This window comes from Dendrobium catenatum, unplaced genomic scaffold, assembly GCF_001605985.2.
Source record: "Dendrobium catenatum unplaced genomic scaffold, ASM160598v2 fragScaff_scaffold_372, whole genome shotgun sequence".
NCBI classification, from domain to species: domain Eukaryota; kingdom Viridiplantae; phylum Streptophyta; class Magnoliopsida; order Asparagales; family Orchidaceae; genus Dendrobium; species Dendrobium catenatum.
The window spans coordinates 91,311-163,399 of NW_021318834.1; the positions used below are offsets into that span (position 1 = coordinate 91,311).

Here is a 72,089-nt window from a genome sequence, read left to right on the forward strand (position 1 = left end):
TGTTGAGGGAATTTAAAACTGGTAGCAACCTTTTTTGTGCTAAATTGGACATTCGTAAAGCATTTGATTCAATTTCTAGAGAATTTCTATTGCATAGATTAAAACTTAAAGATTTCTTGATACCTTTATTAAGTGGATTAAAGGATGTATCTCGGAGGTCTATTTTTCTGTTTTTATAAATGGTTCCTTGGAATAGTATTTCTAAACCTAAAATTAATGGTGGTCTTGGCATTCTCTCTTTTGATGCCTTTTATTATGGGGTTTTCTGCTCCTTTATTTGGAGACTTTATAACACTGATTCCCTCACGGGATCTTGTTCTAAGGCTAGATTTGAATCTCCATGGAAACCCCCTTCTAACTCTGCTTCCAAATTCTAGAAACTTATTTGTCTTCAGGCCCAGCTGATTAAACCTCTTCTCTCTTTCTCTGTTGGCCCTTTTTGCAAGTTTTCTGTTTTATGGGATCCTTGGATTAATGGGAATATGTTAGCTGAACTTTATGCCGATTCTAGACTCAATAATACTATGGTGGGGGATTTTATCATTAATGGACAATGGAGATTGCCGGATTATTTACCATCTCATATCGAGTTGGCCATCTCTAATACTCACATTCATGAGCAACCTGCTTTGGCATGGGATGGCTCATATAATCCTAACTTCAAGTAATTTACTACACAATTTATTCCCATTTTGAGGAGGTTCAGTGGCATGGATTTATTTGGCATAAAAAAGCATCTCTTAAATTTACATGTTATGCATGGATGACAATGCTGGAGAAATTTAAAATGTGCTGATGTGCTTATCCGGATAGGAATTCTTGTGCAGGCTGGCTGTTCTCTTTGTAACAGCAATTCAGAGTCTCACCATCATATGTTTTTTTACTGTGACTATTCTTTTTCAATTCTTATATTGGTTATTCCTTTATTTGAAAGATTTCTATTTAGGCCTAATCTTTTTTAGGCTTATGATTTTTTAGATTCAGAAATTTCTACTTTTAAGTTAGAGAAATTTTTTTGTTTCTCTATCATGGCGTGCACTGTTTATCATATCTGGAAAGAGAGAAACAACAGGCGTTTCTCTAACATTTATTCTTTGCCATTGGTGGTAGCTGACTGTATAAAAGATAAAATAAGTGGGAAGGCTAAGCAATGGAAGAATGTGGATTTGCTTAAAATGAAATTTGTTGGCTATTTCTGATCCGGGTTCAGGTGATTGGAGTTTTGGCCGCATTTTTGTCGATCGGAATTTTGATGGGATGATGATGAACTGGGAGCCCCAGGCTGGATGGTGGTTTCACTGGTGGTTCCCCTTGGATGGCCCTTGTGCTGTTTGCTCCTTTTGCTGGCCTGAGGCAACCAGGGAAGTTTATTTTAGGCTCTGTTGGAGGAATTCTTTATTCCAACCAGTTGGATGAATGCTGATTACTGATGTATTTGGGCGCTCTCATACCTGAGTCACATAGTTCCCCCCCCCCCCTTCCCCCCCCCCCCTCCTTTTTTTTTTCTCTGTGATCTCCATTTGTTTTGGAATTCTTTTCTATGTTTTTCATCATAAGTTTTTTTATTTTTCTTCTTGTATCTGTAACTGCAATTTTGTTTTTATTTATATATGAGCGCAATCTTCAAATTTCTCAAAAAAAAAAAAAAAAAAAAAAAAAAAAAAAAAGATTAAGAGTAAATGATATTTTATGAAATATAATTTTCATGCTCTCGCGTAAGAATTTGTACAACATTTTTTTTTATAGAAAAATTCTAGGGATTAGAATTAAGAATTTGTACAACATTAAGCAGCTAATGCGCATATATGATATAGGCTTCTAATGTTTAGTTTATTTCTTTAAATATTATAATTATGTTAATTTATTCAAATATGTAATTTTTAATGGTAATTTAATAAGTTAATATGGGTGATATATCATCAAAAAAATTATCTTGATCGAGCATTAATCATAAAGTAAATTCGCAATAAAAACTTCTAAATTTAAATTCAGGACTATCTGAACTCTAATTTTAACAAATTTATAGTCAAATTGAACGTCTGGAAAAGACGAAACCAACAACACCAAAGTTGACACAATCCGAGGCCAAATGTGTTCAAATCAAGGACTTGAAGCATATTTGAAAAGTTCAAACCATAAATTGGGCAATCAATTGATTTTCAAAAGCAGCATGCTTATAGTCGAATCGAGCAGCTAGATGAGACAAATCCAATGATCACAAGATAGCCGAATTTTGACATCATTAAGACATCTAAATACTTGATCAATGGTCCATAATTGAAAGAGCCGATATCGATCACCCATTTAAAACATTCCCAACTTGCCTTTGATCCTTTTCATATTTACTGGATATGCCACTCCTGAAAAATTAGAAATAGACATCTTATTCTTCATTAATTAAGGAGGAAGCAATAAAGAGAAAGATGAGAGGAAACAAACAGAAATCAGAGTAAAAAAAAAAAAGAAGAGAAATTAGAGTTCTCTTGCCACCAAACTCCTCCTCGACCATCGTCCGCCACCGACTGCCTTATTGATTATTTAAAATAAAAAATAATTAAATAAAACATTATTTGGATAAATTACTTCATATTGATGGAATATAAATACAATGTTCTCCATGATTATCTTTTATATTGATTTTATTCAAAACATATGCATTACCGACCGCTGAGTCAAGCATAAAGAGACAAATGACAAATTTAACCTGTCAATCTTAATATCATTTTAAACTCTCATAGTCTGTCATCCTATGAGAATCTTAGAATAGTAAGTAAACATGTACTGTTCAAACCCTCTTATGACAATTCATCTCTATAAATTTGATACATGAGAAGCACTATGTCTATACTTGCATCATACAAATCCAACATACCTTATGGTGCATGCTTTCCTATTCATAAGCTCCACATTACATCTGATATTAACTACACATATGACCACTATATGCATTAAATGAAGACTTGATATATTAAAAATATCTAGAAATTATTGATGAAGAGAGTTCATTAGTACTTTATGTTTTATTTACACCAACAATCCAAAACTAGAGAATTTAGTCAGATATGAAGAACAAGTATTAATTGTACAAAAGAAAGAAAGTACATAATTAAAGATATCACCGGATGGATTCAATGATCTCCTCTACGCTCATCTTTGAACTTACAGAATTGATTTCACAAACACAAGGCGATCACTCTAATGGAGTATATCTAATATTTACCCAAATTCCCTTAGTTGTTACTCATAAGAAAAAACCAGTGAAGCATTATAAAGACTAAAATTAAATAAGTAATCGAACTCCTCTATTAACATTACAAACGTAATATTTATAGAAAAATTTAGAAAATGAATTCTGTAGCCACAACGCTCGAGATACTTATGCCGTGACGCCCATAAAATGAAGTAACGCCACAGTGCTAAAGGGTTTTCTCCATTGTGGTGCTTGCTGACATAGACCTATTGTTTAATGAATCAATGTGTCGCTTCGCTGGCAGATCATGACCTGAATAGTTAAAACTGTAGTGCCGCGGCGCTGTTGATGGTTGAGTGATGTGGCATCCATGTGGCACTTCCCTTGACCTGACAACACTGGAATTGTGTTGCAGCGCTATGCAGATAGAGATTGTGCTTTGTGGTGCTAACTCCTCCGACGCTACAGTGATGTCAAATAGAAATAGGTGTTGCCATGTCCATATTTGGGCACTCCGGCGGTCTCAATGATAGTGCCGCGACGGTATAGTACCCGATGCCATGACATTGTACTATACTTGAAAATTTTGCCCATTTCTTATTTTTTCATACACAAACACAATTAAAACAGCACGTTTTTACTGACATATTTGCACTTATCACCCATCAATGGATGGAGGCTTCTCAAATTCTCTGCACCGGGAATGAGGGAAGAAATGCGACGACACCGATCCACAAGGAATGGGCAACCGAATATACAGGGATTTTGGTTGAGATTAGAGTAGAGTTTGGCAGCTGAAGACAGGGATTTGACAGATTTTTTTTTTTTTTTAATTATTATCATTTTTTTTCTTGTAGTTTTGAATGGCGGTCAACATCTATTATGCTGATTAGATTGATTCATTGCTTCTTCTCGGGTATGATTAGTTTGGTTCTGCCTCTGTTTAGCTGTTTCACCGTTTTTTTGTTGGTTCACTAACTTCTTGTTGGTACTTTGTCTAAGTTTTGTTGGTTCAGTCACTGGTTCCTGTTCCCAATGTTGTTTGATTCCCTTGGCCTTTGTTACTTCTGCTACATCTGTTCAGTCTTCTAATCGGTAATTACTCCTACTCATGTTCGGTCTTCTAGCAAGTGGTTAGATGCAAATTCTTCTCCCACTCTTGATTGACAATTTTTTCTGGGAAGTCATCTTTCTTGCATTAGCGTAAGATTTGACTCTCTTATTCGATGAATTCTTTCATCTACGCATTTTGCAATTAATTTACATGTGTCATTGGGTTGGGTAAAACTTGCATAATCTGGACATTCTAATTGCCATGTGACTTTTGATCAGTGTGGTCATCTTCAGCTCTGAATTTCTACATGAATTTTCTGTTTGGTTAATCCATACTAAAAACTCCTATACCTTAACATGTCCTGCATCACTAAAGTTTCAATTGGCATAGCTATGTTGTCTCTATGTTTTTGCAATGTTTCATAGAATTCATAACAATCACACATGTGCGGTTTGGCGTTTTTAAAAGCTCATTTCTCATAAAAATCAAAAGAGCTTTTGAAAAACAAAACACAAGAAAAAACTGTAGGTGAGAGATTATTCATGTACTTGAGTTAAAAGCCATATGACAACATCTATGCTGTTATTTAGCACTTATAAAAGCAAGACTCACAAATACTAAGACCATATAAAAGAACAATAAAACATTTTACACCGATAATTTAATTTGGGAATAATTTTTTTTAAGAAGAAAAAAAAATAATTCCATTTGATTCAGGCTGTAAAGCTTTCATAAATTCTAAGCTCAGGAAATGAGGAAAAAACAAAAGAAAATACTCATAACGTAAACAAATTTAAAACCTATCTTTGATGTCAGTTCCATTCACAATCAGGGAAGGGATAATGCGCACAACAGCATCAATTGGTATGGCAAAGTTCACACCAGAAGATACACCAGATCCTGTACATGATGAACAAATACAATTAAACTTTGACTTCATTTGAGACAGCTTTCTTACTTCTTCTTAAAGCAACTTTCTAGTACAAAAATTTTAATTGTTGCAGCAGTAAAAAGCTGTCCCAAACAAAATCATTTTCAACACAAATAACATGACAACTTTACATATATATAAATATCATCAAAATATATATTCCATTTCTCATCATGACCAAATATTTCTGTTTCATGTAAAAATGGATTAATCATATAAAGATGTTTTCTATAATTAGATGGCTTCTCATCTTAAATGCATTATTTATCTATATCTAAACAAGTATCAAAGTATGGAAACAAGGAGTACCCTTTCGTGTGAATGTTGCTGTGTTAACTCCAATAACATGACCATAGGAGTCAATCAAAGGGCCGCCAGAGTTCCCTGCAGTTCATGTAAGAATAACACGGTGAATAGGGATCACTTAAATCTTAGAGGAAGAAGTTTCTCTGAAAAAAATGGCAGATAATGATTAACCTTCTCACAATTACCATGGAATGTCATCAAAGTGCTCCTCAAGTTCATAACTCAATGAAAAGGAAGAGCAATGTGGGGAGAATCTTAAGCAAATTAACTAAGAAGTAAGGAAATGTAAAAGTAAAATAGGAAACTGCAGAAACAAAGAAAAATAACTATGAAGAAACAATTAAAAAAAAAAATATACTATGAAGAAACTAGCATCAAAGTATTTACACCAATCCTAGCCAACAAAAAACTCATCTCCCATGAAAGAATCCTTTCCTTACCTATATAAGTGAATAAGAAAATTCAAACATGGTATGGAAAAAAGTATTGCCATGGAGGAGACAATTGAAATAAGAATGACTAATTAACCAATTAGAACTCTTAATTTTGGATTAAAATAAATTATTAGGTAACCATCTAAGAAGTTGAAATGACAACAATGTTATTCATTTTTCAATATCTTGGTAGATTAAAACTGTCATTTCTGTCCCACGATTAAATGAGAAATCTTGAGAGCGATGTAAGGTTAATAACCAATCTTATATTATATGTTAAAGAAATAAAAGAAACCTAAATCGATTTACTCTAGTACAAAGCCAACCCTAAATAAGGCTTTTTTTTTAAAGAGAGATTAATTATTTAGATATTAGAGTAGGGAGATGATTCATGAGAAAATCTATATCGAAGCAAAATTGTTGATGTCCTCGACCGCCTATGAGTCAATCATTGAAATCACTCCTTGTCACGCTAATTTTAAAGAATGTTTTATGCTTTATATTTAATTTTGTTGTTCTTTCTTTCAAAAAAAAAAAAATTAAATATAATTTTTTAAAATTGCAGTAAGAAATATTTTATCGGCGTATTACTAAAATTGAAGTTAAAGAGTTTTTAAAGAAAATGAAGTGTGGGAAAACTGTTAATCCTAATGATATTCCAATAGAGGTGTGGAAATGCTTGGGTGATGAAGAAATTTCTTGGTTTACTAAATTTTTTAATATTATTTTGAAGATTAAAAAGATGCCATATGTTTGGAGAATGAGTGTGTTGATTCATATTTATAAGAATAAAGGTGATGCACAAGATTATACGAATTATAGAGGAATTAAATTGTTGTGTCATACTTTTAAACTTTTGGAGAGTTATGGAGCATAGGTTATGACGTGATATCAATGTTTCTCAAAATCAATTTGGATTCATGTTGAGTAGGTCTACTATAGAAGCCATGCATTTATTGAGAGGTTTGATGGAGAAGTATAGAGAGAAAAAGGTGGATCAATATATGATATTTATTGATTTAGAGAAAGCATATGATAAAATTCCAAGTGAAGTGTTATGGAGTGTTCTAAAAATGAAAGGGATAAATAATGCTTATATTCAAATCATTAGGGACATATATGTTGGAGCTGTTACTTGTGTTCAAACACAAGGTGGTTAAAACCAAGTATTTTCCAATTTCAGTTGGATTACATCAAGGATTAGCCTTAAGCCCATATCTTTTTGCTTTAGTATTGGATTTTCTTACTAAAGATTTGCAAGAGGATATTCCCTAGTGTATGGTTTTTGCTGATGATATTCTTCTTGTTGATACGACTAAAGAGGGAGTTGAAGGTAAACTTGAATTATGGTGGTCAACCTTAGAGTTTAGATTTTCGTTTGAGTAGATCTAAAACCGAATACATGGAGTGTCATTTTAGTAGTAATAGATCTAGTGGGGGGTTTGTAACTTTGTGCGATTAAGTCATTAATAAGAGTATTCATTTGAGATATCTTGGATCTATTTTTCAAAGTGATGGTGAAATAGATGGGGATATTAATAGTAGAATTAAAGTTGGATGGTTGAAGTGGAGGAATGCATCAGGCTTGTTGTGTGATAGAAAAGTACCACTCAAACTTAAGGGAAAATTCTATAAGATGGTGGTGAGCCCTACAATGCTTTATGGCTCAAAAAGTTGGCCATTAAAAGAAAAGCATAATACTAAGTTAAGTGTTGCAGAGATGAGGATGTTCAGGTCGATGAGTGGCTTTATTCTTAGAGACATGATACAAAATGAGCATATACGTGAAAAGATTGGAGTAGCTCCAGTGGCAGATAAGATTAAAGAGTCGCCTTAGATGGTTTGGTCATATAAAACGACGACCTTCCAATGACCCGGTTAAGAGACTAGATGTATTAGATTTGACCTATGTTAAGAAAGGTAGAGGTAGACCTAAAAAGACTTGATTATAAAATATTAGAATAACCTTTCTTTATTAGATCTAAATGAGAATTCGACTCTTAACATGACATAACGGAGAAAAAGGATTCATGTAGTCGACCTCAGATAGTGGGATAAAGGCTTGATGTTGTTGTTGTTGTTATTGCAGCAAGAAATATTGTAGCCTTATGCTTTGTTTGGGATGACTTTTATAAATTTTTGTACTAGAAAACTGCTTTAAGAAGCAGTAAAAAAGCCTTTCCAAACAAAGCCTTAGTCCGTCAATGCTGAAGGAGTTAAACACATTTTTTTGTAACTATTACGTGATGAAATAATTAAACTTATCCTTTTTGTTTTGGCTGAAGTATAAATGTTTTTGGTAGTGATGTTGAAATCCCCCCTATTAGTTTTAATCCAGCATGATGCAAATCCGGTTGATCCTTACTCTCCTCCACAAATCATTCTTGAGAATCAACAAGACAAATCTCACACCATCAAAAGAATGCAAAAGTCTGGTAAAGCCTCAAAAATATTGGCTAAGAGTCTTAATAGTACAAGAGTAAGATGATTGGAGTCAATCTTTTATCAATTATTGTAAAGAAGTGAAACTTCTAGCAAAAACAAAAACAAAAAAAGTGAAACTTCTAGCAAACAAATCATTCCTTACATATAATGGAAAAAAAATTGTGGTATGCGTTCATCAACAACTGTTGACCTGTATACGGCAGCCAAAATCAAATAAAAAAAAAAATTTCGTACCTGTTCAGCGCCGACTCGCACGACTGCGGAAATCTCGCTCGAATCATCGCATCGTGCTCCGTTTGTCTTCGCACGACGACGTCTCGTCATGTGATTATGATACCTAGGAATAGAGGAAGATGATAAGGTCGTGATCGAAGTTTATAAGGGACTTTATGATGCACATCAACCAAATCCCAAAATAGCCATCAAAATCAAGAGAATGAATTATTATTGGCTGTTAATGGTGAAAGATAGTATTAAACAAGCTAAGAAGTGTCACAAGATCCAAGTGCATAGTAATACATTACATTAATTGCCAAATCTGTTGCACCCCACACTTGCAACCTAATCTTTCCAGTACTATGGCACATATATAATTGGCTGAATCCATAGTTGTCATGGCGCAAAATAGCGCGCGCCATGGCGCACGGCGTGGCGCGGCGCACCTACGGCGCCATGTTCATGGCGAGGCGCATGTGTTTAAAATAGCGCGCGCTATTTGCGACACATGTGAGCCATAGCGCACGACGCAAAATAGTGCGCCAAATTGTTTTTAAATTTAATTATACTTATACAAGAATTTACAACTTAGCAGGTATGCTTCTTATTGATTGCTACTTGAAGTATTTCACTAGCAACCATAGTTTAGAGGCGTCCACCTCTTAAAATTAAAAAAAAAAAACTCTCGGTACCGCTATGGTACCGCTATGTACATGCTCGGTACCGCTCGGTACAGGTCGAATCCCGCCAGGGCGCAGCGCCCCCTTGGACCCCCAGTAGCCCTACATATTGTTGTATTCATCATCTTTAGTAATAGTTGTTAGTGATAGTCTGCTTCTTCATGAGTGCATGCTTTGTTTAAGTTTTCTTCATGAGTGCATGCTTTGATTGGGAGACATTGGACTCTATAGGAGAGGAGGAAGGGATGAGAACTTTAAATGTGAATTCTTCTCTCTTGGATAGCTTGTCTTTCATTTTTAATGATATTTCATATTCATGATTATTATTTTATAATTCTTATATAATTTGCGTCATGTTAAAAATAGCGCGCGTCGTGCCGTGCGCTATGCGCCATGGCTCCAAAGGAACCTTTGCGCCATGGTGCGCCATTCGCTGTTAACAGGTATGGCTGAATCGATCCACCATTATCAGCTAGACACCACTTCATCTTAGCAGTAACCCATCACTTCCCTAAGTGAGGAGAAGCAACTCTTTTCAAAAAAGTTACTGGTGAGCAATTAATTAACTTTTTCACTCACTATGTTGTCTACAGATTCAGTGTCATGCTGTGTTATTTCAGAAAATTGTCCAACTTTTAAAAGCATCAAAATAAATAGATTTGTCGATCGATATAAATCAATTTGTGATATTTATCAATTTACAATCCAAAGGAAAATAAATTGTGGAAGCCTTTGAATAAAATGTTCATAAAGCTACTGAAGAAAATCCTCACAAAAAACATGAGGTAATGACACATAAAAATGATAAAAAATTTTGGGCATACCAGACTAACTATAACACACCAATAAAAATCACTCCTTTTTAGTGTTCAAAGCTGAAGTAGTATTACTTTTTAATGTTGAGTTGTCATCATTTCGAGAACCATTTAGTGTAATCTCACTTAGAAGTAGAATGTTCATTTGATGTTAGAAGAGCTTGACGCAGTAGATGAAATTAGACTCCAAACTCAATAAAATCTTGAGATGTATCGAGCGAAGATGTCAAGATCATTTGATTACTTGGTGCATCCTCCAACATTCAAAGATGAAGAGTTGATTTTTGTGTTGAGAAGGCCAATCATTTCTAATCAAAGAATTGGTGGTAAATTTAAGCCAAATTTAGAGGGTCTCTTCTTCATAAAAAATGCATATAAATGAGAAGTTTATTAACTCATTAACATTAGTGGACAAAGGCACAAGCCATCGATCAATGGTAGGTATTTGAGGAAGTATCACCCCTAAAGAAGCAAGTTCGAGAAGTTGTATTTAAAACTTTCTTGATAAATATATTCTCTATTTCTATTAATGGCTATACTCAAAAATTCTAGAAATTCTCTTGCAAAGCAAAAATAAATTTCTAGATCATCATAAAAGATGAACTAAGATTTCCTCAAAAATCTTTTGCAAAAACAAGAATGCGCTATGAAATTGTCATAGAAAATCCGCTACAAAATAGGGAGCATTTTTTAAAATTTAAATTAAAGTTCAAATGTTGACTTCTCTGCTATAGCCAAGAGAAAGAAACAAAAAAATAAACATATAAAAATGACCAAATCATTATCTGTGGCCAAGTTCTGCCCAAAACCTACCCTTATCCTGCTCAAATCCTGCTGTATTAGCAGCCCATATCCCTGCAAAAAAAAAAAGTTTCTGTCAAATCCATCAAAACTACAGCTGCCCTGTCAAAGTTCTGCTCCATACCTACAGCAGCCACCTGTTTTTGTCAGGCAAGTGTAAATAAAAATAAATAAAAAAGGGCTTATCATGTGCTCCTAACTGATCCCTCTCATCTCTATATATACACACACAAGCCCCCACTCCCATTTGCTTGGTTCCTGCAGCTCTCCACGTGAAACTTCCCACTACTAGCAGCTCCTACACCTCTCATCCCATTCTCCCTCTTCAGCAAAACAACTCCAGCCTACACTCCTCTCCAAACCAAACTCCACACCAAAATCAAGCAAGACCAATCTTCTCTTCACGTGAAGACCTCCTACATCAGCTTCCGTATTCCTCCTCCATAACAGCTATAGCCTCACACTCCATTTCCTCCTAATCACCTACCTCACAAACCCAACTTAAAACAGACTACTACCAACTCAAAAAAATCCCCAATCCTTCTCAGCAAATCTCCAAACAGCCCACTCTTCCTCCTACCCTCACAAGCTGCTACCTTTACATACATGTCCCAATAGTCTAACCTACCTACAGCTCTCCACCTGCACTAAACCAAGCCACCAAACTCCACTTAAACAGCAATTATTCACTTCTCCAAACACAAACCAGCAGCCCAAAACTATCTCATCCTCCACAACCCAAACCCAATATTAAATCAGTCCATTTCCCATTGCATTTCACCCAAAAATTGCACAGTAAGTTTTATGTATGTGAGTATACATTCTTCACCTATCCATTTGTATTACTAGCATCACCTGTCATTATTAGTTGAAATGATTAATATTGTTAGTTTATTATCCACCAATGTCAATAATCGCTCATGACATGGCTATTGGTTTTAAATATATGTGTGCATATGTAAAAAAAAAAGAGATAAAAGAGAGAGAGGGAGAGAGTTTGTACATTTTTATAAAATCTCCGCGCCGACGGCCGCCAAGGTATAACTCCTAAACCCTAAAACTCCAAGAACCCAATTTCAATGCATGCGTCGAGACAAAACGACCACCTATACACGCTTTTCTTAGCGTGATGGGAGGACGTGCGTCTTGACGCTTGCGACGAAGCTGGTAATCACCGAAAATCCCTTTTTCAAAGTTTGTAGCGCACCGGAAAACCGACTATACACGCTTTTCTTAGCGTGGTGGGGGATCAAAAAATACACGGCCGTGGTGTCCTCGAAAGAGGGCACCTACCATACACTCTTTTCTTAGCGTGGTGGGAAAGGCCCAGCTTTTCGTAGTTTTCCCCTAAACGGGGGAGACGCCGGGAGGCTGCCGAAATTTTGAGTGAATGTGAGACTTGACTTGGACCTCATTTAAACTCAAAAGAATAATGGTGGACTCGGACTTGTGGACTTTAATGTAATAAACTCAAATCTAAAATAAAATCCAAGCTTAAATAAATCACAAGGACTTGAATGAAAACTTGGATTCAAGCTTAAATAAAGATACAAGTTGACCATTTGGAACTATACTCAGAACTTGAATCAAGTCGACAAAACTTGGACTTGAACTCAAAGGATGAAGAACTTGATTTGAACATTAAGGCGACAAGGCTTGAACTTGAAGGACAACAGGGGACATGAATGGAAGAGGTTCATCGAGAGCCTGAACTACTTAAACTCAAGCAAGGATTTGAATTCAAAGGATAGCAGGGGGCTGAATAAATTTGAGAATACACTTGAGCATGAATAAAATTTTAACTTAAGTGACAATCTTGAGCTTAATTTGAACCTAAATACAAAGAACAAGGACTTGGACTTTAACAAATCATATGAAATCAAGGTTAAACCAAGATGCAATAAGCCAAGCCTGATTCCAAACAACAAGGCAGCTGTACAAGCTAGAACTCAGGAAGAATGTTGAATGAATTTTCAAGGCATACAAATGATGAATGATAGAATGGCTTGATATATTCATGAAAAATCAACTTGCAAACGAGAACAAGTGATATCCACATCGTCGTGCAAGCAAATTCAACTCCCCTTGTAAACAAAGAGATTTGGCGGGTCATTATGGTTCATTACGAATGTAGGAGTGCACATAACATACTACAAGCAACATCGAAGGAGCTACAAGGAATGCAATGTCGTATCTCTCATTAACAACAATTCAATTCCAAGAAGATACAATCATGAATGAGATCAAATGCTAATGAGCAGATAAAAAGGCTTCTATGCAATGAAAAATAAAATGCAAGAGTAACATGCATGTCAATAACAACACACTCAATGAAATATGCATGAACAGTAACAAGGATCATGCAATGATATGTCCACAAACAAAGTAAGGGAGAGGAGTAGAGCCTTTGCTATCAGTATGGACTAATATGTAAGCGAGCACATAACGGTCTACATTCGAGAAAGATAGATATGTTATAAGAGACCCACACCACAATCAGCATGTCAGTACAACAAGAAAGATTCGACATGAGGTGGAATAGACATGGGGCAACGACGATGAATATTCTACAAATACTTGGGAGATAAACTGCTAGAAGGCAAAATGTGGAAGATCATAGCAAAGGGAGATACTTACGGGTCCTTGTAAAAGAACCGTCATATACACCAGATGCCATCTACAAACAAAAACAGATGACACATAGCAAAATGCAAATACGTATGGGCCTTCATAGGAGTCATACACAACAAGCTATCCACAAGAAAAATATAGAAGAGCTTCAGAAAAGTGCAAGCTCCTACGACCTAAAGCAGGAGACTCGTTAGTGCACTACGATCCACCTGCAGAAAGCAACAATAGTGCACGACGGTCTGCCTGTACGAAGCAGTGAACAACTCTATTCAGAAGCTGCTACTTTACGCCACCGGATTTGTAACAATCATACAAACAGACAGAAGGCGTTTACAAATATTTTAAAGTATCCCCACACGTGCACCATAGTTTGTATACACATAGGTACACTAAAAGGGGTAAGAGAAATTATGAAACCCACATGGGCCCAGGCGAGCGTGTTGTAGGAACACATGTGACGTCTAGGGATGCTACACGGGTCAATAAAATTTGAATCCGATCCTCCTAAACAGGTAGGTAGGAGTTGACAAGGTTCAGTAAATGATTATAAAATGCCCCCAAACACCCGCATGGGCCCCGGCAAGCATGTTATTGGTACCCAAGTGACGTCTAGGGATGCCGCGCGGGTTATTAAATATGGACCCGATCCTCCTAAGCAAATAAATAGGAGTCGACAAGGTCCGATAAATAATTATAAAATGCCCCCAAACACCCGCATTGGCCCCGACGAGCATGTTATTAATACACACGTGACGTCTAGGGATGCTGCGCGGGTTGACAAGTGAATTCAAGTTCGAAACCGATCCTTCTATACGGGACAATAGAAGTCGACAGGGTTCGAACCACAATCAGATATACGGTTGTGGCGATCGTTATATTTGTCTTAATACATTCATATTAGGCCTTCAAGGCCCATAACAATGAGAATTCACTATCAAGTATATAAAACCTACGAAACCTGATCCCCTATCGTCAAGTTGATAGGGTTGACAGAGTTCAATCAATAAAGATAAATAACCCCTAACACCCCGATGATGGCCGTGTTGAATGAAATCTCAATCGGAGTTCACAAATATTTTTCAAATGCCACTCAAAATCAAAAAAATCCCAAAATCCAAATATTTAAAATTGAAATAAATCTATCAATTGCTTAAAGCAAAATTCATCCACCCTCCGTAACAGTCTGTCGAGGTGGACAAATCCAAATATAACTTCAGCTCACAAAGAGCTAATGCCTAGTCCAAAATATCACTAGGATTCATTCTCATACAATCTTCCTGCCAATAAGGACGTGGTACATGTCCTCTAACCGACGATTTTGCCGCTAAATGGCACCGCAGGATAAATGGTTATGACGACCCGGGGCCCTCTGAATCGAGTGGTTTTACTGTCAAATGGCACCACACAATACCGGTTATGGCCAGAGCCAATACGCTCCTTAGTGGAATCAAATTCTTGAGATATGAATCAATAGGTACAAAGCCCTCTGTTAGCTAAGGTGGATTTGAATTTGTCTGCTTAGACAAATATTCCCCCTAGGTCTACAAGGTCCCCTTGGATGAAGCAACCCATGGCTGCTGACAAGGATCCTTCTGTTAGGTTGGGTCGACTACCTCCTCTGACTAAGTAGACCAGGGACCACGATGGCCCGGGACGACGGAACCATGGGATCTTGATCGAGCCCATCATCCATTCCCCCACAATCCGCTTTAAGTGAAAGATGGTGAAAATTTCTATTTTAAATATCAAATCCCAACTTCAAATCATCCAAGTTTTCCAATATCAAACCTTTCAAATTCCCAAATTCAACTTTTCGAATTCTCAAATTCCAAATCAATGCTGCTACTATATGCTAGATAATACGTATTTCTACGTATCTGATTGATGACTAGTCTTATTCCTTAATTGAAAGTTCTCTCTCGTTATCGGGAGGGGTAATTAACTATAGGGGCTTGCACCTATAGGAAACCAGAACTTAGATCATAAAGTCATCGCAAAAATGAGGGCGAAATCTCTAGGTAGTGTCTTATCTACAAACCCATCTGCCTTCCAAAATTTACCCCGGAACTTAGTTCGTTAAAACTCCCTCGCCAAATAAAAAGAAAAGCGGGGAGGCCGGGGCCGAATTTTTGGAGCCCACATCAAAATCGAAACACCGTCAAATTTTTCCTCTAAGATAAAAGATATTTTAAATATTTATTTAGGTCAACATTGTACATCGTGCCAAGATTCTTAAATATCTATTTGAAACTACTAATAACACAATGAATATTATTATGCAAAATAGAGCAAAAGCTAATACATTTTAACGAGTACATGTTATCACTACAAAAGTTGAAATGTTCATCCCTCAACTTGTCTCAATTTTGAAGTTTAAACGAACTTTCAAGTCTGGAAATCTCAACAAATCAAGTGAGTGAAGAACGTGCTTCTATAATACAAATCCAATGCTCAAATAGGTGTCTAAGTTTGGACTCAACAAGTTTGGATGTGGCTAAGTCGCCGACAGCTTCTTTTTATTCAAAAATCCATGAGAAGTGTCTGTGATAGAAAAACCCCTATTTTTGTTTAGCCCAATGATAAATGTTATCAAGTTCAAAGCTTATCCAGTTTGACGAGTAAGAGCAACTCATATTTAGAAGATTTCTCTCAACAAGCTAACGAAGAAAGATAGAGTTGAGGAGATAAGTCTCAATCAACAAAGCATTTAAGCAATCAAGCAAAAGGATTCCCAAATGATCAAATTCCAAGACCATGAAAGTTGGGAAGAAAGAACTTTTAGGTCTATAAGTTCAAATGAATTAGATCGGAGAAGAACGATTTACTATAACTCAAGTTTAGGATTTGAGGGGATATATAAGATCGGACTCAACAAGCCAAAATGCAATTGAGCCTCTAACAATTTTTTTCCAACTCAATAAGTCATAAGAAGAGGCAATAATATGAAAGCCCCCACATTTGAGCAAGTGTATAAGATCAAACTCAACAAGCATAAGTTTGGTTGAGTTGCTAACAACTTTGTTTATTCAACAAGCTGCTAGATAGGCTACAGTAAGGAAGCCCAATTTCTATAGCTTGAGGACAAGATTTGTCAAATCCCATTGTTATCCGATTCGAGGAATTCAAGAAACCCAGATCATAGAGTTCTTCCTGATTAGTCAAAGGGCCAAGGTATTGCTAAAAGAGTCATCCATTTCTAAAGAGGACACCAAGACGAGTTCAGTATCTTTATCAAATAAGAAGCATAATTCTCTTCAGTAAGTCTATCAAGCATAGATCAAAGACTAAAGGAGTTTCCCTTCTTTAAGAAGTTCAGGACTGAAGAAGTTATTCAGAAGTTCATGAAAAGCCTGAGGATAAACCTAGAGAATCTTGTCAACAACAAGTCAATGCATGAAGCACTCACCATACAGATGACTTCATACCATCGACTAAATATAAACGCCGAAGACTAGGTCTCATGTATGCATCTTTCACCAAGCCCATTAAAGCACAAAGCACAGGGCCAAATATATGCTCTACTCTAGACAGGTCAAAGAAGACAATTAGGTAGATTCATTCTTCAAGCTTGCCAAAGAAAAATACATAAGGTACAAGGTAAATTCAAATTCTAAGAAGTCGAAGACAATTCAAACAAATATCTTTGTAAAGCCTACCAAAACAGAATGCATGGGGTAGAAGATAAATTCAAATCTTGACATGTTAAACAAGAAAATTTAAGTAAACTTCTTCAGCATGTCCATCAAAATACAAAGCTAAGAAAATGGTACCCCCAAACTCTATCAAAAAAGTAGTCATCAATAATTTCATTCAACACAAAGCATTGAACCGATGACAATCCTCTATTAGCTCAATAAACTACACTAAAATGAACCAAAGAACATTCAACTTCAACACCTGATCCTTGAGATCAGTCTCACTTTTACTCAAAGACTTACCAAAGTTAAATGAACTTTCAAGACATGTCAAAGCTCAATTTACTTATTGCATCTGTCTATATGTATTACTGGAGATTTGCAAAGAAGAACAGTCGATGTGACATCTAAGTAAGCTATTGAAAATCTGCAAAATGAAACCCTTAACATGACATCTAAGCAAGCTCTTAGAAATTTTCAAGGTGAAATCTTAAGCGTGACATTCAAAATAGATATTTAGAGACCCACAGGTCAACAAATGTCCAAATGCAACAAACATGATCCGCACTAGGCATGTGCCATATTTGATGGGGGCATTTATTGACTCTATATGCATTTCATAATCAATCGAGTGCATCGCAAAAGACGACCATCAAACACAAGGTCCTATGTGACAATCTTCGAAATGCCTCAACTGCAATCAAAACCATTTCAAGCGTTGTCCATTTAAGAAAATGGAGTGCATTGACATATCCGAGACGTCAAATTAGGTAAGAAGAAAACACCCATGGACGGCTCGAGCAAGTGGCAACGAAAGGGACAGTTGATGGGTGCAACATTGTACAAAACGGCCCAAACAGCATCTAATCACAAAACGGATTAAATCGTTGTGCTTAAAACATCAAAATTTCAAGGGGGGCCCTTGTGATCAATTCAAGTGAAGGCGGTTTAAAATGACGGTCTACAAATGCATTTTTGTGTGACGACACCCTAAAATCACCCTTTCATGAAACAGACTTTGTCATTGAGTCTGGAACATCAAAATATCCAATAGTGGACACTAGGGTTAGCTCGACTTGCTAGAAAAATCATGAGCTGGCACTTGAGCTCGAGCTCGGCTCGTGGAAAAAATAAACGAGCTCGTGAGATATCCACAAAAGCAACGAAGAAGGCCAGAAGGCGTGCCGTCAAAGAAGAAGAATTGTGTTATCACATGGAAAGAATAAGTTGATTTATTTATCCTTTGGAACTACTGCAATTTTATTAATACAAAGCTTTTTGTCAATTTTCTGTAAGCTTATTTTAAATATTAGCTATAATAGCAGGTTTTTTAAGAGAAAAAAGCTATGTTTTTAAAGAAAAAAATATTTATTAGCTATAGTATTATGAAAAAAATCCTTATCAGTTATTATATTACGAGACAGCTCGCAAGGCGAGCCTCATCAAGCTCGAACTTGAGCTCATTTACAAAATGAGATTGAGATTGAGCTCGCAGGTCGATAAGCTCAACTCATGAGCTCGTTATCGAGTCGAGCTCAAACTGGCTCATGAGATGTCTCGGCTCACCCACATTGTATGAGTTATTACATAAGCAAAACGGTTGTGCACAGATCGAGCTAACAACCCTTAAATCGATCATACATGCTTTTCATAGCATGGTGGGATTAAAGACATTGGTCGCAATATCATCTGATACTGACCATCATGCTATTCTTAGCTTGGTGGATAGGCCTAGCATACTCGATGAGGTCATATGCGAGGAAGACACCAAGATGTTGCCAAATTTTTCAATGAAGAGGGGACTCATAATAAATTTTTAAAAAGAAAAAAATAATAATAAATTTAAATTATTTCAAATAGATACCTAAAGACCCATACATATATTTTGTTGTGCGAAGAGATTAAAGACTTTGGTCATGGTGTCACTTAACACAAACCATAGAAGCTTTTCTTAGCATAGTGAATCGGCTTAGCACCTCTTGAAGATACCCCTATATGAGAAAGATGTTGTGAGACTGCCAAAATTCAAATTGAGGGAACTCGCAAGAAATAAGATTTAACGTAACCAAATTAGAATTTACAAGATTTAAAATATTTATTGGGGATTTGTTATGAACACAACAACTAGCTTATGGACAAGAACATGAAACTTGTAGTGAAAAGGATAGCTCGCCTATGAGAGGAAAATAGAACTTTATTCTATAATGTTTTAAAAAGTAAAAACTTTGCAAAAATGAAAGCTATATAAAAGATATTTTTTGCCTTTAATGCCATTAGATCCGTGATACTAATATACAAGCAGACATGATGCAAATGACAAACCTTTTAAAATTTAAAATTGAAATCATTAAGCACATTCAAAAGATAATCACCCACACAAACAATCAAAATTTGAATATTTTAAAAGTCCCACGCGTATCAAAATATATATTTTCAAACTCAAAGCATACCGCTCAAGAAGCATGCCGCCTCCTCAAGAAGCATGCGACAACCTCGACAAGAATGACATTGTCTTAAGAAGCATGCAATAACCTAATGAAGCACATTGCATTGAGAAATGCATGATTATCTCGAGAAGTGTGTTATCGCTTAGACAAACGCACCAAGGAATTGAAAAGCACATGATCGTATAAAAAAGAAAAAAATAAATAAAGTGAATTAAAGACGTGTGAACATACTACGCAAATATATCAAAATATGTGCAAGTGCATCAAAAAGCATGCCAATGAATTGGAAGTTTACATATGTACACATGCGAGTGCACCAAAAAGCGTACAAATGTATCATGCAAACGCATTGAAGAACATGTAGTAACCTAAAAAGATGCCTAAACACCCGTCCGTGCTTCGACCATTGCATAAAATTCTTAAACCTAAGGTCCAAGAAGATTGTGCATGGTAAATATAAATTTAAAGTTTAAGTTCAATCCTCCTTGAAAAGACTGTAGTCAATAATATTTAGATTAATAAGCAAACACACAATCATAAAATCCACTGAAATATTTGATTTTAAATTTACTTTAGGCCTTCAAAGCTTATTTAGATGAAAACAATCGTAAAAACTCAAACTTTAGTTTCAATGTTTGTAAAACAACTCATGAGACAATGGTTGAACTCGGTCCTCTATTAGCAATCAAACAGAGTTGATAAGATTAAAATAACAAAATATGAATTATTTAAACTCCTAATGATAACCGTGTTGAAAAAGAATCTCAACAGGAGAGGACCTACCTTTTAAATGCCCCAAAACTTTACAACAACAACAACAACAACAAGCATTTATCCCACTACGTGGGGTTGGCTAGATGAATCCTTTTTCTCCATTGTGTCCTATTAAAAGTCAAATTCTCGTTTAAATCTAATTTATGTGCCCAACATCGATTATTAGTTTTAGACTTTAAGATAAAGAGGCATAAAATAAAAAATAAAGTAAAACAATTTTCTAGGATTAGATGGGGGCATTTAAAGAATATTAAAAAATATATTTTTGAGAATAAGATTTTAGCCCCAAAACTCTAAAAAAAATAAAATATTTTTAAATGACTTTAATATCACCCCGATAATAGTCATGATGAAAGTGAATCTTAACAAGAAAGATCATTTTCAAAATCTATCAAAATTCTAAAATTTTATTTTCTTTTTATCAAAATTCAAATATTTAAAAGGAAATTAATCACCCAATAACTTAAAACAAAACTCATCCACTCTCCACAACTGTTTGTGGAGAGAGATAAATTCAAAAATAACTTCAACTCATATAAGAAGGGAATGTCCAGTCGAGAATATTACTAATATTCATTTTTAAATAATCTTTCATCAATAAAGACATGACATGAGTCCTTTAACTTGTGGTTTGACCAAACGGCTCTACTTGGTAAACGATTATGATTAAGACCCTCTGATCGGGTGATTTTATTTACTGACTCCATTATATTACAAACACGGCCAAAGCCCGTATGTTCTCCAATGGTTATCACCCTCGAGTAATGAATCATAGGGTAGACATGATAGGGCACAAAGCCCTTTGTTTGCTAAGGTTGACCTGAAGTTGTCCCTTAGAAAAATATGCATCTCTATTCTACAAGGTATCATTGTGCAAAGCAACCCATGACAGCCGACAAAGATTCTTCAGTAAGGTTGAATCAACTATCTCCTTTGACTAAGTAGACTAAAAATCATGATGATCCGAAATGATGGAATCATGAGATCTTGATTGGTTTTGTCATCATTCCAACCATCTGTTTTAAGTAAAAGGTAATAAATTTTAAAATCAGAAAAATTTAAAACTATTGCTTCTAAATGACAGGTACTAAGTACCTATTTAATAACTAGTCATAATCGAAAGTGCTCTCTTATCATCAAAAGTAATTAACCATAAGGGCGCGCATCTATGGAAAAGCTAAACTTAGATCTTAAAGTCATCGCAAATAAGGGTGAAATCTTTGGTTAGTGTCTTATTTCTAATCAATCTTACCTTCAAAAGTTTAAGTTGAAATTTAATCAGTTAAAAATCTCCTCAAATCATGTAGAGAGGTCAGGGAGCCAGCCCATACCCTCTATATCCCTTGGGGTTGTATATACAATGTCAATCACCTCACATGAAGGTGCTTCCATACTCACACTTCAAGTAAGGGGAGGAACACCATAGGTTTTATCCTAGTAGGCTAGTGGCCTCATGAAGCTCTTTATTTAGGTGATGTAACACTTAAAGAAGATTGTAAAAACTGTTGCAAGTCCTCATCTTAAGTAGCCACTGCAAATAAAACTCATCACCCAATGAAAAACTATGTAATTAACAATACTCGTCAATTTCTCCAACCACAAAAAATGAAACTAAAAGCAAAAATTTCCTTATCATTTTCCCTCGATTATTCATATATGGTCATTTTAATCCTAGAGTATAATGCTGCTTTAATTTAGTCCTCTCGACTCCATAAAATTGATCAAAAATTGTCCCTTTAGGACTAAATTGGGATAAATTCTATAAAGTTGAGGGGACTAAATTGGGATCAATTTTATATCATAATTATAACATGACTACATGAGGGGCTATTTTGGAGTAACTTTGTATAGTTAAGGAACTAAATTGGGGCAACAAGATACTCTGAGACTATATTGGCAATACACAAATACTATGAGGACTATTTTGGTATTTATTTTTATTTTCCCTCTTAACCTACCATTGTTAATAACCTGCTCCCAATTGCTCTAGACCTCTTTGTCATAATGCAGACAAAAACATATCTTAGACAGCGCATGGACTCACATGGCTTTCAAAATCATTTGGACCATTGTCTGACCCACAACCTTATTTCCTAATTTGGGATCTCCATCCATAGGATGGAAACTCTTCTATTTGTTATTCCTTACTTAGTATATAATACCTTCATTCAATTCTCTCTCCCATTCATAAATGTCCTTCACTTCTATTGTAAACAACAACTAAAAAGGAGGTTAATCAAAGTTCAATGGATTCAAGTAAGAAAATGGCAACGTTTTCCCAAATATAAAAAATAATGTAAATGGAACCACCTAATCTAATATAAATGTGAAAGGAATAATCAAAAGATGCTATGTCAAGTCGATACTCTTTTTTTTCTTCAAATTGCAAAAAAAAATAATTTCTCCATTTTAAAGGCAACTATGATGAACGACTAAATTTTTTCAGTATCGGGCAACGATAGCTTATACAGTCAATAACCACCAGAAACCAAACGAAAATTTAATGAGAAATTGGACTTCCATAAAAAAGATAGACTCTGGAGTGGTAGTTAGAAGCAATAATGCTTAGATAATTATTAGAATTTCCAAATAACCAGGGAAAATTCTTTCTTGTTTTATTATACAAAACTGATTTAAGTAGCAGCAGTTGGATTTCTTAGGGAAAAACTATCATGCGATAGCAGCGTGAGTGTATTTAAAGAGAAAATTAACAGCTAAGACAAGTCAACAGATGACTTAAAACTGAAAAGATTCGAACTTCATTGCAATATATAGTAATGAATAAGAAAGCAATATTGTAGGTGCAGCAGCAGCATAGGCACAGAGCTAATGATCATTTATTTTTGAAAACAAACAACTAGCGTAGAAGCCTGACAAATTTTCTTCCTGCTGTCCGAAGAATTATAAGAATTCAGTCAAACAAGAAAACAAAGGCTTTCAGCCTTTTGTGCTGGAGAATAGGATTAATTATAAGTGACTAAAAAACTGCGCATTCTAGAACTGATGCACAAATACATATCACTGGTGTTCTAATAAACAACTATAGAGTTTATTGCATCAAGGATTTCAATTTCATGAGAAGCGAATTATCATACATATTATCAAAGGAAACCATATAAAAACTTTTCGTGTACATGAAGCCTAAATTAATTTCCTGACTAATTCAGGTTTTCAAGTGATCAATCTATCACCAAAACAAAATCTAGATGATCTTAAGATGCGTTGCACAGGAGTTTAAGTATTTATAATCTGACCAAACAAACAAAGTAGATTTAATATACATTTGAACATGGCATAGCAACTATCAGCACAATCTGAGTAGCTGGTAGGATATATTGCACGTTCAGTCTAAAAGAAGAATTGATCACTTCAATGAGTGGAATAATCAACAAAATGATAGTTTAAATCAGCACGTCTAAATGAAATTGACAGTAAGCAGCTAAGAAAAAAGTATTCTTTGTATCAATAATAGGAATAAATATGGCAATCATTCTAGGAAGAAATATAAATTCAAGAACTTCCATTTAAAAATAAATTGTGCTCTTAAGAGGATGAGTTTTTGCTTATCAACCAATATTTATCAGTTATAACATACATGTAATTTGTATGATTTTTGAAGTTATTGTGTAAAGGTAGTAAGTTTGAAGATCACCAGCATTAATAGCTGCATCCGTTTGTATGGCTCCACGAATTGCCCTTCCATTTGGGGAAGGGATCTCCCTTCGTAGTCCACTTACTACCTGTGACAATCAAATATATACTTTGAAGCGGACACAAAGCAAGTGCAGCTCTGTACACTTCTGAAACATTGTGCTCACCATTAAATTCATCGTAGCAAGACATAGATTCTATGAATGAAAATAGTAGGGATGACTATATTAGAGGGGACAGTAAGAGCAGCTTCCAGTAAAGACAGTGAAGTTAAAAATAGTCTTCAATGATTTAAAAATAGAAAATGCATTGATACAACGAGCTGATCAAATTGGTGTTGAAAGATTTGGAAGGAAAAGGAGTAAACGAAAAATAACTTGGATAAAACTATGCAACAAGATCTTCACAAAATAAGTTTAACACTTCCTGAAATGGTCCGCATGAACGAATAAGAAGCGTGATTAATAAAGCTGGCCAGAAATAGTTAGTAATTGACTATTGATGATACCATGATGATGATGAAACACCATTCTAAATTTACTAGCAAATTTCAGATAGAAAAATGCAGGTGGGACATGAATGAAACCACTCGCTGCAATCCTAAATTCACTACAAAATTAATTACCCCAGTCGTCAAAGTGTGCTCATATCCATAAGGATTCCCAATGGCAAAACAGTTCTGGCCCACTCGCAGATCTTGTGAAGTACCAATTAGTGCTGGTCTTAGCTTGTCTCTTTCAATATCAACCTGCGCACTTAGAGAAATTGGTAAGCATTTGTAATTAATACTAAAATTTATAACCTAAGAAGACTGAAAAATTAATACTACGATATTACAGAAACTCTCATATAACGTTCAAAACCTTCAGAACAGCAAGATCATAAGCAGGATCAAATCCCACTAGCCTTCCTTCCCTGACAAATGTTCTCCCATTTGAACCTTCAAGAAAAACCTAAGATGAAAACTCATCATCAGAACCAAAATCATAAACCATTAAAACCCTAAATAACAATCATTCTTACCAACCCTGCAATGATGAAGGCCGGATGTGTCTGTGGCCAATTTAGCTACAACATGGTAATTTGTAACCTAAAGAACCCAATAACATGATACAAAATTAGATTTTTCAATCATTTCACCAAAAAAAAAAATTTTTTTTTTTTGAGAAAATGCCCATTATTACTATATGCCCAGCCTTGTCCCAAACAAAACCAGAGCCTGTGCTCTCGACTTTTGCATCCCCTAAATCCTCCTCATCTTCTCCTTTAACTGAGTCATTGATAAATTTGCTTTCCTTGTTCTTCCCTGCTCTCGATTGTACCTCCAAATATTTGATGTAAACCACAGCAGGAGAGGCCTCCTAAAGAAAAAGACATTTATTCTAAGGGAAGTGCTTGGTTTGAAGGAAATATAAGAAAGGAAACGCAAATGAAAGGATAATGAAAACGACAAAGGAATTGAATTGAAAGTTATTGTTTCATTTCTTCAGTTGAGCAGAAAATTAGTGCAAAACAAATATTGCTTATTTCTTGTTTGGCTGATGAAAAAATTAAAATTTGTTTGTAGTAAGGAGAGGGCGGAGTCAATAAAAAAACCGGATAAAATTTTCTTCCTATTTTTACAAGAGTGAATTTAAATTGTCAATGAAAGGAGGAATTCTTTGAGCTTGTCTGCACAAATAAGCTCCATAATAGGATTGTAGTGGAAAAGAATATCTTTAGTATTGTGACCTTAATCTTTGTGGTAAACATAGTATTTGGACACATTACGAGTACACAACAACAAGTACAGTGGTGGTGGTTGATGAAAAATAATAGGATTATAGTGGAAAAGAATATCTTTAGTATTGTTACCTTAGTCTTTGTGGTAAACATAGTATTTGGACACATTACGAGTACACAACAACAAGTGTTGTGGTGGTGGTTGATGAAAATACTTCTTTTTATGGATTGCATCAACAATTCTTGCATGGAACACATGCAAAAGAGTAAATATTTAAAACATGCATTATGGAGGCAACCTCTCCCTTCTAGATGAGATGTAGGTCAACATGCTTCTTACTCAAGTCTGTGGTGACCCCTAGATATTTTAGAACTCATATTTATTTAAATTCTAAATTCTGATACAAAATGTCAAACAATTTATCAGAATTTAAAGATATGTAATAGTTGCCACACCAAAAAGTTTTTAGATTAATACTTTGAAAATTTACAAATCCGAATTTACAAGAATTACATCAATTAAATCCTATTTCTAATAGATTGGAAAGGAATGCAAATTACAAAGGAAAATCAAGATTTATGCTTAAAATATTCTATTATGAGTTCAATCCTACTTGATTTAAATCTTAGTTCTAAAAATGTTTGAAAGGCATGTGAATTGCATAAGAAAATCAAGATTACACTTAATATCCATAAATCTAATGAGTTAAATTGAGAGAGAAATGGAATCCCGTGAATGCTAGAGAACATGCGTTGTACATTTTTGTTCACGATTTTTCACTACACAGCCTTGACAGAGAAAGATCATAATGAAGGAAAAGTAGTGACAATGAATCAGTAATCCAACTGCATCGATGACTAAAAACTTAGCAAGCGAGGAATCAGAGATAGATCCTACATCAATGATAGAGCACCAATATGAAATCGAAGTATGTTCTCAAAAGGGACTTCTCTTTTTCTATTTCGTTGTTGATTTTGGGATTGGTTGTGATCATTCAACATCTTGATGGAATTGTCATAGTTTGCTATGCGGATTGCTACATTGATCATGAGGATGTCATGGAGAATCACATTAAAGTTCAGATATGTGTAACTTGGCCGTTGAAGTTTATGTAGCGTGGTTATATTTTTTTATGTTCACATGGCTATTAGCATGTTCAAATAACTCAATCAATGTCTATAGTTGCTCCAAGTTGAGCACATGTCTGAAGAGGTCTTCTAGGAGAACTGAAGTGAGCAACACCTAAGCTATGACATGCTCCAAGTCTTGGACATGGTCTCGTTAAAAGCAATTGGTGAATCAACAAATGGACTCGCAAGGTTCTGATAGGAAATACTTGATTCCAAGTATTTCCTAATCACTTTAGCCAAAGATCTCACAGCAAACTGCTGTCCACAACAGGAAATCAGCCAAAACAGTGGGAAAACACGAGAAAAACGATAGAAACACGAAGTAAGAACTTGTATTTTACTAGAAGAAGAATAAAATAGCAAGATACAATTGATCCTCAATTCGAGAGGAGGATCGTTCTCTCCCAAATCTCTGGCAACGCCAAGAGCCCAAAGAAAACCTAAATCTATGAGATCTCAAATTTCAGCCAAATTCAAGATCCTCAAACCCTAGGAAAATCTACTATTTAATGCATACAAATCAAAAGGAAATCCCTAAACAGTCCCTACATTCAAATTCCCCTCTTAATTTCCCCAAAAAAGGTTCCTATTCGGCTCCCGCAAAGCACGCGGTGCGCGCGGCCTCCGCCCAGGCGAACAGATCGCCTGTTTCGCGACTTGGCCGGTCCCGCCTGGACCGGCTGGACCGGTCCACTGGACCGGTCTAACAGGTTCCTGCTATCTAGCAAGGAAGAACTTAAAAATTCTTCAGCGGCCATTGTGCAGTGAATTGTCACTTAAAGTCTAAGAAATCATTGATGCTACCTAGAGGGCGTGGGAACCACTACAGTGGTGCATCTTTGAAAGTGTTGAAAAGCAAACTACACATAATCGTATCGATGAATGTGAGAAGGAAAAGAGTTTGCTCCAAGTGGGCAACATGGTCAATAGATTTATTTTCCCTATGAGATCTAATGGCTACAGTTTAAACATAAATACGTAAGAATCTAGTGATCACATTTTAAACTTTAGTGAAAGTTGAACATCCACTATTTTTATTGAGAAATGTTGGCAAGCTGCATTTTGTGTTTCATCGATTGATGGGAGAGAAGAGTCTCTGTGGTACTCTCTTCTATGAGGTCTCTACAAGTTATGGATTGTCATTGAAAGAAGTTGGTGCAATAGCTTTTAGACTAGATTGGCAATGCTGACATGGAGAAGAGTTTGAGCCATGCTCTCAAAGGGACTACTCGAGAATAATCATGTAAGAACCATTCAAAGATTTCCTATATCATCTTGGTCAAACAATCCTATATGTAGTTGAGTTACTCAAACGTGACATAATTATTGGGAGGGGGTTAGTGCTCATGATAGTGCATGATTTTGTTCCTTTTCATAGATATTGATCTACGTACAATGCACCTTTTAGGATGTTCAATTCATACTTGTCTGTAGTGTGACATAAAGACCCTGTTATATATTAGGATTGAGCCCAAAAAAGAGAATGAGAGATGTGAGTTTAGAGATTCTATACGATTATTTAGGTATTATAGAGGCCCTAATTGACCCCTTAGAGCATAAAAAATGGGAGAATCAAATTGACACCTAAGAAAACAACGAGAGAAGTTGATATTTGATTGGATAGAATTTTGGTCAAAAAATACAAGTGATGTCAAGCACATGTTCGATCTTTAACCCCCTATTTATTAGTGTATTCTAAGATTGGTGTTACATGATGAGATGCATGAGAATTTTATAAGAAAAGTTCATGAAAGAGACTATATATATATATATATAGTGATTGAGTATGGTTGACTGTCCTCTAATAGGAGAGAACATAAGTAAAGAAGATTTAAGGTAGTAAAAGACAAAGTATATGATGAATCATTTTGTGACTCAAGTCAATGTATTAATCATCTCATCTATACTATTTATTGTACACTTATATTTATAGTATTACATTGCCAATATATGTGGCTGAGAATTGTTTCTTGAATGCTGACGTGTACTGTCTTGATGTCATGCACATGGTCTGTTATTTGTCGGCTAGGATCGTTCGTTCCTTGTTATTCCCTTTCAAGCTGATGGTTTTCATAAACCCTCAGCTTGGCTCTGAGGAGATGATATCTTGGAGTGGAAAGTTGTTTCGTGAAGATGTCGGCGATCTGATCCTGTGTGCTAATCGGTTGAACTCGAATGATATTCGAGTAAATCGGTGTCTTATGAAATGATGATCTATCTCGATGTGTTTCGTTCTTGCATGAAACACCGGGTTATTAGCTAGGGCTATAGTGGAGGTATTATCACAGTGAAGATCCGTCGAATGCAAAATAGGAATTTTGAAGTCTTGTAGTATTTGTCGTAGCCAAATAATATCAGTAATAGCTGTCGCCAGAGCTTTGTATTATGCTTTCGTGGATGATCTAGCTACGGTATGTTGTTTCTTTACACTCTATGAGATCGATGTGAATCCGAGAAATGAACAGTATCCTGAGGTAGACCTTCTTGTCTCTGTGTCTCCTGCCTAGTCTGCGTCTGAGTATGCTGATAGTGTGAGTGGTCGAAGTGAAATAGGTATGTCGTAGTCTTCCGTGCCTTTAATATATCTGAGCAACCGCTTGAGCAGATATGCATGATATGGTTGTGGGTTATACATGTGTTGACAAAGTAGATTTACATGAAATGCAATGTCTAGTCTTGTTATGGTTAGGTATTGAAGTGATCCAGTTATTTGTCTGTATGTGTGTGGGTCTGTGAGAATGGGATCAGGAGTTATATTTTGTGATGGTTTAGTGCATGATGGGTTGGAAGTAAAAATTTTGCGTATTGGGTTTGAGACAGAAAAAGGGAGTTTTTGTGTGTAGTTATTTTGATGCCAAGAAAGTTGTTTGTTGTGCCTAAGTGTTTCATAGAAAAGGTGTTTTGCAACTTCAATATGATGTTGGATATGAGTGATGAGTTGTTACCCGTGAGTAAGATGTTGTCTACGTATGTTAATATGTATGCCTATGAGTCTTCTTGTGAGAGTATCAGTAGTGAGGGATCAGCCTTGCTTGGTTGAAATCCTATTTATTATAGAAATGTTGAGAATGTTGTGAACCATTGGTCTTGATATCTGTTTTAGTCCATATATTACCTTGTGAAGCCATCATACATGCTCTGGATATTCTTTATATTCATAGCCTTGGGGCTGTCCCATATATATTATGTCCGTCAGTTTTCTGTGTAGAAAAGCATTAGTCACGTCTAACTGTTAAACTTCATAATTTTTGTTGAATGCAATAGTAAGTAGCATTCGGATGGTTGAAAATTTCGCTACTGGACTAAATATTTCCAGATAGTTGATTCCATATTGTTGCCTGTGTCCCTGAGCTACCAGTCATGCCTTGTATCTAGCAATTGATCCATCAGAATGAAATTTGGTTTTGTATGTCCATTTGCAACCAAGAATGGGAGTGTTTTTCGGTGGTGAAACTAGAGACATGTTGCTTGCTGCTGTAATGCAAGAAATTCTGTTGCCATTGCTTGTCTCTAGTGTTGGTATTTGGATGCTTCTTGGTATGTAGATCTAGGTTGTTTTGATTTTGGGAATTTTGATGTAACATGTTTAGTATGATTTTTAGTTTGAGTGAGCCGGTTTTGAACCTTGTTACCATTGGGTGTGTTGCTATTGATGGTGGTATGGGTGGCTGGGGTGTGGGTTATATCGACTGGGGAGTGGGCTGTATCGGTTGGGGTGTGGACTGTATCGGCTGTGGTGCTATTAATGGTGGTATGAATGGCTGAGATGTGTTTGATGTGTGGTTCTCATTATGAACATCTGAATGGGTATTTCGTGTTTGTTGTACACTGTGTGGTAGGTGTAAGAAGGTAAGGGTTATTTGAGATGTTGGAAGTTGTTGAGGTTGATTTGTTAATTTTTGCAAAGGGAAAAATGTGTTCATGGAATGTTACATGTCTTGATATGGTAATGTGGTTGGTATGTGGGTTCAAGCATTTGTATCATTTGCGTGATGTTGAGTATCCCAAAAAAATACATGGGGTGGCTCGTGGGGTTACTTTGTGTCTGTTGTGTGGAGGTATCCAGGGGAAGCATTCACAACCAAAAGTTCTCAAAATTGAGTAGTCTGGATTTTTGTGATAGAGCAGCTGGTATAGAGTATTGTTGTAAGTCGTGTGAGAGGGCATCCTGTTGATCAGATATGATGTCGTAAGAATTGAATCTGGCCAATATGAATATGGCACTGATGCCGTGTTTATCATAGTTCTTATTGTTTCAATATGATGTCTATGCTTCCTTTCAGCTGTACCGTTCTATTCGGGCATGTATGGGCATGATATTTGATGTATGATGCCCTGCTTTTGTAGTAATTTTGTAGCATTCTATTTATATATTCCGTTCCCCCATCTGATCTGAATCGTTTCAATTTATGAGGGATTTGTTTTTCTATCATTGTGTGAAACATGATGAAAATTTCTGGCACTTCAGATTTTGACTTTATGCGAAAAACCCATGTGAACCGAGAATAATCATCTATTAAAATGAGGTAGTAACGAAATCCTTGATATGATGTAATTGGGTCTGGACCCCATACATATGAGTGTATGAGTTCTAATGGAACTTTAGAATGTGAAGCAGCAATAGGAAATTGTAACTTGTGACATTTAGCCACTTTACATGCTATACATATGATAGTGGATGTAGGTATTTTCAAGTTGTGGTTGGTGTTGGAGATGATTGCCATGGTTCTAATGTTGGGATGTCTAAGTCTGTTATGCCATGTGGTTGCAACTTGGTGAATGGAAGTGAGTATTGGTTTGGGAGTACATGAAGATGTTGGTATTGTATAAAGTCCATTATGACTTGGACCCTGAAGCAAGATTTAGTTTGTCTTGATGTCCTTGACAATAAAACCAGATTCATCAAATGATATGTTGATGTTGCTATCTTTGGTTAGATTATATATCGAAAGAAGTTTGTGAGAGAGATTTGGAATGTGAAAAATCTGGGATAATAGTAACTTACGATTGGGGGTTGGTAAAAGATCAGCTCCTGTGTGAGCACTGGGAATGGCACTGTCGTCTCCAATTTGTATGGTGTCTGTTCCATTATACGGTATGGGATCTCCTAATGTGAGATTGTTGATATCATTTGTGAGGAAAGATGTTGCACCGGAATCCAGATACTAATCTAGATTTTGATTGTCATTAGTGGCAGTAAGAGCTGTGTTGTCTTTTGGTGGTGGGGGAATGTAATTGCTATTGAATCTGTGCCAACAGTTGTTTGCTGAATGACCTTTCTTATTGCAGATTTGACATTGCTGTGCCTGTTGGTTTCTTGTTCGAACATTCTGGTAATTGTATCTACCTCTTCCTCTTCTTCCCCTGCCTCTATTTGTATATAGTGTTGTATTTTGATCTGAGGGATTGTATTGTCGTGCTGCTTCGGCATTGTGGTTAAGATCCTCACTGATTAGAAAGGCATATAAATCATCAAGGCTTATTGATTGTACCATTATATGAATGGTTCTCTTGAATGACTGATATGCTGAAGGTAAGCCATTCAATGTATATAAAATGATATCTTCTTTGTCAATATTAGCTCCTACTGCTGCGATTTTGTCCACTAGTGTCTTGATTCATTTAGATATTCTGCCATGGTTTGTTGCTTCAAGGAAACGTTGTGTAATTCATTTTTAAGCTGAATTACTCTAGATCTATTTGATGCTTGTAATCTCCTTTCAATGGTAGTCCATATTGCAACTGATGATTCGAGATGAAGAACATAGGGTAAAATGGCTGGAGATATGGTAGAACAAATTGTGGCTGCAAGGTTTTGATCAATCAAAACCCATTCTGTGTATCTCGGATTGATGATTGTTGATCCTTCATTGGATTGCTGGAGGCGATTTGGTGGTGAGTTGTTAGAATCGACAAAACTATAGAATCCATTTGCTCATAACAATTTTGTGATTTGGGATTTCCATATGTGATAGTTATCGTTTGATAACTGGGTGAGAACTATATTTCTGATATTTGAAATGATGAATTTCAAAGTTGCAGGTATAATGCAGGTATCTATGGTTGATTCGGATGTTGAATTTGCAGTTTGAGAAGAAGAAGATTGAGCCATAAAGATGACTTACTTCTTTTGACCTTGTATGAAAGATCTTGACTCTGATACCATAAAGAAGATTTAAGGTAGTAAAAGACAAAGTATACGATGAATCATCTCGTGACTCAAGTCAATGTATTAATCATCTCATCTATACTATTTACTGTACACTTATATTTATAGTATTACATTGCCAATATATGTGGCTGATAATGAATCATAGTATGTGGGTGAGAATTGTTTCTTGAATGCTGACATGTATTGTCTTGATGTCATGCACGTGGTCTATTATTTGTTGGCTAGGATCGTTCATTCCTTGTTAATAAGGCAAGATAACTTGGTGAGTTCTGCACACAAGAACACCTTAGTTGACTTTGACAAGTACTCTTAGATGACTAGCTATATTAAAAGAAGACAATATAAAAAAAGTAAAATACACATACAATACTGAAATGATATATTAGAATTATATTAATGAGTATTTAAGAATAATTAAGTAATAGATATGAAGAGCTAATAGATAATTTACGGTTCTTTAATACTAATCTATTTTCTATAATTAATCTCCATTGGAAGCTAAATGAAATAAACAATCCCCCTTTGATCTGATATTCTTCCTCCTCCATCTACTTTTTCTCTCAACCATGCTTTTTTGGAGTTTCCGGCAAGCTACAATCGCAGTTTATCCCTGTATCCTCCGAAGTCGTATCACATACCCTAGTAAGAGTTGAAAATATGAGACATGGAGGGCTGGAGGGAGAGGAGAAGAGGGTCACCTGAAAGATCCGTACGACTCTTTCGTCTTCTTCTTGGGGCTCGTCCGTCTCTACGGCTTTTGCGAACTGACACTGAGGGAGGAATTGGAGAAGAGAAGAGGTGAGAGAAGACGCAAGTAGAAGAGCTGCTCTCCTTGTAGGTAAAGGAAAATTGAATCTTTTGTTGGTGGGAGGAGAAGAACAAGAGGCAGAGCAAAGAACCGCTGATATCCTTGGTCTTGTAGTTGCAGTTGCATTTGCTCGAGGGAAAGCTGGGAATTGGAAAGAAGCAAGCATTTTTGCTCCGTTCGGACGCGTTTTAGTCGCAGATTGAAGTGGGTTGTCCGCTCAATTTGGCCACACAAGTTTGAGTCGGTGCTTTGCAGAGAGAAATCTTCAAAATCGTATATATATATATATATATATATATATCGGATAAAATAAAAAAATTTAAATTATTGTTCAATAATACTCAAAATTAAAAAAGGGCCTCTTATTTTATTTCTTAGATAATATTTTTTTAAAAAAATTATGATAAAAATACGCTTAATTTTACTGTATAGTATTTAAAGAGGTGGCTTTCATAAGCATTACATAAAGTTCTAATATATGTCATAAAATCAATAAATACTTTAAAATTTATTGAAACGCTGAATGGACTCTTATTTAGCACATCTTTAAAGACAGATTGATATTATCAATGAAATATTGAAGTTATTTTCAATTATTAATTTGAGTAGGTTCAAATAATGTACTTAAAATATAATTTTTAAAATTTTAATGAAACAATTGAAACTTATTGAATACGTAATTGACTCTTCTTTGACACATCTTTGAAAATGTTTGATTTGATCAATGAAGCTTTTAATTTGAACATGTTGAATAAGATACGTATAAAACTAATGTGTTAGAGTAATATGTCGAGTACTAATAACAAGAGTGCTATAATCTAAAATATAATCGAATAAGGTCTAATAAGATAGTATAATCACAATAGTTATAGCATTCACAATTCTATGAACTAATTTAAAAACTCATCCATATTTAATAAACTAAACTATAAATTCAACCACTTCATACATAACATCCACATCATCCATATTACATAATTCACTAATTTATTAAGAAAATAATTTGCATGTGTTGCATCCTAGAACATTCATGGCAGTAGAGAGATATAGAGTTTAGGGTCCAAGCTTTGTACAAAGATCCAGTGCACATATGGATAAGAGAGAGAGGTGCAAGAGTCATAAGTGACACACTAATATTTTTACGTAAAAAACCCTAAAAAGGGGGAAAACTATATGGTCTAGCCTAGCTAAAATGATTCTACTAGTGTTTATTTTTTTTACAAATGAGGCCCTTCCTTGGGGGGAAGGCCTTGGCTTTATGTAGCAAATATACAACATATAGAGCACATGACATGGTGGGAATTAGAAGAATATTTTGATATGAGAGTTGTTCCCAAGAGAGTGTTGGCATATTTGTTTAGTCAGTAGGACCATAGTCAGGAGACAGTAGTTTGAGGGATCATAGTCAGCAGGCGACAATGATCAGAGGGACTATAGTCAGTGGGCAACATTGGTTAGAGGGACTATAATGGGTAGGTGACGGAGGTCGGAGGGACCCTAGTTGGAAAGAGATGGAGGTCAGAGAGATCATAGTCGGCAAGCAATGGTGGTCAAAGGGACTGTAGTAGGCAGATGATGGAGGTCGGAAGGATTATAGTTTAAGAGTGAGGTGGTTGGAGGAATTGTAGTCGGCGTGCGATGAAGGTCGAAGGGACTGTAGTCGACGGACGATGGTCTGTTGGATGGACCGTAGTCTATGGATGGAAGAGGTCGAAGGGACCATTGTCGATGGGAGAAGGTGGTTAGAGGAATCATAGTTGTCGAGCGACTGAGATCAGAGGGATCATAGTTAGTGAGTGATGGTGGTCAGAGGGATTGTAGTCAATAAGCAATGGAGGTTGGAGGGACCGTAGTTAGCGAGCGATGATGGTCGAAGGAACCATAGTGACAGGCGACTTTGGTAAGAGTGATCACAGTCGACGGACGACTATGGTCGGAGAGACAATAGTCGACGGGTTGCCCTGGTTGGAGGGACCATAGTCAATGGGCAAAAGAAGTTGAATGGACCATAGTTTGCAGTTGATAGTGGTTGGAGGAGCTGTAGTAGATTATTGAAAAAGTTGGAGGGACCGTAGTCGGTGGACATTGGTGGTTAAACGGACCGTAGTTGGCAGGCGCCAGTGGTCAAACGGATCGTAGTCGGCTGGTGATGGAGGTTAGAGGGACCATAGTGGGCAGACGATGGTGATTGGAGGGACAATAGTCAATAAGAGATGGAGGTTGGACAGGTCATAGTCGATGGGTGACAAATGTTAGAAGGGTCAAAATTAAGCAATGATGATCAGTGGAACTGTAGTTAATACATGATGAAGGTGTAAGTGGTGTATCAATGGTAGCTGGCAGAAGTTAAAAGATGGTCGATGGTAGCCAGGTGGAGGTCTGACGATAGTTTGTGGTTGGGTGGAGGTTCAATAGTGATCGATGGATGAACGGTGGTCCGAGAATGGGTGGCCGCAAGATAATAGTCCAACGAGGGTTAGCTATTGGGTGGTGGTCTGGTAGTGGTGTTTAGGTAGAATTTTAGGTTGGGTTCATCTCATTGAGTCACTCAATTTGATAATAAGTTTGTTGAAATTTAAGTTTAGATTGTCTCAAATTTAATTTTGAAAGTTTTCAACTTGGATATGCCTCGAGATTTTTGCTCGTCAAGGCAATTTTGTGGTGTTGTATTAGTTATCCCATATTTTTGAACATTGAGGTCTTCTATATATATATATATAACGCTTTTCAAACTGTTGTAATATAAAATAGTACTTTTATGATAATTACAATATACGACCGCTTCCTTACATCAACATGGACGTCCTCTCAAGGCCATAAACCAAGTAAAATATTATTGTTCATAATTTTTGTAGGTCCAAAAATACCCTTGATCATAATTTTTACATGTCTCAAAGTTCACACATTGATTCAAATAAAAAAATATAATAAAATTGAGCTACCAAACTATTAAAATTGCTTTAATTTGATTATAGAGGCTTTATTAGGCTCTATAGATTCTAAAATTGAGCTGAGAATATTAGAAAATGGACATGAAAATCCCAAAATGTCTGAATCGAATTGTCAAGGCCAAAAATTGGGCCTTTTCCTATTTAGCTGCTTAAATGGCTAGTAGATAAACCAGCAGCTAGATGCTTAGATGGGACCCGCACGTGCTGCTACCGCGGACTAGTGTCCCTTCAGAAGTTTCAAGATTTTTTTAGAGGTGGCAATTTGTGTCCTCTGACCGGACGTAGAGCTATGTTCGGCCACCAATAACATGTCGCCACATGCTATTACTCTTTACCGCACGGCCCGACAACTTGACCCGGACCGGAACCCGGGAATGCTATGTTCGCGATTTTCTCAGTATTGCTCGGTATTTGCTCGGTATTGCTTTGCAAAAATGAGAAATACCGCTATGTGAAGACAAATATCATGCAAATATTGAGTTGTACCGAGTTTTTCTACAACTCAGTATTTGCTCAGGATTTGCTCGGTATTGCTAGGGATTTGCTCGGTATTGCTAGAAAAAACTAGGTACAACTCGATATTTACTCGGTATTGCTAGGTATTTGCTCGGTATTGCTTGTTATTGGTTATTACCGAGCAAAATTGATCAATACCTAGCAATACTGAGCAATCTTGGGTCCGTTCCAGGTCGGGTTGTCGGGGGGCGCGGTAAATAAAGAAAACGCGTACGTTCACCGGACCAAATAAAAGTTCCTCTTTGAGGCAGCAACTGTGCTAACATTTTATGGCAGACTCTTTTTTAATTTTCCTTTTTTAAGTTTTAAAAATGAAAATTACTATTTTTGGCTTAAAAATCATGAAAAATTAAAAAAAAATAAAAAATTGAAATATTTTTTTTCTCAATTTTTCGCCAAGAAGTTTATAAATGCCCCCTTAGGAGTTAGGGAGTGAAAGCTCAATTCGGGTTGTAAAACTGACTTGAACTATCTAAGGCACACCAAGTGGCGGGCGTGAATATGTGTTTTAAAATTTTCTTTTTAAAAATAATTTTCTTTTTAAAATGATGTTTAAACAAAAATGCAAGTGGATACAATATCAAAAACAAAATGAAATTTCTATGTTTTGGATTGAACATAAAATATTATTGTTTTTTTTTTATTTTCATAAATTTGTTTTTATATTATTTTTCTCACAAAAATAATCCTAAGCTATCACAATGTTATCATCATATATTTTAAGAAAATAATATATGGGAAATAAAAATATGTGAAATAAAAGTGTGAAATAAAAAGAGCGAGCACACAAAAAATTTTAAAGTGGATCGATCAAACCTTGACCTACCTCCACTACGCGGAATCATCCTCTCAGGGTATTGCACTAAACCTTTAGTGACTCTCCTTTAGCTCCAAAAATATGATGGAAAAGCCCTTATAAAATCACTTCCACCCTTCCATAGTATGGCTAAGAACTAGAATCCTTTTTCATCCTCCTAGTGAGGCAAAGACCCTGAATCCTTTTCATCCTCTTAGTGAGGTAGAGATCCTGGTGATCTTCGGCCTTGAATACTTTCTCCCCAAAGCAACCCAAAAGATAAACAAAGACACTTAGAGGAACAAAGGTAGAAGCTTACTTGGAGAAACCATGTGAATCCGCTCACACTACTTCTCCCTCTCATACAACTTCTCCTTCTCCCTCTCCAAACTCGAAGACCTCGCAAGCACTCTCATAGAAATATCTCAATAGTAAAAAGTATCACAAAATCTAATTAGAGAGCTTTATATGAGGCTTCAAAAAAATCTTAAATTTTCAATTCTTTCATTTATGATTATACAATATGATCGAGAATCATATAATAAGATTATGTCATTTCATCTTGTTAGTATTATATGATGAATATGGATCTATATGACTATTTCAAATACTTGAACTAATCATACAATACTAAAAGTTTGAAAATGATGCTAAGCCTAAGTGAACTTGTTCCTAGGCACACTAATATGAAAGCAATACTTTCATTTTGATGGGGAAGCTAATTAACTTGCAAACAATTATAATTATGGTGATTATATTATAATAATCATAAAAAATATTGAATATTATTTTTACCAAGCAGTTATTATAGAAATAAAGTGCAAAAAAGTAAAATACAAGAATAAACATATTAGATATTTGTAGCGGTTCGATCAGCCTTAACCTATGTCCACTCCCTATGGTCCTTCTCTCAAGGTATTGCATTATCACTATAGTGTCTCTCCTTTATCCCTCATAGCTAGGCAATCCCTTATAAAATCTCTTTAACTAACCAGGTGCGGTAGAGGACCCTAATCATTTTCACACTCCTAATGAGGCAGAGAACCTTGAATCCTTTTCACCCTCCTAGTAAGGTAGATAACCTAGAAACTTTTTTACCCTCCTGGTGAGGCAGAGAACCTGGAATTCTTTTCACCCTCCAGGTGAGGTAATGAACTTGGAATCACTTTCATCTTCCTTGGTGCAGTGGAGTAGTCGGGTCCTTTATCACCAAAGTGAACTTCTTCCCTAAAAACTTCCCTCAAGATAAATCTTACTGTATGGAGGAAATGATGTGCAAGTTCATTGGAGCAACCATGTGGAACTTTCTCTCACACTCCCTTGAAACCCACAAGGATCTTCTCCCTCTTTCACAAACTTCACCCTTTCTCTCCCTAGCTCAAGACTCTCTTCAAGCATTCTTCAAAAGATATAACTCAGTGAATGACAAAAAGAATCTTGAAAAGTCTTATAGAAAACTTAAATAAAGGATTTTAAGAAACCATAATAACTTAAATCTATTGACCTGATCATACAGTATGATCCCAGATCATATGGTACAATTAGTTTAAAATATCCTTATTATTTTTGTACGAAGAGTAAGAAACTCTAAGATCATTTCAATTAATTGAGTTGATCATCCAGTACGATATGATCATCATCTAGTATGATTAGTACAATCAAATTGGATTATTATCATGTATGATTGGTGACGATAAAATATTATCCCATGTAGGAATCGGGTCGTATATTATGATTAGTCGCAATCGTCCTGTATAATATGATTGGATTAATTAATCTAAATTTGATCCCTAATTATATGATTAAATTAGGCAAGATTTAATTACATCATATAATACAATACCTTTCATATAGTATAATTAGTACATAATTTTTATTTCAAAATATCGCCTAAATAATAATTGGCGGCTAAAATCATGATTTCAATTAATCATCTTATACGATCAAGATCATCTAGTATGATTAGTTCAAATAGCAATAATTATAAAATTATCCAATTTAATAAATTTTTGAATAGATGATCATACAATATAAGTTATATCGTATAGTACGATTAGTTCAAAAAATTACTTTTCTAATTTTTCTCTTTACCTCATTCGCAATAAGTGTGTGAGTGCATGGTCACCAGGCTAGCATACATCTTTACAGGACTTGACTTAAGGAATTAAAAAATACATAAATGAATTTTATAGACTCTTTTAGCATACCCTATTCTACCCAATCTTGAGCCCTAAATATTCATTAACTTGTGCATGATGTACCTGAAATGTTAGTACACATAATAATAAACATGGAGTATAAACACTAGGAGACATAAAGATACCATCAGTAATATTTATTATTATCAAAACCATAAAATCGGAAGCCCGAGTTGCAATAAGTATGAAATCAAGGGTCGTATAGTATGATTAGTTTAATTGAATAAGATTTTCATATAGAACAATCAATTGAGATTAATTATCACCCTAGGAACAAAATGGATCATATAATATGATGCAGACCATCATACAGTTTGATCATAAGTGTCAATTAATCCTAATTTGATTGCCTAATTATGAGATTAGATTAGGTAAGATTTAATGACATCGTATAGTTTGATAGGGATCATATGATATAAATAGTTCAAACTTTGTAAATTTAAATATTACTTAATTTGTGATTGGTGTTAGGGGTTTTAAGTTCTATTGATCATCATGTATCATTGAGATAATATAATATGATTAATACATATAGATAATCTTAATTAAATATTCTAAATAATCCTTGGTTTACTAAAATTTTATAGTATGATCTTCACAAAATTAAAATATTTAATGGTCCTCCCTAGTGCGAGTGTGCTTGGTTGATAAGTTGGCATGCACCTTTTATAGGACTTTTGACTCAAGAAGTATAAAATAAATAAATAAAAAAATAAACTCTTACAAAAATATCAAATATATTATACCCAGTATTGAGTCGAGCCTTTTGTACGGTGTTTGACGTACCTAAAATATTAGTGTGTATAAAATAAATATCCAATTAATATTAGGAGGACTAAACTAAAAACCTAATAATATTTATTGTCATCAAAATTATAAGCTCCAGATCATAGATTTCCACAGGGAGAGGGTGCATAGTTTGGAGGTTTTAGGTGACAATCAAGACTAGCAAAGGCGGTCAAGACCCTATACTTTTATGCATGCTCCAGTTTTTCCCTGATGGGTGAAAAACTATCAAACAAAAGTTTAAATACTGGTTACAGTAATGTTTAAGACCTGGTACTCTTACATAGGTTTCAATTCTACCACGATGGGAGAAAAATTATTTGACAAGTGTTTAAATACTAATAGCCATGGCAATTAAGGCCATGTACTTTTACAGAGGCTCTAGTACTTCCTCAGTGGAGGAAAAATTATCCGGCAAGAGTTAAATACTAGTAGAAATGAAAATCAAGACTAGGCACTTTGATGTAGACTCCAGTTCTCCCCCGATGGAAGAAAACTATCCCATAGGAGTTTAAATATTGATAGTGATGATCAAGACCCAATACTCTTCTATAGGTTCTAGTTCTCCCTTAAAGAAAATTATCCAACAAGAGTTAAATACTTGTGGCAGTGATCATGACCCGTCCCTCATATGCAAGTAACTTTTCAGTAAGGATTAAATTCCATTAGTGGTGATTAAAGTCCAGTGGTTGAAAGGCAAAGGGATAATAGTGGCCATCAGACATTATCCAAGGATGGAAATGGTCGAGTTACAACTCTAATGAAGGAAATATACATCCATGCTAATGGGGACAGACAATAGATAACCCAATAGAAGGTGTTGGGGTAGTCCACCATGGTAGTAGTCTAACTATACTCTAATGGTGCCAATTGAGTAGAGGCCTTATGGTAATGAGGCTCTGATCTTTGCTTGAAGAAGGGGTTAAAGAAAGATATTTCAAAGGGCTATATTAGAGAGGTCAAGAGAAATTTACCATGGTTGTTTGACCTATCTAAGGTTGCTTATCAAAACCTTGTATATCTAAGGTTTAACAAGTAAAGAAAAATTAAATATAGATGCTTGACATATTAAATATTAGTTTTCAAAGTATTATTTAATAATATTAAACTATATGATGAAACTACGAGACGCACCAAGAGGGGGTGAATTGATATTGTTTGAAATAAACAACAAAGCCTAAATAGGAGTTCTAATTTTTTTTATGAATTTCAAAAAATAACTTAGCTAATTTGAAGCAAAAGCTAATGATTAAAATATGATTGCAACAATGGTGATGAAATTTTAATTTGCACAAAGAAGTATTAAAATTAGTTTCTCACTAAGCAGTTATAGTAATGATAAATGCAAAAAATAAAATATGGTAAATGTAAAAAACACAACAGAAGATTTATAGTGGTTCGATCATTTGACCTACATCCACTCCTCGGAGTCCTCCACTCTAAGATTTTTCACAAACTCAAAAGTAATTCTCCTTATGCTCCCACAACAAGATGGAGAAGCCTTTACACAAACTCATTTTCACCTTCTCCAATGTGGAGAAGTGTTGGATGCTATGTCACCTTCCTAGTGATGGTAATAAATCTACTCATTTTTCTCTCTCCTAGAGAAGGCAGAGGACCTTTAAGGCCGTTGACCTTGAAGGCTCTCCCCTAGAGAGCTTTCATAAGATTTATCCGGGCTATAGGATGAGCAAGAGTGCAGCAGGCTTGGAGCAACCGTGTGATCCCCTCACACTCCTCCCTCACAAACTCACATTCTCCTTCATCTCATAAGCCTTAAATCCCTTCAAGAAGCTCCCTCTCAAGAGTTCCCTTCCTTTGTCACGTTCCTCTCTTTTTTTTTTCAACAGACAAAAGTATTACTTAAATATCAGGCCTCAATAAACCTAAAATTTTTAATTTAGTCATTTCTATTCATATAGTATGATTTCAGATTGTATAGTATGATCAGTTCAAAATAGCTTTCATCCTAGTATGAAGGAGTACGAACACTCAATAATTTTCTAATACATTGTATAATACCATACAAATATGATCTAGTATGATATACTTAACTTCTTCTATCCGTATAAGATGAGCATTAGAACGACCAAAAATCATCTATATTCATCATTTTGTACGTTCCAACTCATACAGTATGATCAATTAAAATATTCAAGTCGTCCGGTATAATGCATACATCCCATAGTATGATTAGTTCAAAAATTAACATTTTTTCTGATACAATCTTTAAGATGACCAAAAATAGCCTCAATTCATTATACGGTACGAATTAGGTCGTATAATACGATCATAAATCATTAATTAAGCCTTGATTTAATTGACTAATCAGGAGTTAATTTTAGTAAGTATTCAAATATTCATACAATACAATTGGATTGTATAATATGATTAGTTCAAAATTCAAATATTAAAAATATTCTTAAATTAATCTGGTGGCTAGGGTTTTAGGTTGAAAATAAATCGTACAGTACGATAACAATCGTATATTACGATTAATTCACATAATATAGTCATTGAGCCATAGTGTATCAAATAGTGTAATTTAAAATCATAAAGTATAATCTTCAGAAAAAATGATTTTTTTTCTTAAAAAAAACTCTCTCCCTATATGTGTGCATGGTTATTTAGTTTGCAAACACTTTTACGGCCAGACTCAAGAACTAAAAAAGGTAAATAAAATATGAAGTTATAGACTCCTTCACATCATATTCTACCTAGTTTTGAGTCTTTCACTATCTTGAGCAGTGTGTGATCGCCATGAAATGTTACTGCTCACAGACAAGAGTAACATTCAAAATATTTAATGAAAAATAAAATAAGTCAATCAATATTATTTTTCACCATCAAAATCTTATACTATGGGTCATATACTATAATAATGTCCCACTTTTTGATGATGTCAAATAATTTTGTTGATAGACAAGATAGTTTATTTTTTCCTTTTTTTTAAAACATAAATAAAAACATGAACAAAAAATATGAACAAAAACATACATTTTATTTTAAGTTAGAAATTAAAATATAAAATATGATATGCTATACGAAAGCATACTAAGGATAGACAAACTTCTCTCCATTTTGACATCACCAAAAAGTGATGTACCAAGGAAATAGTACATAAAACACATCAGATAATGACTTAATCAAAAGGAGGATCCTGATCTATTGGTCATAGAGGTGGCTGAAAGAAGTAATGGATGGATGCAAACTAATGATCGATTGAAGCAAATTTTTCCCCAAACCATTGCATGGCCTCCTCGAGCTATTGGTGTTGTTACTGGATATGAGAGTCAAGTCGGGTTTCTAGTTGGTTGATTCATTGAATGATGCCGTTGTGAGGATATGCAGGGGCAGGTCCTTTTTGAGGAGCAAGTTTTCTTGGTGGAGCAGGCTCTTCTGCTGTAGCAGCTTCCCTTTCTTTATCAAAATTTTGCTCATCACGCACTTGCCCCTGATGAAATAAGATATGGAAGGAGGCTTTCGTATAGAAAATAGAGACATTGTCTGGTTCACTAGGATAGGTCAACTGGTATTTATTATGAAGAATGTAACTTACAAGATGTCTGAGGGCTAAATTGAGTTTCTTGCGAGTGGTAGGAAGGCAAATTTGGGTCATATTTCAGATATAATCAATAATTAAGTTGGCTTCATCATATCTCATATTGGACATAATTAGGTAAGTTCCAACATATAGGATTTGGGTCATGCGTATCCTATCTCTAGCTTTGGGTATTATGGATATTTTAAGAACGTGTTGGATGATGCGTGTATTCTAGGTTAAGGACTGGTTAATAGGTTGGCGTTGGTTAAAAGCAACATTTCTAAGAACTAAATTGATATAACTCCACTCAAACACATTTGTTATGAAGGAGTGGGCTTGAGGTCCTTCAATGTGTATCCTATCTCTGATATATTGATCGAGGTCTGCTTTAGTGATTTCAATATTTTATCAGTAGATAAATAAAGTGAGGGTCAAGTTATCTATATTTATCCTCAGGTTGGCAAGAAACTTATAGAGGAGCTTAGAATTGAATAGAAAGGCAAAGGTGGGAAGAAATTAGAAGGTAGTGGAAGCAAAGAGGCTTATCATCTCAAAGTTAAGGGCTGCTTGATTTAGCATGCGAGAAGGAGTGATCTAGCATGCTTTGAATGTATGATAGGCATCCTTATCTTTAGCAGACAGGAAATGATCGTCATGATGATAAGAGGAAGAGGAGCTTCCTGGGATGATTCGGCCTCATTTTCTTGAGCTATCCATTGAGTAGAAACAACTAAAAATGAGTGTAGTGAGGAGAGGTTGAGTGAAATGGGCTTGTTTCCCCTTCCATTTATAGAAGTTTTGATTATTTGTACAATACGATTGAGGATCATACAATACAATCAAGCAATTATTTCATCTAGAAGACCGGTTGGGAAAAGGTGGTCAAATTATATAGTACGATCAGTATTGTACTGGACGATATGAAGAAAATATATTAGTCCCCGAGGGGTCATCAGTACAACCTTTGATGAAAAGTATCATATAGTACGAACGAGTGTTCGTACAATACGATTGAAAATAATATCATACTGACTGAGTTAAATTTTTCCTAATCCATTTGGACATGTGGATCGTATAGTACAAAAGGTAGATATCATACAGTATGAAGGGCAATTATATTGAACCAAATGATTTAAATTTATATCCATGTGTATCGTATAGTACGACTGGTATCGTACAACATGATAGACATATCAGAAATCAAATCTAGAATTTTGATTAAATAGAGGGCTGTTATCCTGAAGGTGCTAAAGGTATCATTGGCTAGTGGTTTTATGACTACGTCTGCCAATTGATCTCCTGTAGCTATATGGTGCAATTCTATGTCTACTTTGGCTACATGATTTCTTATGAAGTGGTGTCTAATATCTATATATTTTGTTTGAGAGTGTTGAATTGAATTTTTGGATATGCGAATTGCACTAGTATTGTCACACATAATTGGAATGGTTCTTACGGGTAATCTAAGATGTAGAAGTTGTTGTTTCAACTAGAGCACTTGTGTAACACAACTTCCTACTGCTATATAGTCTACCTAGGCCATGGAAAGGGCTACTGCATTTTGCTTCATACTGGACCAAGAAACTAAGGATTGTCCTATGAATTGACAGGTTCTAGAGGTGCTTTTCCTATTTACCCTACATCCTACAAAATAAGAATCTGAGTTCCCTATGATTTCAAAGGAGGTGTTGTGTCTAGGATACCAAATTCTTAAGTTTGGGGTGTCTAGTAGATATCTAGGGATTCTCTTGATCGTATTTAAGTAAGACTCTTTAGGATCAGTTTGGAATCAGACACAAAGGAACACACTAAACATTATATTCGGTCTACTAACAGTTAAATAGAGGAGAGATCCAAGTATTCCTTTATATTTTTTTTGGTCAACTAATTTTCCATTTGGATCTTTATCTAGTTGAATTGTAGAACTCATGGGAGGGTTCATGGCCTTAGCATTATCCATTTTATATTTTTTTTAGAATATCCTTGTTGTATTTAGTTTGGATAAAGAATGTTCTATCTTCCATCTATTTTATACTATACCCAAGAAAATAATTTAGCTCTCACATCATACAAATTTTAAACACGTTACTCATTATTTTTAAGAATTCATCACACAAGGTTTTATCAGAAGATCCAAACAGGATGTCATCTAAATAAATCTGAAGAATGAGAATTTCATCTTTTACCCTTTGTAAAAAGAGGGTGGTGTCTATACTAACCTCAATAAATCCTCTCACTAGTAAGAATGAGCTAAGTCTTTCATACCAAGATCTAGGAACTTTCTTTAACCCATACAGTGCCTTTTTTAATTTGAATAGAAATTGTGAGTTTTTTAATCCGGGGGGGTTACTCAACATAAACATCCACTTTGATTACCCCGTTTAAAAAAGCACTCTTAACATCCATTTGATATAATTTAAAACCCTTGAAGAAAGCAAAGGCTAAGAGCACCCTTATAGCTTTTAGTCTAAATTTTTATCTGCTTTTTACTTTACTATTTTGTTTATCTGTGGTTGAAAAATTATTTAAAAAATTTCACAAAATTTTAATCGGTTTAAAAAGAGGTAAAATTTTAAATTACCAATTTAGCCCCCCCCCCCCAATTCCCCCCCCCCCCCCCCCCCCCCTCTTGGTTATCCATTGGGACATAAGCTTAGTTTTAACAACCTAATTCATATTTAACAAGTTTTAATAAGTGGTATCAGAGCTTAGTTTTAAAATCATAAGTTTAGACTACTTTTTGATTAACGACCATGGCTACATTTGGGAACCGAAACACACCTGAAGGTTACTCTATAACTAGACCTCCCTTGTTTGATAATATTCCTTTTGATTTTTGAAAAATACGCATATCTACATTTTTACAATCATTAGATTATTATATGTGGATCTTAGTTTGGGAAGGGTATACAAAATCATCTAGATTAGTTGACGGAGTTAGAGTTGAAACTCCCTTTGTGGGCTGGACAGTAGAAGAACGTGACTTAGTGCAACTTAATGCTAAATGCTTGAATAATTTCTTTTGTGCTCTTAAATATGAAGATTACAAGCAAGTTTCTACTTGCAAAAGTGGAAAGAAAATATGGGATAGACTTTGTATAACATATGAGGGACTAATGAAGTTAAATAATCCAAACTTAATATCTTGTTGCATGACTATGAACTGTTTTATATGAAACCTAATGAATCTATTTCTGACATGTACACAAGATTCACAAAAATAGTCACCTCTTTATATGCATTGGATAAGGAACTAACAAATGCTAAAATGGTTAATAAAATTCTTCGATGTTTGCCTACTGATTATGATGCTAAAATAACTGCAATTATAGAGTCTAAAGATTTAAATGTGTATTCTATTGACAATCTTCTTAGATCACTTATTGCTTATGAGAAAGGAGTAAGTCAAAGAAAGGTTGACGCAAGAGAGCCACGAAACGAGAAGAATATTGCACTGAAGGTGGAGAAGTCGGATAGTGATCAATCTGTACCTGAGGATGAGGACGATATTGCTTTTATGACTAGTTAGTTCAAAAGCTTTCTAAAAAGGAAGCAAAAGAGACGCGAGCAATGGAATCGAGGTAAATTTAATAGAAATGTTAAGGTTTCAAATGATGTTATTTGCTATGAATATAAGAAACTTGGACACATTAAGTCAGACTGCCTAAAACTTAAAGCCACTCCTAGAAAGGAGAAGGTAGAGGAGAAACTAATGGTAAAGAAGGGCAAAAAGAAATTCCAAAGAGCTTTCTAGGCGAACTAAGCTTCAAACTCGTCAGAGACTGAAAAGGAAGAGGAAGTTACTAATCTGTGCTTAATGGTAGATAATCTTGATCAGTTAAATCAAAAAGAGGTATGCGACTTGAATTACAATAAACTTTTAGAAGTCTCAGAACACATATATGTTGCATATAAAAAGTTAAAAAAAAATGCATGCTAGTCTAAACTTAGAGTTATAAGAACTTCAAAGAGAATTAGAGATCCTTAGGAAATATCATACTTTAATTGATAACAATAACATGAAATTACTTAATGAGTTTGACGATTTGAATAAGAATCATGAAAATTTAAAATCATCCTATGCAAAACTTGAAAAAAAAATTAAAGATTTTAAGGATGAATCAGAGAGCAAAATTTATCGAATTAATTATACAAATCGTATTGGAAGATATGAATTCATTTTACAAACTGAAGATAAAAGCTCTTGAGGATAATAAAATACCCCTAAGACTTGAAGATTTCACAAATCCTATATTGTATCCTAAATTTATGCAATCCATGAATAGACAGAAAAATTATAGAAGATTAAGAAACCCATTTCCCGGAGTAAAATGCTTTAACTCTGGATTGTTTGGACATATAATAAACATGTATATTGAAGAAGAAAACCTATTTGGTGTGGAGACCTAAGATGCATAAACCTAGACATATCATACATGCATCTATTTATAATTTGCAAAAAGGTGAACCCAAACTTATTTGGGTTCCCAGATCTAACGTTTGATGATTTTGTAGGATCGCTCTCACACAAGGCCTCGTGAGAGCATATGGTACATAGACAGCAGTTGCTCAAAGCATATGACTGGAGATACTGCATAATTCATATCGCTGGAAGCCAGGAGTGGAGGCAGGGTTACACTTGGAGATAACACCACAAGGAAGGTGGTAGGGTCAGGTACAATTAGAAACTTAAAAAACTTTTTTATAGAAAATGTATTGTTGGTAAAAGGCTTAAAGCATAATCTTCTAAGTATTAGTTAGCTATGTTATAAATGCTATTGCGTAAAATTTTTTCCTACTAGCTGCATATTAAGCCTGAATGGTAATGATATTTTAAATGATATAAGGGTAAATAATATGTATATGCTAGATTTTGAATTATATCAAAACTCCTACTACTTTTATTTAAAAACTATTTCTGATGAGTCATGGCTTTGGCATAGGAGATTTTGTCACTCTAGTATGAAAAACCTTAGGAGGATTACCCAAAAGAACTTAGTAAGAGGTATATCAAAACTAGACTTTACTAAGGACCACCTTTGTGATGCATGTCAATTAGGAAAATATGTGAAGTCATCTTTTCAATCCAATAAGGATCTTAGAACTAGTAAACCATTGGAGATATTGCATATGGATCTTTTTGGACCAGCTGGAACTATAAGTCTAGGAGGGAAGATATACAGATTTGTAATTGTGGATGATTACTCTAGATTCTGATGGGTTAGATTTTTATATCATAAGAGTGAATCATTTGAGGAATTTAAAAATTTTTTGACTTGGATTCAAAGGAAACTAGGATGTGAGATAATTATAATTCAAAGTGATCATGGAGGATAATTTGAAAATAAAAAATTTGAAGATTTTTATAAGGAGAAAGGAATTAATCACAATTTTTTAGCACCTAGAACCTCTCAGAAGAATGGGGTAGTCGAAAGGAAAGATAGAACATTAATAGAAGCCGCTCGAGCAATGTTGGTAGAATATTCACTTCATAAATATTTTTGAGCTGAGGCGGTTAACACAGCATGTTATGTTCTGAATAAAGTGAATATAAGATCAAACTTGAATAAGACACCCTATGAGTTACTAAAGGGGAGAACACCTAATTTGTCACATTTACATGTCTTTGGACGTAAGGTATTTATACATAACAATTGAAAATTGATCTTAGAAAAATTTGATCCAAAATCAGATGAAGGTATTTTTCTAGGATACTCTAGTGTTAGAATATCTTATACAGTATTCAATAAAAGTACTTTGATAATGGAAGAAACCACATATGTCGTATTTGATGAATTTGATATTTTAAAAGAGCCGATTGTTGAAGAGGATGAGATAGATATTAACTCTTAAAAGATTGAGAAAATAAACTTGGATGAAAATTTGAAAATTGATAACCCTTTGCCTAGAGATTTGAATTTTTTTCCAAACATCACCCAAAAGAATTGATTATAGGTGAACCTAGTAAAGGTGTTAGGACTAGGCATGGATTAAATAAAGAAGTCAATCATTCAGCATTTATTTCAATTATAGAACCCACAAATATAGATCAAGCACTTTCAGATGAATTTTGGATATTGGCTATGCAAGAAGAATTAAATTAATTTGTAGGAAATAAAGTTTGAGAATTAACTTTAAGGCCAAAGGACCAAAGTGTAGTTAAAACTAAGTGGGTATTTAAGAACAAAATGAATGACTCAGGAGTAGTCATTAGAAATAAGGCTAGATTGGTGGCTAAGAAGTATAATCAGATTGAAGGGATTGATTTTGAGGAGAATTTTGCCCATGTAGTTAGACTTGAAGCAATAAGGGTTTTGTTAGCCTTTGTTTGTTTTAGAGGATTTAAATTGTATCAAATAGATGTAAAAGTGCCTTTTTAAATGGGGGTAATTCAAGAGGATATTTATGTGGAATAATCTTCACGCTTTGAGAATTCTAAACACCCAAATCATGTTTTCAAATTGAAAAAAGCATTATATGGATTGAAACAGGCACCTAGGGCTTAGTATGAGAGGTTGGGCACCTTCCTACTTGAGAAATCTTTTGAAAAAGGAAGTGTGGGCACAACTTTATTTTTAAAGAAATTGGAAGAGGATATATTCATTATGTAAATTTATGTTGATGATATCATCTTTGGATCTTCAAATAAAAATCTTTGTGATAATTTTTCTAAAATAATGAATAGTGAATTTGAGATGAGTATAATGAGATATTTGAGTTACTTACTAGGCTTTAGGATTAAGCAAATTGAGGAGGGTACACTTCTTAGTCAGTCTAAGTATGTTATGGACATCCTCAAAAAGTATGAAATGGACATTGCTAAACATGTTAGTACACCTATGAGTTTCTTAGTTCAATTGGATAAAGACCCTAAGGAAAAATCTGTTGATTAAAAGAAATTTAGGGGAATAATTGGATCTTTACTTTATTTGACAGCTAGCTGACCCGATATAATGTTTAGTGTTTATTTATGTGCTAGATTTCAATAAGATCCAAAAAAATCACATTTGACAGCAGTAAAAAGGATTTTAAAGTATCTCTTGGGAACTCAAAACTTAAGAATTTGGTATCTTAAGTATAACTCTTCATTTTAAATAATTGGATATTCAAATTCGGACTTTACAGGTTATAGGGTTGATAGAAAGAACACTTCTGGAATATGTCAATTTATTAAAAATTCTTTAGTCTCTTGATCCAGTAGAAAACAAATTATGTAGCCCTATCTACTGCTGAAGCTAAATACATTACCTTAGGAAGTTATGTGGCACAAGTACTTTGGTTGAAATAACAGTTGATTGATTTAGGATTAATAATAAGCACTATTCCCATTTACTGTGATAACACTAGTGCTATTTATATTTCTAAAAATCCCATTCAACATTCAAGAATCAAACATATAGATATCAGACATCATTTCATAAGGGATCATGTATCCAAAGGAGAAATTGAACTCATTCATATTTCAACTGAAAATCAACTTGCAGATATTTTTACCAAACCACTAGCCTTTGATACTTTCAGTACATTAAGAACAAGGCTTGGTGTGATTGATTTGAATGCTTAATTAAAATGTTTATGCAACATTGATGAGTGTTTTTGTTAGCATGTTATTTATTTTATGATTTTATATTTTTCCATGTGTTGTTCAGTTTTTTTAGTTCGTGTTTGTTTTTAATTTTTTCTTGTTTGACTGTTACAAATATTTGTCACATCAAAATTCCTATTTTTTGAGCTATGATATAAAAATTTCGGTGGGACAATCTTCTGTACGAAATTATTTTCGTACAGGATGAATTATATAGTGTATTAACTGTTGATTCGATCGGTTTGCATGCAGTTTTTTAGTTTTCAATACAGTTCATATGTATGATTGTGACTGAAGTTACTAAACGATAAGAGGGGGGGGGGGGAATTGTAAAAGTCTTTTTCTTAATAAAATTAACCCTAAACAGATAATATTTGTACAGGACGATGGTCTGGACGATCGGATGTCGTCTCTGTTCATCGTATGGTACGATTACTATCGTACAGTACGATGTGAAAAAAAACCAAGAGATCGTCCAGGACGATATCCGGGACGATCATACTTCGTCTCTGTTCATCGTATGGTACGATCGCGTTCGTACAGTACGATGTTCAAATTTTAATTAGGCCTGGATTACATGCACTAATCACGGGTTAATTTAAGTAAGTATTAAAAATGGATCGTACAGTACGAACGGCGCAAAATCACTTACTTAAATTAAATCACGGCTAGGGTTTTGGATCTGAACATATCGTACAGTACGAAAGAATTCGTACAGTACGATCTATTCACAGAATTGTCCACATAGCTTGGATCGTACGGTACGAAATAAAATCGTACAGTACGATCTCCAGAGAAGAATTTTAATTACATTTTGCAGTTAAAAAAAAACTCTCCCCCTGTGTGTGTGCATGGTTGCTCTTACTCTTACGCATTTTGTGGCCAGACTCAATAAAGTAAAAATACAATAAATGGAAAATACAATGTTTGACTCATACTCCTAATCTACCCGGTCTTGAGTCTTCCTTTCTTCCTGAGTCACTTGTGATCTTCCTGAAATGTTAGTGCTCAAGGAAAATAGCAAATAAAATAATATTCAATGAAAAGCTGTTCCAAAACACTCATTATTTGGCATCATCAAAATCTCAAACTCGGGGTCATGGGTTGCAACAGTGACAACCATTCGGACGATATGTATTCAATCGTTTGTACGCATGTAGATGGTTATACGAATAAGATCAGTTTCTTTATTTTTGATCGCATGTACGAACATTCATTTCGTACATACGAACACGTGACAATTCAATATGGGGGACATTTCAAACCTTCATAAAAATGATCTTAAATATCTGAACATTCCGGATGAACTCCTATTCATCTGTACGATCATTTTGGTCAAAATCCTGTATGAAAGGATGCCTTGTAACTTACATGATTATTAAAAGCCGTTACATTTTTGGACACATTCATTCGTACATAAGAAATTTTATTTCGTACATACGAACCAAATATCGTATGGGATGAAATTATTTTCGTTCGTACGAATGCTCATTTTTTCTTTGAATTGAAAGGTTTAGAACTCAAACTTCATTCACTTCAACAACACTTTCAATCTTTTAAATCTCCTTGATCTTATCCATGGCAAGTTCAAGCAAAAGAGTTAGGCAAGAGAAGGAACTAACTAAGGGACCTTCCTCTAGAAACTCAGGAGAGAACTTTCTATCCAAAGAAAATGAGGAGTCTTTTCCTAGGTTCGTATCCGCAAAAATCACCTCCTCTAGAGTCCTTCTTCAAGAACAACTCACATTTAAAGTGATGGACCTTTTTGCATCTACCAGTTTACTTTTATTCTGACTCTAATCCACTTATACAACAAGGAAACATTTCACTACTTTCTTGCAAACATGTTTTTTAATTCTGACCGGAGTGTGATTAGGTCTTATGTTTTTAAAAAGGAGGTAGAGATTACAAAAGAAGATTTGGGGTTATTTTTGAACTTAAGGACTCAAGGAATTAGAGCCCATACCCTGAACTCTTCCTCCAACTTTGTCTAGACTGTGATAAATGAAGTTATTAGAGGGTTTGGAGGGATGCTTCATTTACCTAAGGTTGACAACTCTAAATCAAAAAGCCCGAACCATCCAGCATGTTCTTCGTACCTTTATTATTCCAAAAGCTGGTGATCGAGTAAATATTACTCCTCTTCTTTCCATAGTGATATATCTGATTATGATTAGCCAACCTATAGATGAAGCCCAACTGATCATTGACTACATTTACGAACTTTTTGAGATTGTCCATGTCTCTCACAAGAGAAAGAAGAATATAGCCTTAGGACACCTTGCGATCTACATTTTGGAGAAGAAGTATGAACTAGTTCACCCTGTTCAAAATTTAGAAGAGCCTATCTATTACAATGATGCATCATTCTAAGGAATCTTTTAAAAATATCAACATGTGCTAAGTAGTGACTTTGATGAGGAAAGGAGAAGAGCTACACATGCACCTGCTCGTTGACAAAACTTTCAGGGTATGGTCAAGCGATTTGATCATCTTGAGAGTCATTTTGATTAACATTTTGATCAAATTGAAACTAATCTTCAACAGCAGGACTATCAATATCAACAGGAAATGGGTTGGGTTAAAGGTCAGTTTGAATCGGTAAACACAAATATAGCTATGATGAATTGCAATTTTAATTTACTTAACCAACCTCCTCCTCTAGATCAGGACCCTTCAGAGTGATGATTATACTTCTCTCATGCTTCTCTCTACATGTGATGTGATGTGATGTGATTGTTAACGTTTATGTTTTTATGTTTTATGTAATGTGATATGATATTTTGTGAGTGTTAGTTCTTATGTTTTATGTGTTATGAATATCCTTGAATTGATATCATCCATGCTCAATGTACTATCTTTTACTTTTGATATCAATAAAAGTTATCCTATCTTATTTTAGATTTTTTGATCTCTTTCAGAAATGTGTGTTAGCCTATATGATTAACCTTAAAATATTGATTTAATAAGTGCTATATTTTGAAATGCAATACAAAATTGAATTCAATAGAAAATCAAACTTTCAAAAATTTAAGTTGTGTTATAACTCGATCTAGTTAAAGATATTAATCTCATGTCTCTTGTTAGACTAACAAAATTTTAAATATAATTATTACAATTCTGATGTTTTCTTATTTATATTTCTCTTTTCAAAATAAATATTATTGTACCTAGAGAAATTTGAGATTTTAGATTATTGATTATGGAAAGATCAAGTAAAGACTTCGAAATGTATAAATGTACAAAAATCTAAAGAATATGCAATGATTCGTAAATTGAAAAAGAGGTATAAAAATTAGCCCACAAATAAAAGATGCATAAAGTGTGCCACAAAAATTGCAAAGATGCACGAAGCGCCACAAGTATATGCTCTTTCCTCAATCTTTTAATCTTTAAATTCAAATTAATCTTATGTGCAATTTTATTGAGTTTTGAAATTTGAAATATACAAATTTTTCATTCATCTACCTTGCAATGATTTTGCTTATCTCATTGTCTAAACTGATTCATGATTTTGATATTTTTTCCTTGTCTATATTATATCTATACTTAAATCATATGAATCTTTCTATTTCTCTAATGACATTTAATTTAATTTGCAAATATAACTTAATCTCTTTAAAGGATCAATTATCAAAGGCTCTTATATGACTTCTTATATTTTTAGAATGGTTTGATTTGTCTCTTCTTCTCTTTTTGATGTTGTCAAAAAGGGAGAGAAATATTGTTTGAAGTATTTTTAGTTTGAAGTGTTTTGACATGTTTTTAGTGTTTAGTTTTTTTGTGTTTTGAAGTATTTTTAATTTGAAGTGTTTTTGACATGTTGTTAGTGCTTTTGTGTTCGTAATTTTATTTTAGTTGTTGTGTGTTTTGTGTGTGTAAAAATTTTAAAATTAAAAAATTGAGATTAGTTCAAACAAAAATGCTCCTTATTCTCACATGCTTATTTATTCAGGGGGAGTTTAGGAGAAACTTAGGAATTTGAAAATTATATAAATAATAATTATTTTGCCATCATAAAAAAGGAGGAGTTTATTGAGAGAGTTGCTACTTAGCTGTGCATGCTTTACATTCTTGATACTTATATATTTCTATGATTTCAAATATTATTGTTTTTATTAGTATTTTCTCCTAACACATTTAGGAAGAATTGTTTTTGGCTCTTGTGTGTACTAACATTTCAGGAAAATCATACTCCAGATTGTTGAAGACTTCAAATCAAGATCTGCTTATAATATTTTATAACTATGTTCGTAAGGGACGATTAGGTCAATTATACTCCTCCAAGATCAAAATGGAACAAACAGAGGGTGAGCAAAAATTTTTCTAAGTCATATTCATTCAGACGAATTATCCCATTCATCCCTGAAAGATCTCTTCTGGAATTTCACTTTGAACTATTCATCCAGACAAAATATCCCATTCATCCCTAGACGATTTCCTCTGGATTTTCACTTTAAACTATTCATCCAGACAAAATATCCCATTCGTCCCTGGATGATCTCCTATGGATTTTCACTTTAAACTATTCGTCCAGATGAATTGACCCCTTCATCCCTGGATGATGTTCTATATTCTTTGAACTTGTGATTCATCCTGCTTTTTCATCCCAACGAACCTTGGAAATAATGGTTCATACCAGATGAACCATGATCGTACGGGACGATGATCAGGTATGAAGGTAGTCGTACCCATGTACTTTGAGGTCGTACGCAATAGTTTTTACACTATTTATATGTACAAAATTAGATCGTACAGGACTATCATGAGCGCACAGATTTGAATAATTACAGTTTTTGGACAGTTTTTTGTGTCTTTCATATAAAAGGTCCACTTAAGACTGTCATGAAATCTTTTTGTCTACTGGTCTTCATTCAAATTGAAGGGAAATTAAAGGAGAGAGTGTGAGTGAGTGTTTGAAGGAGAGTTCTTATTATTGGAGTGTGAAGGGTTCACTTGGTACTCAAAGGTAAGGATATTCATTTGTGAATTGTGATTACTTCACTCTCTTCTCTTGTCCTTCTAGATTTCTCGTGAGAAGATCTTTCAAGAAGATCCGATTCTCTACCGACACTCGAGGAATGTGAATAGCCAAAGGGTTCTCTGCCTACACTTGGAGAAGTGTGAAAGGATGAAGGTTCTCTGCCTACACTTGGAGAAGTGTGAAAGAACGAAGGTTCTCTGCCTACACTTGGAGAGTGTGAACAACCGACGATTCTCTTCCAACACTTGGAGGGTGTAAAAGGATGATGGTTCTCTTTCACACCTGGTAGTGGGGGAAGAGAGTTTTTGTGAAGGCTTCTCCGCCTTGTTGTGGGGGAAAAAGGAGAGACACTTGTGGTAATAGTGCAATACTTGAAGTGGGAGACTTCAGGGAGTGGATGTAGGTCGTGTTTGACCGAACCACTATAAATCTTGTGTCTTTTATTTTCTACTTTTTACTTTACTATTTTGTTTATCTGTGGTTGAAAAATTATTTTAAAAATTTCATAAAATTTTAATCGGTTTAAAAAGAGGTAAAATTTTAAATTACAAATTCACCCCCCTCTTGGTTAGCCGTTGGGACATAAGCTTAGGTCTAACAACCTAATTCATATTTAAAAAGTTTCAACACCATCTAAGTGTGTGAAGTAGGCTATGTGGTTTTTGTATGCCCTGTAGGAGTTTAGTGTTCAAGTTACTTGAGTTTAGGGTGTATTTTTCATTGAGGCCAAAAGGGAATTTTACTTGAAGTTCACCTTACAAGAATTTGGATTTTATTATTTAAATTTTAAATATTGGAATTGTTCATTTAATTATAAGGAATTTGTAGATTAATAACTCCAAAGTGCGAGCAAAACTAATTTATAGATCTTAAGGCTTACAAATAAAATGCAATCATCCCCCGTACAAGATAGATGATCATATGAAGCCTTTGAAATATTTATTTATGATTTATTACTGATAGAGAAGGGACCCTACAATCCAATACACATGCTCTCCAAGTGAAAGCAAGCATGATGTAGAGGGTCAATGTGTTAGTAGTGTTAGATTAAGGGCTATTAAAATTTATACACCCATGACTTCCACGAGTGGAGGCTATTATAGTGCATAAACCCTTAATTGGTTATTACACTTTATTAAAACCCATTAATAAAATACGCGTGTGCCCTCTTAAAAGGAATCATGCACCAGATAAAGGGATAATGGGGTGATTTAATGTTTGTTAAGACATTAAATGAAATGCTAAAATTTCTTCCAAATCGAATGAAGGATTAAGCTTTAAATCCTTATTAATTTATTAAGATTAATTGCAAAATTTATTGATTAAAATAAAATTTAATCAAATAAATTAGAAAATTAATTTTTTTTTAATTTGGTTTTAATTTTCTTGTTTTTATTTAATTATTTGGAGTATATAATTAATTACTTAATTATTTATCATTTTTAATTAATTATTAATTTATTATTTATGAATAATAATAATTTTTTTAAATAAAAATAATTAATATATAAATTTTATTTATTTTATTTATGTTATTTTAATTATATTTATTTAATTATTTTATAAAATTAACTATTTAATGAATTTATATTAAATTTTAAATAAAACATTTTATTTAAATTGAAATTATAAATCTCTGAATTTTATTTTATGTCATTTGAGTTTGTTTTGTATAATTGATTTACATTTATTATATTTATTTAATCATATTTGAAAATAACCATTTATTGAATTATTTAAATGATTTAATTGTTAACATAAGAGGGATGATTTATTTTGATGTCAAATTAACTCCAAACTTTAAGAAGTTGATAACATAGGTTAAGAATAACCAATGTATCAATCTCTAAAAGTTAAATATTAATTTAGTTTATATTTTATTTTTAATGAATTTATTCAATTAATATTTAATTGAAGGTTAATTAATTATTAATTTAATTTTAATGAAAATTTGTTTTTAATTTTAATTTTACTTAATTTTAAAATTAATTTAAGGTTAATTGAAGGTGGTTTGCTATTGTTTTATTTTTTATTTGATTTATTATTAATTTTGGAATGTTTAACCTTTAGTTAAGGGTTAATTTTGATTAATCTTGTTATAGGATCAATTAATGTCCAATAAGGGAGTATTTGATTCCTAATTTGTATGATAACACTAAGTTTAAGAGTTTGGAATTTCATTTCTATTAGATGTGTATATGAATACTTATGAATTTCTTAAGTTTATTAGACTTTGTCTTTAATTATTTTCCTTAAGTGATGGCATTATTGTTTGGATAGTATTACAAATCATTGTCTATAACACTCATAAATGCAAAAATAATCATTCCACATTAATCATGGTGTCTTAACTCTATAAGAAATAGTAAATAATGGATTACTAATTATTCAAGCCAAATTATGACTTGAATATTGATGGAGGCTATGGTGTAATCTATAAAATTGTGAAACGAATTAGGGTTCTATCAATCCTTAATAATGCTTAGGCTTTCTTTAATATAAAAAGTTATGAAAACCCCACTTAATATACACAAGTATATGTGCCAAATCTAATAATATCTTGATAAACTAGACTATAGATCCAAGGAGGAAGATATGCTTATTACTTACAAACACTAGTAGTGTATACTAAAATTATAAGAATTATCTAACTTAATAAAAAATAGATGTTGTGAAGATTCAATCACTTAAATAAAATTAGATAAAGTTATTTTACCTATACATATGGCCATTATGTTCATTAAATTAAGATATTATAATACTGAAAATGTCTTTTTAATCATTTAAGGAATAAAATAATTCATTAGTACTACATATGATATGTACATAATCAATCCAATACTAGAAAATTTAGCTAAACATAGAGTAGAATTGAAGCAAACTCATTTTTATTAATAACATGATGGAAAGAAAATACAAGAGATAAATATCACCAGAATGGTTAAATGGATCTCCTCTACACTCCTCTATACTTACAGATTTGCTTCCACAAACCCAAGCCAAACATTCTAATGACGGTATCAAGTACTTCTCAAAATTCTTATAGTTTTCACCCGAAAGGAAATTTAGAGAAGCATTGTATAGTGTACTGAAATTATCTAGGTGTTTGAACTACCCTATAAATATAACGTAGTGACTATTTCTAAGAAAATATAAATTAGGCAACAGGTGTTGCGCCACTTGAAAGATCTGGGCCACTATTCCCAATAATTGTATTAATGACGCAATGCTTCTACTCAAGCTCCACTGTGGCGCTTGCTGACATGGGTTAGTTTCTTAATGATCAATCACGTCATTTTTTTGTTAGACCATGTCCATGGAAAGCTATAACTATTATGCTGCAATGTTGCTGACATTCAAATGTTGTGGTGCCAGAAGAGAAATTTTGGCACCGAGGTGTTAGGGAGTGTGCCGATGTAGTCATGTCCAACAGAGAATATGGCACTTGTAAAGTTTAACTTTTAACACTACAGGGCTATCTAAAAGAGAAGTTGGGCTGCAATATTGATATTCAGGTGCTTTAGTGATGTCTTTGATAGCAATGCAACGTTGTTTATTTCGGCACCACGACACTAAATGAAACTTAGAACTTTATGCCTTTTTTTATTTTCTTATACATTACAACTAAAATAACATACTTTCACTGAAAATATAACATATTATTTACACTTATCAAACTCTCCTAAGCTTAAACTCTTGCTTGTCCTCAAACAAATAAATATATTATAATTATGAGTAAATGATTAACTAAAATAAAAATTGATCATTTAAAAATTAATAAAATATAGGATAATACATCACAATCTAGAAGTAGTAAAAATGAACAAGATTGGAATTCTAGTTTAGAAAAAAGACTAATAATTACACTAATCAGTCATCTTTATTATTGCTTGATTTGAGTTTATATGTTATAAATTTAATTATTAAATTTTATATTTTAAAGTAAATAATCTAGATTTTTTTCTTTTTTTTTTTTTTTTTTTTTCTGAAATTTTTTTAAAGTTTTTTTTTTTAAAAATTTGTGGAGCATATTTAATGATTTTGAATATTAGTTTTTCTTCGAACCCTTTTTACAAACTTAAAGAGTTTTATATAAGAATTTAATAAGGTTATCAATTCTAAATTCGAATTACTTATGATTTCTAATTTTATCTACTCATATTGAATCTTTAATTCAAATTATTCATCTTTATTTAAAAATTTAATAAATAAAGGTATAACTTATAATTTCAAATTAAAGAAATAACTTAAATGATTTATGTTAGATAATTATTAGTTTCTTTTTAACTCTATGAAGTATAAACAGTGTTCATTTAAACCATGATCTAGGGTTTTATTATAATTCTAATTTTATATAATTTGTTAATTATCATTATTATTAAGATTAATTAAATAATTAGAATACAAAAGCAATTATGATAAACATGAAGATAATTTCAGTTAAATTTAAATAAAAGAAACACAAACAAAAGTTAACACTACACTTGCTTTCATATGAATAATAAAAGGCAAATATAGCATGTGATAATATAACATTTATCCTACCCTTCTAAGTTAGGGTCTTCTTCCTCCTCATCATTGTCATCTTGATGAACTTTCTATTCAGGCTACCACATGAAAGGCTGATAGGTAGGTGCAGCGGAATATGGAGCTGCTCAAGATTCTCCAAAAAAGGGTTACTCATAAACATAGCAACAAGTGCTTCATTAAAATCAAAAGAATATTTATAATACTAGTTATATTGGACCATGCTATGGGCCATCCTCATTTTCATCTAAAATTTCCAATTGCTAGATTCCTCACAAAAAGTAAGTCACCACTTCTATTTCTCTCCTTAACTCAACCACTTGCTCTCCTAGAGTTTTAGGAGCTCTAGCATTACTATTATTGCTGTTGTTACATAGTTTACTAGATACTCTAGGCTCACTAGCATCGCCTTCCTTCACATCCATTTTGTCTTTCATAAAACTTAAATATTTTCTTTTTGTTAGAGCTTAAATAGAAAAGAGTTATTCTTTATTCTAATCACCAAAGAAACTAGTGATGGGGGCAATGGCGTAACCTATAAAATTATAAAATGATTCAGGGCTCTATCAATCCCTAACAATGCATAGATTTTTTTTTGACATAACAATCTTAAAACCCCACTTAATGTACGCAAGTATACATGTGAAATAAAGTAATATAGTGATAGAGTAGAATATCAATCTCAAGAGGAGGATATGCTCACTTACAAATATTAGTAACGTCTATTAAAATTACAATAATTATACTACTTGATAAAAATTGATATTATAGTGATTTAATTACTTAAATAAAATTAGATAAATATAATGAAAACATTATAAGATATAATGTTTAGGATTGATGAGTATAAATGACATATTTTTCATAATGATTCTTTTTAATTGTGATGCTATTCAAACCATATGTTCCTAGATCTCTATCGAGCATGTAGAAAAAAAGGATGTCCACCAACTTGCTATGATTATATCATCTCCTTAAGAATTTAGAACATTTCATACCCAATGCCTAGGTATGACGCATACAAATTCAATATTCATGGTTATGCCTGCTTCCCTCCATCGAGGCTCCACATTACACCTAATTTTAACTGAATATATGGCCACTATGCGCATTAAGTTAAAATCTCATAATATTAAAAATATATTTTTAACCATTTAAGGAATAAGAGAATTCATTAGTATTATAAATGATACTTATATCATCAATCCAAAACTAGAGAATTTAGTAAGACATGGACTAGAATTGAAGCAAACACATTTTCATTAATAGTATAATAGAAAGAAGATACAAGAGATAGATATTACCAGAATGGTTCAATAGATCTCCTCTACACTCCGTCTCTTCACTAATAGATTTGATTCCATAAATACAAGCCAAACACTCTAACGACGATATCCATAAATTCTTTAAATTCTCTAAGTTGTCACCATAAGGGAAATTCAGAGAAGCACTCTCAATTGTACTAAAATTACCTAATTGAATGAACCCCCTTATAAATATAACACAGTGACTATTTATAGAAAAACATAAAATAAGCATCTAGCACTATGGTGTTAGAAAGATTGGCATTGTTGCACCCAACAAATGAACTAACATTGTTGCACTACTTTTCTAATTTTACTGTGACACTTGTTGATGTGGATCAGTTACTTACTAAATAGCTATGTTGTTTCACTGATAGATCGTGTCCTTGTGAAATTATAACTATTAAGACATGACACTGCCAACATTAGAATATTGTAATGTTATAAGAGCAATTTTAGCACCGAGGCTTTATAAAGTGTGTCATTATGGCATTGTGTGATAGAGAATATGGCGCTGCAAAGGTGAACTTTTGATGCTGTGATATTGTCTAAAAGAGAAGTTAGTGCTACAATGTTTATATTCAGGTGCTCCAACAGTGTCTTTTATGGTGCTGCAACATTATTATTTTTTGACGCGACGATGCTATATGAAACATAAAATTTTATGTCTTTTATGTATTTTTCTTTCACAATGCAATTAAAATAGCACATTTTTGCTAAAAATATAACACATTATTTACACTTATAAAATTTTCCCAAGCTTAAACTCTTGCTTGTCCTCAAGCAAATAAATAATTATAATTATGAATAAATGATTAACCAAAGTAAAAAATTTATAATTTAAAAATTGCTAAATTATAGGGTAATACATCACAACCTAGAAGTAATACAAAATGAAAAAAAAATTATATTTCTACTTAAAAAAATACTAATAATTATACTGATTAGTCATCCTTATTATTGCTTAATTTAAAATTACAGGTTAAAGATTTAATTCTTAATTTTCTAATTTTAAAGTGAATAATGTGGCTTAATGACATGTTTATAATTAAAATTGAAACTTCACTAATTAACCATCATTTATACTGATTTTCCTATTTTATCCTTTATGAATTTAAGTATATGATTGAAATTGTATTCTAAGCTTTTAATTAATACCAATTTTTGAATATACTCATCTTTTTTTTTCCTTGTATTTATTTTTTTTCTTTTAAGAACTATTTTCACAAGTATATAGTTAATGATTTTGAATATCAATAATCCTTTTTACATTCTTAATGAGTTTTATGTAAGGATTTAATAAGATTACTAATTCCAAATTTGGATTGCTTATTATTTCAAATTTTAATATACTCATATCGAATCTTTAACTTTAATTATTCATCTTTATTTGAAAATTTAATAAATGAAGGTAAAATTTTTAATTTGAAATTAAAGTAATAACTTAAATGATCTAAATCAAATAGTTATTAGTTTCTTTTCCACTCTATGAAGTATAAATAATATTCATTTGAACTATGATCTAGAATTTTATTGTTATCCTAATTTTGTATTATTATTTAATTATTATTTTTACTAATGTTAGTTAAAAAATTAGAATACAAAAGCAATTATAATAAACATGAAGGGAATTTCATTATAAAAGAAACACATCTAGCAGTTAACACTACACAAGATTTCTTATGAATAATAAAAGGTGTATAAAGCATGTGATAACATAACATTTATAATAAAATGCAAGTTATAAGGTAACTAGTTCCCTAAGCATCATATATAGCATATCAGGAGGGTTCCCTCCCATCAAAGCTAAGTTTTAAGTCTTCAGATAGACTATATGATCATAAAAATAAAAATGTTACATAGTAACAGTAGCCTCAAACTCTTCTCTCTCTCTCTCTCTCTCTCTCTCTCTCTCTCTCTCTCTCTCAATCTAAAGAAAGATAACATCTCCTACCCTTATGAGTTAGGGTCTTCTTCCTCACCACCATCATCATCCTGATGATCGTTCTTTCTAGCTTCCATAAAAAAAGCTGATAGGTAGGTGAACGGGAAACTTTAGCTTCTTAGGATGTTCCATAAAAGGGATACTCTTAAACATCACAATAAGTGCTTCATTAAAATCAGAAGAATATATATAATACTTCTCATGTTGGTCCATGCTATGGGCCATCCTTATTTTCATATCGAATCACTAATCCATGGATTCCTCACTAAAGTGAGTAACCTCTTCCATGTTTTCCCTTAACTCAATGACCTACTCTCCTAGTGCATTAGGAGCTTTAGCAATCCTATTAGTGCCATTGCTACTTGGTTTACTAGATACTCAATGCTCACTAACATCACCCTCCTCATTTTTTTTTTGGTTTCTAAAACTCAAACTTTTCTTTTTGTTAGGGTTTGAATAAGGAAGAGCTTTTTACTCTGATCCCCCCTAACACCCATTACTACATAGAGAGCATAAATAATATAAGGGTGTCCTAACCCAACAGATGTGGTACCCTTAATGATGTACATGATAGATGAAAATATAAGTTTCCCTACATCAATTTATTACCCCATTGGAATTGAGTAATTTAATAGGGCACGACCACAAGTGACTTCACTTATATGTTAGCTAGATAAAAATCAAGAAAAAAATGAAATAATGCCAATATTTAGAGGTTTGGATAATAAATGAGGTAGAGAAATTAATAATCATGTTTTCTTTCTTCTTCCAACTTGCTCCACTATTAAATCCACACAAGACATTCCAAACATCATCATGATTAATCAGAGTATTGATAATGGCATTATACTCATCAAATTCAAAATCTTTAAATATGTAAACCTTATTAATGGTTATAAAATCAAAGTAACCCCACTAACCCCTAACATAACACATATTATCAACCTCCTCTTTCCCATTTACAAAAAATTCATTCTTTACATTTATAATGACAACATATGTTCTTTGCAAAATCTCTCCCACCACTATTTGCTATAATTTGCATGATAGGTGAAGTAGGAAGATTAAAACCTTGCTCTAGAATCAGTTGTTTGTTAACTACCGAATTAGAAAATCTTGATTTAACATCCACAAAAATAAATATACTCTTATCAAAAGCAGAAAATGATCTCTTGTTACCAAACATATTTGGATTAATCCTTTCTAAAGAGATTTTCAAAAAAAGAAAAGATTGAAGGAAATGGATGGTGATGAAAAAAATGAAAAATGGATCCCCTTTTTATAACATAATGTAGTATTATGATGATGTGAGATGCAATACTGCAATGCTTAATAATGACACTAAATGAGTAGATGGTCAACTGATAAATGCTACAGCGATTCAGGCCACGTAGCACAGTAGTGTTGGTTTTTTGAAATCTAAGTGTTGCTTTTGGGTAGGTCACTATCACAGTGTTTGTTACATGTAAATGCTACCATGATAATGTTTAATAACTACTATAGCACTTTAATCAAATACATCATGGTGCTTAATAATGCCATGATGCTGATTAATAGTGTTGTGGCTCTTACCTAACATTAATAATTAAAGTCATTCCCATACACTGACTTCTTGATTTTTGGTAGGCCACACTTTTTGACTTAATTGACAAAGCGCTGGATTTCTCAAATGGATAGCGCTACGGTGCTAGACTTTAAATTTAAATTACTAATTTTAAAATTATTATTATAATTATTATTACAAAACAAAATGCAAAATGATGCAAGGTAACCACTAAAGAAATATTGAATATGTAATCATGAATAAAACATATACAAAAAAATATAGGTATGTCTAATCATGCAATTTATTCAATAAAATTTTGAGTATTTGGTAAAAAGAAAATTACTTTCCTGATAATAATGCAAAAAACTTGATGGTGGTTGTGGAGTAATCTATAGAATTGTAAAATGATTTAGGGATCTATCAATCCCCAATAATGCTTAGGTTTTCTTTGATATAAAAATTATTAAAACCCTACTTAATAAATGAAAGTATACGTGTTGAATCAAGTAATATAGTGATAGAGTAAAGTATCGATCCTATGAGGAAGATGTGCTAACTTGCAAACACTAATATTGTATACTAAAGTTACAATAATTATCCAACTCAATAAAAATAGATGTTATGGAGATTTAATCACTTAAATAAAATTAGATAAAGGTAATGGATATACTATATGGATATGATGTTTTGGATTGATGAATATAAATAACATATTTTTTTCTAATGATTCTCTTTTAATTGTGATGCTATTTGGAGCATATGATTTCTTAGATCTCTATCGAGCTTGTAAGAACAAAGGATGCCCACCAACTTCCTATGGTTATATCATCTCCTTAAGAATTTAGTACATATCGTACCCCATGCCTAGGTATGATGCATATTAATTTAATATTCCTTATTATGCATGCTTCCCTTCGTTGAGGCCTCACATTACTCCTAATTTTAAATATGCATATGGCCATTATGTGCATTAAATTAAGATATTATAATATTAAAAACATCTTTATAATCATTTAAGAAATAAGATAATTCTTTAGTACTATATATCTTACTTACATCATCAATCTATAACTAGAGAATTTAGTGTGACATGGAGTATAATTAAATCAAACTCATTTTTATTAATATCAGGATGGAAAGAAATTAGAAGATATGGATATCACCAGAATGAGTCAATGGATCTCCTCTACACTCCTTCTCCTTACATACAAATTTGCTTCCACAAACATAAGCCAAACACTCTAATGATGGTATCAAGTACTTCTCTAAATTTCCTTAGTTGTCAACCTAAGAGAAATTTAGAGAATATCTAAATAACATACTAAAATTATCTAACTGACTGAACTTCCCTATAAATACAACACAATGACTATTCATAGGAAAACACAAATTAACTAGCACTATGTCTCTTACAAGATCAGCATCGTGCCAAATAATTGAACTAATACCATTACACAACTACTCTGGATCTGTGCTAATTGAAACTAAGAATTTTATGTCTTATATATATATATATTCTATATTATACAACTAAAACCATATATTTTTACTAAAAATATAACACATAAATTAATACATTATTTACACTCATCAAATACATAGAAATTCAATTTTTGAACAATCATCATAGATCAAATTAGCTCAATGATCCTATGATAAATCAAGGATGTGGTATAATATCATCTTAATAAGTCTGAATTAAACATATTGAACATGTATAGAGAGAAATTTAGTTAAAGCTTGGAATCAATATTCATGTAATTGTTTTCTTTATAAATAATACATTTAATTAAATTTTTTTTAATTGTAAAATGATTTTCCATTTGTCACATATAATGTTCATATGAAATTATTGGATAAGCATACAATTTATAATAAACTTCTAAAGGTTTAGTTCAAATAATGACCCAAATTTTCAAAAATTCATTATAACTAAAGTTTACCTTAAATGAACTTAGAAAAATTGTAGGGTATGTGGAATACCTTGTAATTTATGCCATTTAAATTTGAGCAAGATCAAACATATATCTAGGGAGTAATTCATTTTAATAATCACTCACTATTAATTCACTCCCTATATACTAAAATTTTTTGCTTAAACTTATTTTTAATTGAAAGATAATTTAAATAAGAAGAGAAGAAATTTTGTGAGTGGTTAATTTTCAATTTGGCTGAGTGGTTAATTTTCTATGAATTGATGAAATTTTGTTGCTTTAAAATCATTTAATAAATGTTTTAAATCCAAATGTAGGTGGCAGAGATACTTTACAAGTGGTGGTGGGTGATTGAGCCACATGGAAGTTGGTGGCGCTAGTGTACCATGCTTTACATGCGGCGTCATCCAGATCAACCACACAGTGGTATGTGGTTGATCACTTAACCATATTGGATGACAAGCAGAATCATCCAGTTAGCATGATTCAGGATGGATGGAAAAGATAAAGTTTGATGACAACCTATTTTTCTAGCCGCTTCTATTGGTCGGATCGAGCAAATAGAATGACAAAATCATGGCCCTTAATATCAAACAAACAAAATGTATATCCATGATTTTGTCTTCTATGTTTAAGAGACATATACCCTGGGTTTCGAAAAGTTTTTAAACTTAGGATTTCATGAATGAAATGAAGTATTATTTTAAGGTGGTGAAGAATATGCCTACTGAAAGAGTGGGTAAAGTTTTAGGAGAATTTTTATGTAATTTTATGGAGGTTATTTGCAAACCTAAGTAAATACCTATGGTTAGTAAAATTCCTCTAGAGATGCAGGCTCAGAGGGAGTTTAACAGCTATATTTTCTTATTGAGAGCAGTAAAAGAACTGTGACAAAGACACTAAAGTATAAAAATAACTAAAAGAAGATCTCATATGATGAGGATGGAATAGGATTCATTCTTATGTCAAGTTCATCGCTAGCAGTATCCAAACTGTAGGAAAACATAAAAAATATGAAGAGAAGGCTCTAGGAGTCAAAAATGAAATGAGAGTGCGACTGGAGGAGCTCTATGTAGTGAGTAAACTCTGAATAAGTGTTTCATGATCTTTGGGCCAATTCATACACTAGAGCTTCTTTGGACAGATGCGATTGATAGGAGATAATCCCTTGATATCCACCAATTATCTTAGGTCATTAGGGGTGAGTGGCCGTGGTTGTCCTACACATGCGAAGGGGACCACTTGCACATTTAGGATAAAGTAAGGGTTACACAAAGTTTAGGTGATGTTTTTGAAGATCAGGGAAGAGCTTTGAATATCTAATATGGCTTGGGCTGGGAGAAATTGGAGGTTCATGCAAGTTTGACTTTATAAGGCTTATGTGAGATTCGGTTGAGTATTTGACTAGTCAACAGGTCCAAGTTGTTGAGGTGGATTATGGGAATGGTTGACTGCTGCTAGAGGTCGATGGACAAGTGTTTAAAGCCATTTAGATGATTTTTGAATGCAAGGTTGGCTAACATAAGGAAGTTTAAGCCTTGAGTTGATTGTTTGACCAATCAACTAGTCCAAAGTGTGATGAGGTGGAATTGAAGGGTGTGTAACATGAGGTTCTAGGTGGAATGCCATGAGTTAGAATGAAGGCTTGATGATTTGAGAGTAGTGTTGACCATGAGAGACTTCTCAAGCAAGTTGAGTTGAATGTTCAACCAATTAAAGAGTCATGGTTGTAAAAATAAGACCTTGAAGGATGTTTGAATGTTAGCTGAACCAAAATATATGGATTTTGATGAAGAAGGAAGTGTGTTTGTGTGAAAGGACAATTTTTAACTAAACTTGAAGAGTTAACCAAGTCAACATGATAAGGGTTTGATTCATAGCAAGCTTGGAGATATTTAAACCATGCATTGGAGTAGTTGTAAAAGGTTAGGATACTTATTTATATTTTATGTATTGGATTTAATCAGTTGGGTAAAATTCAAACAAACCAAAGCTAAATTGATCAAGTAAACTATTGACTAATTAAGGGTGATCGGTCAGGTCATATTCACTAAGAGTAATGCTCAGAGAAGTTTGCTGAAGATTATGTTTCATTTGGAGCTTATTTAGAGGTAATTAGTGTGTATGACTAATTGAGCTAGCTTGGGCTAACTCAATTGGGTCAATCACTGGCCCAGGAACTGGAGATGATTGATTTGATACGTGGACCTCCCATGTAGGTGGTTTGGAACATGACTGAGGCCAGGAATGCCAGTGCATTAGGCAAGGAAGTATATTTGGTCAGTTAATGGTAATGTGGGTTACAATTGATCAAATGAATGAAGTGTAATAATTGAGGCATGGATGAAGGTTGATTGTAAAGATGATTGAAGTGTATATTGAAGACTTGAGGATTGAAGCGTGATTGAGTGTATCTTGGTTGATTATAAGTTTAATTGATTTCTTGAAATCTAGGCCGATTGAAGGTGTGTAGGTTGAATGATTGTGTGAAGATGATTGAATAGAAGTGATTGTAAGATGGATTGAGATTTTGATTGATTTATTGATGATCAATTAAAATTATTAATTATATAGGGTGATTGAATGTTAATTAGAGAGATGTCGATCAGTATGACCTCATACAAAAATATGGTTAATAAATTAAACCCCAACAAGTATGATGAACTTAAAAAGTAAATCACACATGTAGGAGTTGATCAAAGTTATCAACTGAATCTAGAAAGTAATCGAGTATCAAAAATATTATTTATGAATTTGAATTGAAGGATGATATACTAAATAATGACTACGTGAATTAACCCATTTAGCATAGAAGCTATATGAAAAGATGTATAACTTTAATCTGAATGGGAGATCGATTCACATATAGAAGAGTACCCAAATGGGAGATCGACTCCCAAACATTCAAATGTGAAACATAACAAAGAGATCAGTTGTCTTAAAAGAAGATTTAGACTTTGAATGGGCGATTGATTCCTAGATCAAGATGAATACTCGAGTGGGAGATCGATTCCCAGATGAGTGAATTTAAATGCTAACCAAGAGATCAATTCTCTAAGTGGGAGATTTAAACCTTGGATGGGAGATCTATCCCAAATAAAGATAGATACTCAAATGGGAAATCTATCCTAGATGAGTGAATTTAAAACCTGATCGAGAGATTAATTCTTATATAAAAAGATTTAAACCTTGGATGGGAGATCTATCCCAAATAAAGGAAGATACTTAATTGGAGATCTAACCCAAACAAGTGAGTTTAAACCTGATCGAGAGATTTTTTTCTCAGGGAGGAAGATTTAGAATTTGTATCAAAGACTATCCAAAAAAATATGGATACTCTAATGGGAGATCTATCCAAGATGAGTGAATTTAAAACCTGACTAAGAGATAGATTCTCAGACATGAATATTTAGACTTTAAATGGGAGATGTATCCCAAATAAAGACTGATACTCAAATGGGATATTTATCCTAAATGACCAAATTTAAAGCCTGATCAAGATATTAATTCTCATATAGGAAGATTTAGACCTTGAATAGGAGATTTATCCAAAATAAAGATAGATACCCGATTGGGAGATCTATCCAAGGCAAGCAAATTTAAAACCTGACTAAGAGATCAATTCTCAAA

At 33.6% G+C, this 72,089-nt stretch overlaps 1 protein-coding gene across 4 annotated transcripts; it reads right to left on the reverse strand.

The window, feature by feature from the left end:
* Positions 1-4,773: 4,773 nt before the first annotated feature.
* Positions 4,774-34,108, reverse strand: LOC110094245 (protease Do-like 5, chloroplastic). Of its 4 annotated transcripts, none has more exons than XM_020819428.2 (9): positions 33,734-34,107; positions 25,195-25,371; positions 25,038-25,100; positions 24,874-24,963; positions 24,636-24,758; positions 24,012-24,099; positions 10,885-10,926; positions 5,485-5,559; positions 4,774-5,144 (listed from the first exon to the last, which is right to left on the reverse strand). In XM_020819428.2, the coding sequence occupies exons 1-9, from the start codon at positions 34,007-34,009 to the stop codon at positions 5,038-5,040; spliced, it is 1,041 nt and encodes a 346-aa protein (XP_020675087.1). In that variant the 5' UTR covers positions 34,010-34,107; the 3' UTR covers positions 4,774-5,037. The 4 variants fall into 4 exon arrangements, with proteins under 4 accessions (XP_020675087.1, XP_020675089.1, XP_020675090.1 ...); XM_020819430.2 differs by having other exon boundaries at positions 24,874-24,950; positions 25,034-25,100; XM_020819431.2 differs by lacking the exon at positions 10,885-10,926.
* Between the last annotated feature and the right edge of the window lie 37,981 nt (positions 34,109-72,089).

Excerpts from the sequence above, each read along its gene's own strand:
- LOC110094245 (XM_020819428.2), bottom strand. The coding sequence starts at position 34,009 with ATGCTTGCTTCTTTCCAATTCCCAGCTTTCCCTCGAGCAAATGCAACT. Across the intron at positions 25,372-33,733 it reads GAGTCGTACGGATCTTTCAG|GAGGCCTCTCCTGCTGTGGT; the intron begins GTGACCCTCTTC and ends CTTTTTCTTTAG. Across the intron at positions 5,560-10,884 it reads AGGATTTGAGCAGGATAAGG|GGAACTCTGGCGGCCCTTTG; the intron begins GTAGGTTTTGGG and ends CATGAACTGCAG.